Source organism: Diadema setosum, chromosome 10, assembly GCF_964275005.1.
Source record: "Diadema setosum chromosome 10, eeDiaSeto1, whole genome shotgun sequence".
Taxonomy (NCBI): Eukaryota; Metazoa; Echinodermata; class Echinoidea; order Diadematoida; family Diadematidae; genus Diadema; species Diadema setosum.
Window position 1 is genome coordinate 28796130 of NC_092694.1, and position 72089 is coordinate 28868218.

At 38.4% G+C, this 72089-nt stretch overlaps 1 protein-coding gene across 1 annotated transcript; it reads left to right on the forward strand.

Moving 5' to 3' along the window:
- Nucleotides 1-9212: 9212 nt before the first annotated feature.
- LOC140233919 (uncharacterized) lies at nucleotides 9213-38556 on the forward strand. The gene is made up of 11 exons (XM_072314008.1): nucleotides 9213-9326; nucleotides 10114-10147; nucleotides 30051-30266; nucleotides 31179-31253; nucleotides 31688-31842; nucleotides 32849-32993; nucleotides 33704-33904; nucleotides 34865-35353; nucleotides 36933-36986; nucleotides 37660-37777; nucleotides 38367-38556. Exons 1-11 carry the CDS (start codon nucleotides 9213-9215, stop codon nucleotides 38554-38556), a joined length of 1791 nt encoding a protein of 596 aa, XP_072170109.1.
- The last annotated feature ends 33533 nt before the right edge of the window (nucleotides 38557-72089 follow it).

A 72089-nucleotide genomic window follows, 5' to 3' on the forward strand; every position in this document is an offset into this window, starting at 1 on the left:
GTGCTTAAGAGATGTGCTACACTGCTAATGTTTAAGTGTTTGAACAGTTTCAGTTGACGTATTTTCAGATAGTATAGATGTGCGCTCCTATCCGACCACCCCCCCCCCCTTCCCCACACACATTTTATTTCATACAAACCCTCAAGAAGAACATCGAATCAGAAGTTCTTCCCAGTGATAATCAAGTGTGTCGAAAGTTGGGACCAGTGTAATAGATAGATAGATAGATAGATAGATAGATAGATAGATAGATAGATAGATAGATAGATAGATAGATAGATAGACAGATAGATAGATAGATAGATAGATAGATAGATAGATAGATGCGTACACTAATAGATAGATAGACTGATTGATATAGTTATACAGTTTCAGTTGACGTATTGTCAGATAGTGTGAACGTGCACTCTATCCGACCCCCGACCCCCCCCCACACGCACACACATACAAATCTTATTTTATAAAATTGCTCAAGAAGAACATCGAATTAGCTAGTTCTCCCCAATAATAATCGAGTGTGTCGAAAGTTGGGACCAGTGTAATAGATAAATAGATAGATTGATTGATTGATAGATAGATGGATAGATAGATAGATAGATGGATCGATAGATAAATACATAGATAGATAGATAGATAGATAGATAGATAGATAGATAGATAGATAGATAGATAGAGAGAGAGAGAGATGGGTACACTGATAGGTAGGTAGATAGATTGACTGATATAATTATACAGTTTCAGATGACATATTGTCAGGTAGTGTGAACATGCGCTCCCATCCTACCCCTCCCCTCACACACATATCTTATTTTGTACAATCGCTCAAGAAGAACATCGAATCAGTTAGACCTTCCCAATGATAATCGAGTGTGTCTAAATTTGGGACCAGTGTAATAGATAAATAGATAGATGGATAAATAGATAGATAGATGACATAGATTGTAGTGGCAGGAGATGGGACTGCCGTCTCGGACATCACACCATGGAATGGCAAAAAGCAAATTGGACACACCATGTAATGGAGCTACTACTCTCCAGCGACACATCAAGCATTGCTGACCCCGTCCACTCTCCCAGGCCACCACTGGCGTGACTGACGTGACTGGTCTCAACCGCAGTGACCATTAACCCTGTCACTACCTCCTGAACCCTTTTAGGACCATCAACACCACTGCAGAGGACAATAGAGATCATACTAGGCGTGGTAAGCACAGAGTTAACTCGTCGACACCACTAGCTCGCCTCGTCCATCTGATAGAGTTGGACGTACAGGTGAAGGCCATCGGAAGAGCTACAGAAATTGGATGAAAAGGTGATTCTCTTCCCTTGCAACGTCGCAGGCTGAAAGATATTGAATATAATGATTTTCATGGTATTCGCCTTTTTCTTCGTCTTTTTCTCCTTCCTCTTCTTCATCATCATCATCTTATTTCTCTTTTTCCTTCCTCTTCCTATTCCTCATATTCTTTTTACTCCTCTTAGCTTTCCACTCCTTTTTAAATCTGTTTGAATTCCTTTTCTCCGTCTTCTTTCTCCCTTTTTCCTCCTCCTCCTCCTCCTTCTTCTTCTTCTTCTTCTTCTTTTTCTTCTTCTTTTCTACCACTTCTTCTTTTTCCAGTCTTCCAGTCTTTTTCCAAGGGGTAGCAAAGTGCCTCACCTCTTCCTTCAGGCTCGCCAATTCTCTTTCCCACGTTGTTAAGTCATATGTCTTTTGTCTTTCTTCGGTGCCCCTCTTATTCATTTCTCCTCAACCTCCGTTCACTATCTGTCTGCTTACTTCTTTTCATCTCACCTTATGACAAGCCAAAAGAAACCACTCCGGTGATTTTATACCCCTCTGAACAGCACTAATCTTCTTCCCATCCCCTAGAGTAACCTCTCTACCTTCCCCATCTCCACCTTGGTCATCCCTCCTCAGGAGCCCAACATCCATCTTTACATCTGTATGCCTGCCACACCCTCCTTTGTTGCCATGCCAACTTCCTTTCATATATGATATTCGTTCTTGAAAAAAAAAATGTATGTAAGATCCAAACGTTACGAATATTAGCTGTGTAAATGACTATGTAAGTATTTTGTTGATTTGTGGATTTGTATTGATTTTGAAATGCAGAAACAAAAACTGAACTGAACTGAACTGAACTGGAAGATGGTGGTCGTGATGATGGTGATGGTGGTGATGCTGATGATAACAAAGATGTCCATATTTATGAGCACAACAGTAGATTATAATGTGTGCATGTGTGTGTGTTTGTGTTTGTTTGTCTGTTCATAGGTACCCTATATGACAGGTCGGAGCATGATATTGAATTCATTGCTTTCTGCTGATCGTATCATCATTTATCAGATTTATATTCTAATGGGTTCTCCTGGTAGAAAAACAAAACAAAGAAAAGCTACCTTGACTTCATTTATACTGAATTGCATTGAACTGAATCGAAGTGATATTTCAGTGCAAAATGTGGGACGAGCGTTTATGACTCATAATGTGCATTTTTGAATGACGAGGTGACGCGGCGTTTTGTTCCATGGAGCCTCGGTGCAAGGAATGGCCATGCGTGTGCGTCGACAATGTTATCCCGGCAGCAGTATTTCGTTCAGACCTCTGGAAACTGGGGTGAAAAGTCACTCTTACCTGTTTCTCCCAGCTAGTACAACAGTCACATCGACAATACACAAATCAAGCGAACAATTGCAGTTGGTAATCTGGCCGCACTGCTTTTCAGAAGCCTCCTGCTGCATATTAACCGACATGAATAGCGGGAAGCTAGGAGAAGAGGTTGCATTTTTCCTCTTCCTCTTGGAAGAGCTGAACGCCCGAGTTCCGGCGGGGGAAAAAACTACTCGGCCGCCCGGCCGCTCGACCGACGGCGGGGCGAGGATACCTGATACCCCGTGCAAGTTTCACCGCGATGTATCGCTTACCCAAATGTTTGTAAGCTTCGTTTGTAATGGCACAACCCGAGACCCGTCTCAATTTCAGACGAGGGGTGACGGGAGCCGAGCCGCACGGGGCTCAGTGGGTAAACACTGCCCCGGTCTATTTGGAGCCTGCACAAGCAAGCAGCCAGCTCTAGCCACGCCGGGACCCATCCTGCCCTGCTAAGGGCCGAGACAAAGGCGGGGAAAAAAACAGAGGGAGGTCCCATTTCAGCTGTGGCGCCTCCACGGGCGAAAATACCCTTGCACGACTCGTTGCAAGTATCTATCGCCATCTTTGTGCAAAGGAAAATCAATCATAGGGTGGGGAAAAAAACTAGGGTTTGGCAAAAAAAGAAAAAAAAAAGACTTAGGCCACGAGTGATAATGCACACATTGTCCCATCGCAGGAATGGACGCAAACACATTTCCTTTTTTCCCCTCTACTTAGACCCGCAGTGAAATAACTTGCATCGATTCCTTATTTATTTTGACTCACCAATACGAAGAGTTGTGTAGAGAAGACTGAGGGGGCAGGAAAGCATATTCTTATGATTTTTTTTTCTCCAAACAATAGTGTTTGGTATCTACTGACCATAAAAAATAGATTGCCACACGCACAGTTTATCAGTATTTCTGTCTTTCCAATGGAGACCATAGGGTATTTGTTCGCGTTGCAAGCAATACACGTCACCAATTTGTTTCGTGTTTGTCGTAGAATCAGTGCCTTGTACGTTGTTGTATACTTATCGTGCCAATGCAAATCTAGTGCTGAGTTTTCACACGCTGGCAAAACCGGCAGTCCTCCATTCCCCAATGACTTCAGTTTCCAAATGCCTCATCCCTCCGTACCCCTTTTTAAAGTATTGTCCAACATGTCCAAAGTTGGGAGTGTCTTATCATATGTACTATAGTTTGACTTAAAATGTCATGAGATCATATCACCGACACCAAGCCAGAACAACACAAGATTCCTTCAAGTTTTCCTATTATGTCTTCTTACAGCTTTAGGAGATGTCGTAACGACTATCTGAAATATATCTTATAATTTGAGAATTTGAGATTTGAGAATAAGTTGGAAATTAAATATGTCTTCACAAAAATTGTGCTAAGAGTGGGGGTATAAATATAATTATGATTGGTCTCACCATAACTGTATTGACAATTGATAATTGAAAAAGCTGTGATTCTAGTATGTAAAGCATAACTTTTTTTTGGGAAAATAATTTATGTACAATTTTGTTGTAAACGAACACCTGAAGATTCTGATATATAGCAGTAATCCATTTACACACTTTTTTGTTGTGGATATGACCTTAGGTATAGCCTCTTCACAGTGGTGATGTTTAAAGTAAGAAATTAAAAAAGAACATGAAAACATAAACACACACTCGAACACACACACACAACCGATGAGTTTTTGCTGTCTTAGTGTGTATTGTTTCTATTGTTTCAGAGTGGTTTGACAATTTTAAGAACTGGGTCAAATGCACTCGAATTTTGTTGAGGGAATTCTCAAGAAAGCATGGTTCACATCTTTACTTTAAATAAAACTAGTTGCTTTAGAATCATAAGTTCATGTATCCATTTAACAAAAAGATCACTTAGTCTAAGACACCCAAAAATGTATTATTACGCTGGTGAATGTGAATTTCATTCACTAAAACGCAATCACAATGGTGCATCCCGCATACTGATTAAACTACTTTGTGTGGCTGGAAAGTATGGTTCAAATATGGTCTTCCATGTTCCTAAATATTTTATTATCCCCCCCCCCTCTCTCTCTCTCTCTCTTTAGTTGCAAAAAAAAAAAACAAAGAAAATCAGTGGCGGTATGGAGAGCAATATGTCCATGTGATAAGAACTCTTAACGCACTTGTGCATTAATTGGATCAGTGCTTTTTCCCTAAGAAACTGCAGAATATGATCAACGGTGTATTAGGGGAAAACGCTGATCCCAACAATGCACTTGTGCGTTTACACCTGTTAATCGCAATGTATATCATACACGTCTGACATTTGCAAAACGCCGTACAGCGTATATCAGAGGCAGTGAACCTCACTCAAAATGTATTTGTAAGCAACAACAAAATACCAGGAGAGAGAGAGAAAAAAAAAACACACACACCACATTTTCACTCTTACATAGAGAGCGCTTGAGTGTGGTGTAACAATATATCAAAACATCAATCAGAGGATACTGAATATAGATGTTAATGTTCACTGTGTTCTTAAAAAAATATTGGGGTACCTAGGATGAGGAATACGTCCTGTAGGACGCAAGCGGAGCGTACCTGTAGGTACACACAAACACGCAATCAAACCAATAGCGTGTACCTATATAGGTCTTCTTGGACGTAGTGATTGTACACAGCGACACTGCGCCACCTGAACAGAATATCTAGTGACAGTCACCCTCAAGGAATTCAATTCCACCCAGTTAAACTTTATGCCTAGGCCCACACATTGCTATTCGTGTCTGCAGTGGCTCGACACCGACTAGCAGGGAAGCTAAAGTAGAAATAGGGCATGTTTCATTTTTTTTTCTTCTTCTCTTCTCCTGCCCCCGCCCTTCTCCATAAGTTCTTCCCTTTGTTATTAGCATTATTTTCTTTGTTCTGTATTCCAAGCGGTGGTCTTCAAAAAAGTTATTATACTGTGATTTGACTCCATTGCACGACCGTACTCATACGCATTAAAGAAAGAAAAAGATTCACATTTTTTATGACCGACAATGCGCAACAACTTGAAAAAGAAATCCTTTTCCAACAGCTCTTTACAAGGGCAATTGCCCTTGTCAATATCATAATATCTCAACCAGAAGTTGCTGCATTGCTACACTTCTTTTTCATCTTCTCTTCTTTCTCCTTCTTCGTCTTATTGTCTAAATTATCATTGTCATTATTACATTTTGTTGATATCATTAGAAATTCCTTGACAATCTGCAAGTCTGCCAGGGCAGCGAAAAATCAACTCAGTGACAAAGGCCATCATTGCCTATGCAGGTCGCCTGCCACGCTGTAAAATACTCACGTGGTACGGCAAGGGCTCGCTTTGTTTGAGTTTTTTCCCAGGTATTCGCATTAGCAACGGAGTTACAGTCTTTCAACCTTCTCTTGAAAGTAAGTCAGTCTTCTTTGTTTTCTGTAACTATCAGAGTGGTATATAAAGCTGAGTGCCTTGAAAGAGCAGGTCTCGAATTCAAATTCTGCCCAGCTCCGAAATCCTTGAACTAAATTAGAATGTTTCACCAGCCATGTCAGTCTTGTCAATAAAAAATGCGTGTATGGCAATGTTTGACCAATCATGGTAGTGTCGTCTGGTCCTAACTCAAATTTGAAATGATTTTAAGCTTTCTTTGTCCAGTTTAAAACCAACTCTTAATAATATTTCCATGCTACTTTAACCGAACCGATCTAGTTTAATGTTAGTTCAGATATTTGTATTTGTTGTATTTTTTTTTCTTTTGTAAATTGAGTTATGTCATTTATTTACTATTATTATTGTAAGCATTGTTTTTCTTTTTATTTTGTTCACGGATTTACATTAGAACAGCTTGGCTGAACCAAATTACTGTGATCAAAAATAAAAATAAACTGAAAGTGTAACTGAAATGGAGTGTCGAGGTCCCCTTGGGTAAAGAAACCTACACAAATGTTATGATGTGTATGGTATTATAATGGTGTTGATCATCAGTAAACTACTGCTTCTACTAATGACAATACGTGACAATAATGCTATTGCTTCTGATGATGATGATCATAATGATAATAATGAAGATAATAATAATAGTAATTACAATGATTATATTAATAATGACAACAAAGAATGATTTCAAATACAACTGATATTGTTGTTGTTTTGTTCTCCTCGTCCTCATCCTTGTTACTACTTTACCAATCATTCGAAAAGTGAAATTGTCTCTATATATTTACGTCCATGACATCATTTAATTCTATAAGTTAGTAGCAGGAGGCCCTTCAGGTCAGATTATCTCGGCTGAACCCTGCACCTTGGCATTCATTCAAATAATTTCATATCCATCTTGCTCCCATGAATAATAAAATGACATCTTTTTTTGGTGCAACCCTTACTATACGGAACTTCATTTTCGTTGATCGTTTTCATACGCGTTCTTTTATTTCGGTCCTTTTAAAAGTTCGTTTGTTTTGTGTGTGTGTGTGGGGGGGGGGGTGTTAGCGTTTTTTGTTAATCTCTTGAACACAATACAACAGACTGTAAATTTGTCGATCACTTGTTGCGCGCGTGTCTTGGCGGCTTCGTGTTTGATGGCACTTATTTTTTTTTTCTGGTGAAGGTGTGAACAGGGGTCCCGAAAGGATGACCTATAGTGCTGTCACACCTAAAGTAGCTACGATTATCACACCCGCATTCTCAGCTTTACGTGAGGGAAACACCATACATTTCATATGTCACACCATCATCACTAAGAATGTTTGATGCGTCCTAAGATTCTTTGAGTAGGATTTTTTTTTTTTTTTTTTTTGGGGGGGGGGGAATTACTGGAATCCCCAGCCAAGTGAAACTAAAAGTCTTCCTGCTTGTCGTGTAATCAGGAGCTGGTCTTTGCACCAAAAACGTTATAAGTGATAAGGTTAACTAACACTGGGCCATCAGAACTGAATATCGAAAATGGTGGGATGGATATTGTCAGTGAAGTACCTATATAGTCAAACTCAGCAATATTGGGCAAGAGGAATGACCAACTATAATCAACCCGTTGCTGGGGCGGATCCAGGAATTCCGTAAAGAGGGGGCGTGTTTACAAAATTAAAGGGGGGGGGGCGCACGCACCCCTCTCCCCCCCCCCCATTTTTTTCTTTTTATTTCTTTTGTTTCAACAAAAAATAAAGGGTGGGGGCGTGCGCCGGTTGCGGTCCTCCCTGGATCCGCCCCTGCGTTGCACTCAGTAACGAAATGGGCTATGTGCAAAGTTTGGTGTAATTTTTATAATCACGAATTATAGGAAAAGAGCTGAAACAAAGATAATGATTACTGAGTATGCCATCACGTCGAACATGATAATTTCAACTTAACCCACTGAGGACAGACTGAACTTGCTATAACGCACATTTCCTATAGATACCTGCCTGAGTATTCTCGGGACTGTCCTCAACGGGTTAAGCCGCCCATATTCTGTGATGCAGATTTTCGATTAAACCTCAGATTGAGCCCACGATTTCGATTAAAATTCTGCGTGCGAATAAAAATATAGGTGCTCTAAAGAAACACGTATGGAATGGGAATGGACCAGACCTACTCTACGTTCGTTTTGATCAAGCTCTCAAACATTTCACACGGATAGGGAGACAACAATAAAAGGTAGCAATGACAATGTAGATCGCATTCTGCAGGAGAATAGCGAACGCCATTTCTGTTTAGGACAGACCGCCTTAAAGTTTAGAAGTAACCAACGAGAACTCTCCAGTTTTGATTGAATAATCTCCTCCTTGTTTTAGATGGTTTTGTTGTCGCTGTTGTTGATGACTCGTGTAGAAGCAAAGATGTGTGCCGCCCTATTGTGACGCTTTCATGGTGATTATGAATTATCATAATATTCATGATGCTGAAGTACATTCAGAACGCGAATCGTGATTGCGGACAATAATCACGAGCATAATTTATTATTACGTCTTACGGGACCCGAGCGATTTCTCGTAAATGACTGCCATTGCCTCGTAGATAGATAACGCAGACATACTATGTGAAGATGATCCTCCCCAGAGTTGGTCTAAGCAATGCTGTCTGGCGGACACAGAATTTGACTAACAGATACCAATTAAAGGCCTCCTTGCCACAAGGGAAAGATATGAGTTGTGGTGGGAATGGTATTCTATAGTCAGTGGCTGGACATGAAGACAGCACTTTGCTATATCTGAGCTGAGATTACGTTTCACCATTTTCAACACACTGAACTTACCGTTGACTTGACCGGAACGTAGAGCACCTCCTTTTCGAAATCTGGCTGCCCCCTCTCGGCCGGAGCCAGCTTGAAATTCTTCCCTTTAATCCAAAACCGAAATCGGCCGTTTTCCGCCGACGGAAGTTCCTCGCCCTTTAACACAGCCACGATGCGATTGTACTTCTTCCGGGTCACAGTTTTGGTTTTCCCGCTGTCGCCGTACGTTTTCTCCACCCATCTGCAGTACTGGGCAGGCGGGATGGTCCCTTCGATCTCCCCCTCTCCCTCGAATCTCTCTCGGGAGCTCTGTTTCTCCCCGACGATCTGAGGGTTCTGTTCGCCATTATTGCTGGTGTCAGAGGCCGTATTCATGATCGTAAGCTTCACCCTCTTTCTCGCGCAACTCTCCATAATTCTGCCGGACCGAAGGCTCGAGCAGGGGGAGGAGGAGGAGGAGGAAGAAGCAGGAGAGAGGAGGAGGCAGGCAAGGCAAATGAAGTGAACTTGGAATCTCTCGCGGTTGAGGAGTAATCGCGCTATTAAACTGGGTCCCGTTTAGAGTCAGCGGCACCTCGTTGCTATGGCAACGAGCAGCGTCACTCACGTTCGGCTCAAAAAATGGGCTCGTGCACAGCGTGGTACACCTGATTATAGAGCCGCGCTAGTGATTGTGTCCCGCCTGATGTCTCGCTACTCATCTAGCTCGCCTCGCTGTCTTTCCATACAATTACGCTCGGGGAGAGAGAGAGAAAAAAAAAGCATTGCTCTGGGTGAGGCTGAGAAATTTCCACACACGATTACAGAGGCACATGATAATTATGAAGGCTAGATTTGGATTTTCACAAGGCACTGCTGACACACAAGTAGTGTTGAAGTATTTCATTAGCGGTCGCTCAGGGTGCAACTGCGTACGGATACGTCTGGCAGCGAACATGCAAACACCTTTAGCAAATGGGATAGGCGCTTTCCTGCGTCCCGGCACGGGCCGTCAATATGAATTCGATAATGCCGCGATAAAGCAAACGATACACCTCTGCTGGCCAAACGGCAGCTTCCCCAGTTTTTCTCCCCCCGTCGGTCCTGATGAAATTACTGAACAAATTTCAGGGAGACGTATCGAGCACTTAGGGAGCAGAAATCTTTCGGCCGACCACTTTGCGCGCTCAATGCAAGCAAAATTGTACGCGGTTCCCTCATGCTCACGACGATATTCCAACTGGCATGGTTAGTGCGGTATAAGTAATCCGCTCAATTTTGACACCGTTCATAAGCAATATCTCTCAGAGAGCGGAGTACCTGTCACAGGTGAGATGACAGCTTAGAAAGGCACGGGAGAATAATAAAAAAGTGAATGTCAGTACGTTGCAGCATATTCTTTTTCCCGCTCGCTCGCTTAACATGTCCCAGCGCCGTTAGCCTGGTGCGCACCAACGGTTAGAGCTTAGTCATGCTTGCCTTTGAATTGGAGTATGAATGAGGTGGTTTGACGTGGTTCCATCTACGATCCAGCTTACGTCAAGATATCGGGATGTCGTCTGCGAATATGACAGCTTTCATCATTCGTATTCTTTTTTACATCACGTGTTGCCGCACATTCATTTACCAATAGCTCATGCGGTAACCACCGTCCCCTAATCGTCTGTAATTGGTGGATATGTGACCAAATGCTTCGTATTTCTGATTTATGTTTCTCTCATAATAAAGGCAGCGTAGGTAAACGATGTTGGTTTGTTTCTTTGTTTGTTTCTCGGATTATTTGTTTTCCCACCCGTCATCTGCCGTAGTATGCCGTAAAGGCGGGGCAGATTCTGGCCGGTGCTTCTGGAGCAAGTTTTTGAGAGGAAAACAAAAAGAGTTCGTCGATGACGTAATGTGATCTGTGCTATCCCAATCAGCCAAAGATCAGCTGGTTGATTGTTAACACTTTATGTGCCAATGAATCAAATGTGCACTGATTTCACACACTAACCTATGAGCAGGTGATATAGTGTGACGCGCAGCGGGTTAATAAATGGATCTCAATCGTCAATGACGGATACCAGCACGGCGCGGTATTAGGGCGCCCTGATTAAGACGAGGAGGTGTACGTGCGAGACCTCCTTGATTGGGCCGAGCGCTCCTTCGAGCGATGGGTGACGAGCCGCTATGGTGACTGACTTCAGTCTTACTTTCAGGCGGGAAAAGGGTTGATGGGGGGCAAAGAGTTGTCGTCGGCCATACGTCAGGCTCTGCACCCTTTCAGAGGAGGGAAAAAGTAGAAATGGTATACATCAGAATGAAATTCCAATTTGAGAGAAACCTGCTGATTTGCGTGCAATTCTTCGATTCGATATCAAATTGTCCTATTATTCAACTTTAGCGTGCTTTATCCCCCACTCCCTCCTTGTTCCATCTGTTGTTTTTTTTTATGTTATCTCTATTCTTTTTTCGTCAAATCTCTCTTTTTAAGTTAAGTTTCAATTTCTGTCCCATAAGTTTCAACCACCTCTAATCTTGTCTCTATTATGAGAATTGATCTATCATTTTTAAAATACACAAAATGTACATTTCATACTCAAATTCTTATATTATTCGCACACATGCGCGCATACACACACACACACACAAACACACACACTGATTTCTTATTCACTAAATCCACACTGATTTCAATCTCTCCTTTCTCCTCTCTCGCCTTGCATCAACCATGGACCCTACATCAACTCTCCATCACGCTGTCCTGGTTCTGAAAAAAAGAAAGAAAGAGAAGAGTTATCCCATTTTTCAATCCCCACCTTTTTCTTATACTACATGATAATACTTTGCCCGTCTCACATCGCGCATTATTTCGTCATTCATACTTCATGCACGATAACAATCTTTTTCTCCCTAGCCAGCTTTCTCCCCCCCCCCCTCTCTCTCTCTTTCTCTTCCTTTCTGACAATGCACACACACTAAAATGACACACACACACACACACACACACACAAACGATACATGGATATAACAATTCATACAAATTTTCCTTTCTTCACTCCTCTAGCTCTGTTTGTTTTGCCATCTCTCGTTCTCTATCATATTTCTTCGCTCGTCCCTCCTCTGGTTTTGCTCCATTTCTCGTTAGGAAGATAGCGGTGAAACAATAATACTATTGTCTCCCTTCCGAATACACTATTTGAAGCATTTTTTGTATTATCGTTATTATTTTCTATAATCCGAGGCAGTGGTTTATCGGGGCAGACTCCCACGGACGCACACTGGCTGCAGCAGTCACGACACTTTTCCGACAACTCGCTCACATGGCCGGGTACAGTGCTCATCCTCCAACCGAGGAAATTATTCTCAGCTCAAGTCACTCGCCTATTGTGCTGCCAACGATGTCACTATAAAGTGGCATGAATAAATATGGCATTGGACATCTTGACTTAAAAAAAAAAGAGAAAAAAAGATTTCAAGATTGCAAAAGAAGACGTCTTTAAGCAAAAGATTATAGACTTTGAGTGACATTTCTTATAACATCCTCTAAATTACATAGTCAATCCATCTGCCGTTTCACCTACATCAATTGTGACTGAATGTTCCTATAGACTCACAATAATTCTAGTTGGTTCTGTGCCTCATACCATTGTACATAAACTCACGCATATAGATGGATGATATTGTACTTAAAGTAAAAATAACGATAGAATTTAGATGATAATCATGAAAAAGAAAGAAATCAAAACAGGGAGAATGAGGCAACTCAGAATAAAGAGAAACAAAGCATCAGGTGCATTAGTCAACACTTAATCGCATACAGATGAACTAGCATGACTAGTGTGAGACATCCAGTTTGGTTTTCAAAACATGCGGCGTACTTGCAATGCATTTCATTATTTTGTTTAGCCAAGGAATGCAAATTCTCTCATATGTTGTGCTCATTTTATTTCCATTATAGTTCATCATAAGTGACTTTGTTAAATATGGACATTTTTCATATTCTGGCGGGGGAGGGGGAGTGGGTGGAGAGTGGTGCATTAGGCAGATCCAAGGCAAATTAAACATAACATTTGATGTTTTAAGAAGATTTTTATCCCCAAATGGAGACAATTACATTTGCGTGGATAATGTGGAGCCAAGCGGCAGATGAGTAAAATTGAAGATGAATGGAGCACAAGAAGCTCAAACTCGTTTGCCTGCCACGTCTTCAACGAAGAGATGGTGATTGCTGGTGTGCATTTATCTGATTCGAATTATTTCATCCGTTCACCCGTTTAACCCCAATTTGTAATTTCTTCCTGTAAGAAAAGGAATAAATCCACCTACACTTTGAAAAAAAGGATATGTGTTCTATTTCTGAGTCTTTCTTCTGCTTCAACACAAATCAACTAATGTTCTTACTGAGATATGCGTGTCAATATGACATAAATGTACTTGTGTTATTATCTAGTTATGTCCTTATCAAAACTCACTGTCCCTGTCCACTCTTTTTTAGTCGATGTAAAGTTACCGGTCATGTCAGTGTTGATCTTTTCAGCTGGAGATATTTGTCGTTTTCGGTTAAAATTCAAATGAAATATTATTTGAAAGATACACACTCACACTGCATGTTTTGAAGAAATCTCCAGAACCTCAGACGACTGAAAATAGACTATACCGTCCCTTGCTCGGTGTATCAACTAGAGGGTTGGGCGCGCGGACCCGCGGCGATCGCTCTTCGATATCTTCGTGAGATCGCAGCTGTAAGGCAGGCCCGCACGAAGAGTCCCACCTGAAGAGAACCGTGCACGCTCGCTGAATATTAATTAGATAATGTTGATAAGGAAATCTACGGTGGCGAGAATAATTAGGGACTAAGTATGAACGCTGGAGAGGAGAAGGGGGAGGAAGAGAAATGGATTGAACGAGAGAATGGAAGAAAGATAGAGGGGAGAGGGAGAGAGTTGGGGAGAGAGAGAAGGGTTGAGAGATTGTGGCGGTGCAGGGGAAATGCTGAGCGCATTCATTGGCGGGTAACAATGGAGCTATTGATGCAAATTACGGGGGATCTGAAACGGCATAGAAAACAAACCAACAGCAACAGGAAAGACCAACCAACTGACGAGAGGGGAGAGTGGGTCAAAATAATAATCTCAATCGACAACATAAACACATATAGAAAGAGAGAAAGAAAAAGAAAGGAGGGCAAACTGTAGCAGACATAAAGACAGAAAATCATAAACAAACAGATAAACAGTATTACAACCTCATACGTACAGTGTGCTTTGTTTGTTTGTTTGTTTGTTATGCTTCACTTCATTCTCAGTTTCTCCCTCTTTCGCAGCTGTGAAGGTATGCATAAATCTGCAGGTCTTTCAAATCTTACTTTAAGCTACCTTATTGCAAAGTGCTCAGGGATTTCGGAAGGATAATAGCAAGGGTAAAAGCAAAGGTATATAAACTAAGACAAATTTGCAAAAGAACGAGATTTACTAAAAATTTGCGTCGATGCGTGAATCGTGATTCAATGTTTGTTGTTGTTTTTCTTTTGTTGATCATTTCAAATTGAAAGCGTTTGTCCTTCTGTTAGTTTGTTCAATTATTTGTCATTTTTCGTTTCGTTTCATTGCATTTCCAACGCACATGATTACAACATTTATAATATCCTACCCTACAAGACAGGAAAACTCATTTCACTTTTCCCAAGTAAGAACTGCATTTGTTAAGACAATGGTACATACTGGTCCGACATTCTGGAATAGCCTTGACTCTAACATCACTGAATCGTTGTCTCTAAATTGTTTTCAACGGAAACTAAAAAATTCCCCCGTGCAGGCTTATATTTAATTATAGCATGCAACTTTATTCCAACTTCCTTTTCTTTATCAAATTCGTTGTTTACTCGGCATATTCCGGGGTTGCTTTTCGTTCATCTTACAGAGTCCTTCATGTCAAGGCTATTCCTGAATTCATGAAATTATTATTATGTATCGTGTGCATCTTGCACATTGTTACAGTTACGTAACTATCTTGCTCGGGTGACGAGGAATCTTGTATACGCATTACAGGTGGCTATCTCGTTATATTCTAATGTATTTTGTTGTTTGTTTCTCAATTGCTCTTTTTGCTCTCTTTTCCTTTATATACGTCCCTTTCCTTCCTTTCATAGTTTTTGTTTTTAGGTTTTTTGTTTAGTAAGACTAAAATATTTTCATCTTGGGAACTATACAATATACAAGCTTTGCTTTTCAGAAGGTCCCCCACATTTCATGTTTGTAAAATTGTCTTCTCTTCTATATACGACGTTATGTCTAGTCTTATGTTCTATCGATTGTATCGTGATTGTGTTTTACACGTGGTACAATAAGATAAAATAAAATCGAATAGATAATAACACAACAATGCAATGAAAAATAAGCTATGAACAGTCATACAATTTGTGAATTTCAAGACAAATACTGAAAAAAAAATCTTATTATTTGGTTAAGTATGGGCGGTATTTCCGATATACTCCATGACTGTGAGTATTGTGGCATTGCGGATAAGGTGGGTAATCTTTGAATGTGGAGTTTCTGAAGCAATCTCTCTGCATTTATTGAGGCTCTTTCACGAGGGAACGCACAGACAAACAAACACACAAATAGATTATTTGATTTATTGTTTATCATCTTGGTATGTCATTTCTTTTTTTGCTACCATTTTTGTCAATTATCTATCGCAAGCTACTGTAAGTTTTTTTTTCTTTTAATTTGGGTCTCATCAACTCCCGTCCACCCCCCACACCTACCCACCCACCCCCACCAACACACACACACACACACACACACACACGCTCCTTCTGTGTCTGTCAATATGTTGGCAGTCAGTAACTTGGAATGCGTGCCAGGGTTTTCTGCAGTTTTTGATGTTGTTTGTTTGTTTGTCTGTTTTGTTTTATTTTATTTGTCTGTTTTGTTTTATTTTGTTTTGTTTTGTTTTGTTTTGTTTTGTTTTGTTTTGTTTTGTTTTGTTTTGTTTTGTTTTGTTTTGTTTTGTTTTGGTTTGTTTTGGTTTGTTTTGTTTTGTTTTGTTTTGTTTTGGTTTTTTATGTTTTTTTTTTCTTTCATTGGCTTTGTGCCCCGGAAGTGAATGTGCCAGAATAGGATACATTTCCGGCAGAGTCGATTATGTATTGTTATCAAAACTATCATACTGGATGATTGCTATCTTTTGTCCCTAGACTACGTAGAACAATTCATATCTTGTAGACTGGCTATGGAGCTAGACCAGATCGGGGGCATTTCATGAAGCATTTTGTCCGACAAAGTTGTTAGACAAATTTGCTCTCAGCCAATCAGATGCAAGAAATTCAGTAGCTTGTAACAGTTTGTCAGAAAAATATCCGACCAAAACGCTTCATGAAATGCCTCCCAGGAAACCTAGCGGACTTTAATGTCTTGGATTAAGACTACTTATAGCTCTTCTGTCTTGCGGCATTGGTGAATACGGATCTACATTGTTACCAGCGACTTCATTATTGTAATGCCGTGTACTTTGCTGGTCTCAGCTCATGGATTTACATATTATATCACATCTCCAGCGTGCACCATTTCCACTTGCAGAACAGCAACAGCGATGAGTGGTGGTTATTCTTACTCTTCGTGGTTGGAATGATAACCAAAAACGGACAACAGAGTGCGCTATTTAGTGTAGGCGTGTGACTCCCCTATCCACGTCTTCCGGATGTCACACCTGTATAATGAAGTGGATTTGCTCAAGCCCCATACTCCGTCGTATTAATGATACTAAAATAGAAAATGCATCGCCGGTGCTACGTTTTTTAAAAGTGAGGGGTCCCAGTTAATGGGAACAGGGACGCCGATGGAGACATTTTGGATGACAGTTGATTATGTCCCAAAATCTATCCATAAGCAAGTGCTAATTTCGGGGTTAATCGGCTGGCAAGCAAAAGAAAAAAAAAGAGGCTTAAAATACATCACTTTTTTTCTGGCATTACCTCCGCGGTTAATCAGCTGAGAAGCAAAATAAGAACAAGACTTAACATGCATTTTTCTAGTGACACTACCGAGGTTAGCTGGCTGACACGAAACAAACAAACAAACAAACAAACAAACAAACGTCTTCACACTTCTGGATACCATTTCCCTACCAAAATCGGCCGACAAACTTCACAGCTGAGATAAATAACAAGTCAAACCCTATACCTTCTGAAGAAAAAAAGAAAAAAAAAGAAATAAAAAGTTCCAGGTGGTAAGACCCTCGTGTTCCAATGTATTATACAATAAAAAAAAAAAAAGCTTCGGAGCCAAATAACCCACACATGCCTGTGAAGAATATTCATCAAACGTCGATGTTGAGGGTAAATACTGCTACAAAGTAAACCTTATATTGACGTTGACCAAGTTTTTCTTTCATTGAATCGAGGGACTACTTTATTTTGTTCCAGCGTAGATTCAGAAAGCAGGTGAAATAATTTGAGACAAAAATCTATCTCTAAGACCTATTAGCTAAATTAATGTTAAACCCTTCCTCTTACATGCTCTTACACATCTTAGGACTGAAGTGAACTAAGTTTGTTGAAGTCTTTCTTGTATTTAACACAATGATTTAGATATTAATCGTAACAATTGTTTACAGGTGTGAGTCCTTCAGCGTGTCAATAATTATCGACTGTAACTTTTTGTTCAATCTTTTTAACAGAGAATTTTTCTTTACGAGATAGGGAAAGCAACTGGAAACTACATGACAATTGTATTAACATCAACACAATGAAGACGCCATAATGAATACATTAATTCACTAATATGTCACACATTATTGTCTGTTCGTTATTGTGTTTGTTTTTGCCATACACTTTAAAACAAAACGTAGCCTCTACGTCTTTATCTTCATCGTCTTTCTTCTGCCTTGTCCTTCTTCTTCTTCGTCTTCTTCTCCTCCTCCTCCTCCTCCTCCTCCTCCTCCTCTTCCTCCTCCTCCATTCTTCTCCTGAATTAAGTCCTCTCATCATCGGTTTGAAAACATTTCAAAAGTATAGTTTTGGGGGCCATCGAAAATGTTTATTAGCGGTCCCTCACATGCCCAACTCTTTTTAGTTCAACGTCATTTCAACATTCGGCAAGACACAAAATGAAATACAAGTTTCATTGAAAAAAAAAATCATGCTGGCACAACAATGAAGGACGTACTCTCATGTAGAATTCAAATAATTAAGAAATAATATCTTACCATAATTATGATTGTCTTGAATTATGCTGTGGCTGACTCAATGTCTTTGGAGGCAAGGAAATTAAAAAAAGATAGAAAGACAGAGAGAAAGAAAGTGCACAGACACACAAGAACACAAAGACTGTTTTGTTTATTATTGAGTAACAAAAAGTACAATGTGTTTTACACCGACGAAGGTATAACCTTAAAAGAAAGGCCGAGAAGATACGAAAGCAGATATTGCACAGAATGTACTCTCTATCTAAAATTAGATTCTCATGATTCCGATCTTCAAATCTGACTCAGACATCATAAATAGAAACACAAAGATAAGAAGGACGGTATCAGCACGTGTGGTTTCCAGGGAAAACATGTTGAATTCTTTCATTCATGTTCTGCCCTTCTTTTTTTATTGTTTCCTGTCATTGAGTCAAAATTGTCGATCAACAGATTGTTTTTTCCACATTCTTTCTGTTATATTTTTGTCGTTGTTGTTTTTTCCGATGTTGCTAAGCCACATGGCCATTCTGGCAAACGTTCATAAACTTTCTCCGTTAGGCGGGAATGCTTCTAATGTCTGTTGATCAAGTCAGATCAAAACTCCAGCGATGACGTGAAAAAAAAATGGAAATTGAGTCACACCCGAAAATACGTTGAAAGTGGAGTGCTGTATTTCAAGACACCCGGTTTAGACTCCCCCACATTAAAGACTGTTTCGACTATTTCTATCAATTGCGAAATATTATGTCCTCCCCCTCCTCTCCCTCTCTCTCTCTCTCTCTCTCCTCCCTGCTGTGCGTTTTATGTATTCATATATATATATACATATATATATATATATATATATATATATATATATATATATATATATATATATATATATATATATTAAGGGCAGATTCTAAAAGAGCAGACTCTAAGCTTTGATGTATAGCTCAATTCAAATGGACTCCCCTAACCTACTTAAATACTGGAAAGAAAGCACACACTCTGGAAAAGTGTGAACTGAGAAAAGAGGCTGTGAAGTACATGGTCTATTCAAGCGCTTAATCTTTACCAAGCCGTGCTAGCTGTGCCGTGAAAGGGACAAAACACAGGATGTAAACCACTGGAGCAACAACAATGAAGGGATTATCAGATTAATCTGAAATTAAGCATGTTCTATCAGTACATTCTGCCCATGATTAATGCTAACTTTCAAAGCAGTAGCGTCATCTTTTCAAAAGTTATTAGACTTGAAAGTGAAGAGTGTGCAAAGGATTTCAACACATGAAAAGCGGCCTCTAAGTCATACCTGATCATTCTACTCTTCCCCCAAAAAGGGTTGTAAAAAAAAAAAAAACTGCTAAAAACACACTTTCCCATTCATGTTAAGAAACCAAACTGACGAATAATGTAGAAGAAGGATAGCTGTTTCAGAAAATATGAAAAACTGAAGATTTACTTGGTTGACCCATTTCACCTTTTTTGAGTCCTCACTCAAAATCAAGGGGTGCGACTTTTAGTTTGTTTTGTGGTGCACGGTCACATTATGTATATAATATATATATATATATATATATATAATGAGACCAGAGTATGTATGTATGTACCCATCACATGCATGCATGAATTCATGTATCCATGCATTTATCTGTCCATCTGAAACCGTTATCTCGTATTCTAACTTAGTATAAAATTTGTTTCTCTTTATATCTTTTACTCGCATTAGACAACTGTAATATAGACCCGATCTCTTCTCACAGGTTAATGAAAGTAAAGGTACGATAGAAACAAATAGTACATTGTATTGCAGTTTTGATATAATGTAGTCATATGTTATGATTGGTAAGTTAAGGAGTAGCGGGATCCTGTAAGTCGTATATTCAGGTGAATCTTAACTTCAAAATTACAAAACAGCAGCTGTGACCGGATTCTATTGCCATGACTGCGTTAGATGGTTGTAATCAATTCGACAAAACTTGGTTATTGTCCAGTTTCGAACAACGAATGCAATAGATTCGAAAAAGTGATGCCACGCTGCGTTTAAGTGAATTTCAATGAATGGAGCAATATTGAACGAATCCGAAAATAGAGGCTTCTTTGAAATTTGATAAAGGCGCTTAGGTCTATAACTCTATAGAATGCTATGGCAGATGAGGACATGTATGGAATTTCAGTTTATCTCGTTAGTTCTCAAGACAGAAAAATCAGACACAATCGCATGATCTAAATCAATGGGACTTCAGATCTTCCATTCCTTTCGAAAACCTGAAATTGGGGGATATTTTGTTTGCAGGTGATTTCGACCGAAACCAGTGAGTGGTAAAAACATGCGGAAACTTCAAATGCGTTGACTTCCTGTATATCATTGCCCAAATCTAAATGAAATTTCTAGGACTCTTTGTTTGCTTGAACTTTTTGTGTAAACAAGTCACCTTGAAAACCAGGTGACTTTTCAGTCATACATTTATTTAACAACAATAAAGCAAACCGTAGCAGTTGTGGAGAAAGTGAAAAAGGTTAAACTGACGGAAGGTGAGCAATGGTGAAGGTCGTTGCCTCCATTTATTCTCTGACTCGCAATGTGATGTGTGTGCATAGATATAATATTATTGTGTCTTTGAGCATGTGTTTTTGTGTGGAGTGTGTTGTAAAATTGTGATTTTGTTTGTGTGTTTTTGTGTGTGTGCGTGTGTGTGTGTGTGTGTGTGTGTGATTTTCATGTGCGATAAGGTAACATGGAATTTCTTTTGTCATCATTGGAAAGTATGCATTGTTTCTTTTCATTCATTCATATATTTTGTACTTAGCTTATGATTTGTATTTCTTACATATTGTTCACAATGACATGATTCATCGGGATATATACTTTGTTCATGTATTACTGTCACCTTTTCTTCTTTTTTTTTAGATAGAAATAAAGCACAATTGGATTGACTTGACTTGACTTGAATCGAATTGAATCGAACTGAACTGAATTGAACTGAATTGAACTGAAATGAATTGAATTGAATTGAATTGAATGGAATGGAATGGAATTGATTCGAATTGAATGGAATGGAATTGAATTGAATTGAATTGAATTGAATTGAATAAAATTAAACAGAATTGAATAGAATTGAGTAGAAGATGGTAGCTTGAGACACTATTATAACTCGTATCAATTATTTGGGTTTCAATTTTCGTAGTTCGTGTATTCGAATAGAGTAATATCATTTCAAAATTATTTCAGGATTATTGACAATGCAAACAGGAGAATTGATGGTCCTTCATTCAAACGATTTAACCACCAAAGCATTCCTGGCAGACTGGGTATTCTTCGAGAAGACAGTCAGAAAAGTCTGGTCATTGCTTTGGCAATGAAATGGGCAAATAGATAGATGTCAACACGGTGATACTATTTACATCCCAAAATGATGTACATAAGTTGGCTTGGTGGATGTGGTAACAGTAATCTCGGCGAACAGCAAGCTATCAGAGAACCAGCTTCCCACGCCGGAAATCTGGCCCAACAATGACACATACCAGTACTATTGGCATGACAGACTTGGGGGTGAGACGGGGCGGAACCAGTTCGCTCCTTTACCAAGGGGTGCAGGTGTATATCGCAAATGCAGAATATGAAAATAGTTGACACGAGCTTTATGATTTATTCTTAACTGCAAAACCATCTGTTCTATGACAGGAAGATACAAGTGTGCACTAGCGAACCTTACCTCCAATGAAATATTTGCGACAAAATATTCAGTGCAGATTACTGAACTCATGGGAGGACCTTTCAACCCCCTGTCATCCCATTTTTGCCACTTGTCATCGCTGACTCAGGGATGGTAATCATTACGTAGAGTTTGAAAACTATTCTGTCAGTAACAGCTCAAACATCACACAACCATTTCGGCCGGAATACTTGAACGAGAAGAGTTGAATGTTAAACCGTGGTGGTAATCGTCCAAGGCTGCTCTGTTCTCAGACACCACTTCGTTCCCCAGAAAGTGCCTTTGACTATAAGACGTCTTAAGGGAGGAATCACACTAGATGCTTCAGATCTTGGAATAAAGCAACTTAGCATTATCCTTTTACTCTTTCCTTACTGGAATACCAACGAAAGATGAGGTGGTACATCATCTTGCATGTTTTGGTTCTGCACCTCTGGAGATGCAGCAGTGAGAACGTTGGAGGTAAAGAAGTAGAATGCATTCCCACAATTCACGACTTTTCGTTAAGGTATTGAGGTCTAAGGTCTATAGACTTTAGAATAATGGATTCACAGTACTCTGTCCTCACTCTCAAAGTCATTGATTTCTTATCGTTTTCTTTTACCTTGGCTCTTTAAGTCCCTTCTACAGGGAAATTTTGAGTCTTCGTTGATTCATTGCATTTTGCCGTTTAGTTAAGAAGAAAAAAAAGTAAATTATCGCTGTAACCATTAGTAACAAAATGGGTCAAAGCACGTAAGCCTTTAAAAGGACCGGCGAAATCCTACTCGCGCATGTGCAAGCACAAGGCCTGCAAGTAAAGCAGTGTTGTCGATTCCAAACAGATCATCTTTTGTCTATACTTACGTGAAATAAAAAAGATATCAATTCCACTGCCAAAAAGGACTTAAACTTGGAGTTATCTCTTCATTTAATGTAAATCAGATTGCTTGAATGTTGTAGGTAGTTCGTGACGTTGATGAACCCACAGCTGTCTACGTGGAAACGAAAGAGGTCCTGTATATACAGGTGTACAGTTCAAACAATTCTATTTTCAATATCACATTTTAGTTGTCGATACAAGTTCAGGTAAAAACAAGACGTTTTGATACCGTTTTCCAGGTCTCGAAACTCTGCTCAGCAAAGATGATGCAATATTTTATTTTCTAGACAGTTAGGGAATACCAGTTTTAGTAGAACCATTAAGACGATGATTAAAACTATAAGACCCTAATATTTTCAGTCTGTAGACGCCTTGATCATTTGAAAGAGAGAGAGAGAGAGAGAAAGAGAGAGAGGGATTGTAAATTTGTTTTCATAGAATACTAGAATCACAGACACCTTTTCGAGTGGCTAAACCCTTTCCTACCTTTAATGATAAAAAATAATAATTACAACGTGAATTTGATTAGCCATGGTAAATCTATTACATTAAGCTGATTCTAAGCTAAAACTCAGCCAACCCCTCCCCCGTGAAACTGTCAGGATTTGAAGTGACTCTTTTTTCATTTTTCTTTCCACTGGGATACCATCTGTTAAATATCGACATATTTGTTTTTGTTTTTTTAATTCGATTTGATCTCTTTTATTTTGTCGTACGACAATATAGTTATGATGCATAACTTCTGATATTTTAATCGCAGCAGGGTGCACACTCCAAAAAAAGCAATGCTTCTTCAAACTAGTTAAAAAAAGAAAAGCGCATAATCGTCAAGAAAGAGTGTTAATTCTCATAATATTCACATTTTCAAAAAATCGTGTACAGTGCGGAAAGTGTGCACGTGGTCAGCTGATTCTGTGGGACCATTTTGTTTACAGAGTAATTATTCTAGCTATGTTTTCACATTTTCTTCTATAGATAGATATTAAACTATTTCTGTTTCCCAAGTTCCCACAATTACAAATTTATCACTTTAATTCTGGGTAAAAACGGAATAACAAAGATATACAAGCTTCTAAGGATAGAGCATGCCATGGAACAAATATGCCTTAAGGCTCGGTCACAAATGCCTTTACGAACTGCTACGAACGCCGTACGAACACCGTACGAACGATTTTTAGACAATTTCGTAAGATCTTCTTAGGAAGGCCGTACGAAACCAGCGTTCGTAGACCGTTCGTAGACCGTTCGTTAGTTCGTAGCCTGGTCGATGGTCTTGTCCAAGATCTTTTTTAACTTCGTACGAAACCCTCTCTTCGCAAGGCGGATGTACGAACGTCGTGCGAACATCGTAAGAACTACGCAAGATTTTGCAGGTCGAGAGACAATTCTAGAAGCCTTAAATTCTTACGATGATTGTAAGAACGCCAGCCCTTAAGTCGTTCGTAGAGGGCTCTTACGTCTTTCGTAAGAATGCCTTACGAACGGAGATTCGTACGGCGTTCTTACGAACAACTCTTCGAGTTTGTAAGGCGTTCGTAAGGGATTCGTAAGGCGTAGGTACACAATATTTGTGTAACTGTTGAGTTTTAGGGGTATAAAGCCAAACGTGCGAAGTTCAAATCCTCACTTTGTTCTAGGTGTTCGACCAGAAAGCATTTCTGTTAAATATGGGACCAAAAGGGAGGCAATCAAATGGAAAAGAGGGAAGGGGAAGAAACGAAAAGAGTGAAATGAGGAGGAAGGAGCGAGAGGGTGAGAGTTGGAGCAACAACCTCCTCCTCCTCTACTTGTAGTTGCAGCTGCAGTTGTAGTCTCCTCTTGGCACTACTGCCATCTTGAAGTATAACACTTTCAACTGTTACAGAATTTTCGACAGGACACGGCAGCGTCTTTTTAACAACCTGACAAAATATACAAAAAATCGTAAATCTTTTTAAGAATGACTTGAGAGTGCCGTGAGTTGCACGTACGACCATCTTACGACAAAAAGAAATCGCAAGATGGCCGTAAGTGTGACGAAAGAATAACTCAAGGCATTCTCACGAAAAACGTACGAATTCTTGGGCCATAAATCATTTCGTTTCTGTAAGAGGTCTTAAGTTGTTCTTGCGAATTAAACAGCGTTTGTACGAAATTGGTAAGGCCGTATAACTGTGCCCCATCTACGAATCTCTACGAACTCCAGAATTCGTACAAACAGTGACATTCGTACGAACGCATCGTTCGTACGATCTTTAGATATTCCACTAGTTTAAAAAGAAAAAAAAAAACAAGAACACTTCCCCTGCTAGCAGAAATCTTGTGTATCACGGCATCAGAGCACATTGCACTAATTCCATTTTTAAAGGAATTATCTACCATTATCAGATGAAACAAAAACTCAGCTTAGTGCTTCAAAATACTTTGAAATGTTAGTTAAAGATAGAAACAACCAATGTGAAATTTGAATCAGTATAATCAATGTTAAGTATTGTTAAGTATACAAAATGTGAACAATAGTTATGATCAAAATGTTTCTAGACAAATTCGTCTACAGCTCTGATTTAGTGGGAAAGAGTGATATCTCCTTATATTTTAGGCTTTATTTTAATTTCTTTTATATGGTATAAGAGTTTTGTGATACAACCGACCTACACATATCAAATGTGATGTCTCGAACATTTTTCAAATCACTGCTCCCAATGGTAAACAGTATATTTAATAACAAGTTCATCTTGTTCATTTGTGAGAAAATATATCAATCAATCAATCAATCAATCAATCATAGTTTATTTCCAATCAACGAAAATCTAAAACATAGTACAATGTATACATGTCATTAAATGATATTGTTCAAACGCTTGCAAAAGATTCATGTAATATACGAGACAAATTATAGAACAACATATATGTACAATAATAAAGAGGAACACTGTACAAATACTACGTGGGCGAACGGAAAATAAATTCGATTATGGAAAATAGTGATCCACTAAAAAGCAACGCTTGTCGGACGTGGATCGCTAGATAAATAATGAGTAAATGATATACTATTCTATAACAATATACATGTAGTTATTTTGAGTATGATAATACTATGATATACTATTCTATAACAATATACATGTAGTTATATTGTATGATATTTGCTTCCTTCAGCAATAGAAGGTTAGAGATCATAAAGAAAGACAAATAAAAAAAAAATGATGACCCTGGCCGATTAACCCTAGAATGACATCATAAACACAGTCAATGTGTCATCTTTCTGAAACCAGAATCGGCCTAACTCACCGAGAACGAGAAGGAAGGGAGGAACGAGAGACAAAAAAAAAGTATGACAGAGGGGGGGGGGGGGGGGGATGGCGAAGGCAGAGACAGACATGTAGCCTAACAGACGGACATACGTACCATACACAGACGCACTCATACACACACTTTTTCAACGATATTCTTTATTCGCATTTCGATCGATATCAGCATCGTATTCAAAATGAATACGATGAGAGATGATGAATGGAAACACACGCACACACACATACACACGCACACACACGCACACACACAACAAGAGAGAGAGAGAGAGGGAGAGAGAAGGAGATAGGGAGGGAGAGAGAGAAGGCCAAGAATTACTCTGTACTACATTATACCAAGTGGGCCATTTGTGCATTTTACATCGAAAAAGAGAAGCAAGCTTTTACTTTCGAATCGAATCAGCCAACACGGAACACAACCTAGAACGTAGAGGACAAGGTCCAACCGGAAGACCGCAATACGTCATCCCTGTTTGAGACGGGATGATATATCTGTATGCTCTCTTTTTTTTCTCTCTCTTTCTTTTTTAGTGCGGGCAAAGTATGATGACTCATTTTTTGAGCTATTCGTCATAAAACAGTGGATTATGTCAATATTAAAGAGTAGTGCTAATGATGATAATGGTGATGATGATGGTGATGGTGGTAGTGATGATGATGATGATGATGATGATGATGATGATGATGATGACGATGATGATGATGATGATAATAATAATAATGACGATAATGATTATAATGATGATGATGATGACGATGATGATGATGATGATGATAATAACAATAATAACAATAATAATAATAACGATAATAATAATAATAATAATGATAATAATAATAATGGCGATAATGATTATAATGATGATCATGATGATCATGATGGTGCATGGTGGTGGGGGTGGTGGTGGTGATGATCATGATGATATTAACACAAATGGTATTTGGAAGATATATGAATAGAAAAGATAACATTCATTATTGTTATCATAATGATCCACGGTGGTTGCATTACTATTTTGTCTTATGCTATGAAATTGGAGATTAGAGAAGTCCTCGTACCGGCCCCCTCTGTGTGTTTCAGATAAAATCATTTGATGGGCTAATAAGTACTATGTTCACAGCTCAAAAGGTCTATGAAATATGTACTATTGCAAAGACCCTTCTACGACCCTAAGAATCAGATTCCTTTCATCATGTTCATAATCTGGTATCATATTGTAGAGGTATATAAGTAATTCAGACCTTTCCTCAGTATAGAATTGGGAACTTCTGTGTGATGGAGGTCGAAATAGTAATCTAGATTTCCAGTGACTTTATTCGAAAAGACTCCAAATGTCATGACCGTTATTACCGGTGCAAAAGGAGTATACTTTTTCAAATTCATGAAATTCTTCCGTCGAGATGTTTTCATTGCAACTGATTGACAAATTGCCCTACATCGACGTAAATAAGCACTGAATTGATCAGTGTTTTAGTAGTAGCCATGATAAGAAATCATGGGCGTACATACTCGAGCAGGATTCGAACCTACGACCTCCTGATCACCGGACAGGCGTCATCTCCACTAGACCACCGAGCTTTCGCCCGACAGCAAGTGTTGGTTCTAATCCTTATAGCATGCAGCGGGTACTGCTTTGTTATTCAAATTCATGAAATTCTTCCGTCGAGATGTTTTCATTGCAACTGATTGACAAATTGCCCTACATCGACGTAAATAAGCACTGAATTGATCAGTGTTTTAGTAGTAGCCATGATAAAAAATCAGTACCCGCTGCATGCTATAAGGATTAGAACCAACACTTGCTGTCGGGCGAAAGCTCGGTGGTCTAGTGGAGATGACGCCTGTCCGGTGATCAGGAGGTCGTAGGTTCGAATCCTGCTCGAGTATGTACGCCCATGATTTTTTATCATGGCTACTACTAAAACACTGATCAATTCAGTGCTTATTTACGTCGATGTAGGGCAATTTGTCAATCAGTTGCAATGAAAACATCTCGACGGAAGAATTTCATGAATTTGAATAACAAAGCAGTACCCGCTGCATGCTATAAGGATTAGAACCAACACTTGCTGTCGGGCGAAAGCTCGGTGGTCTAGTGGAGATGACGCCTGTCCGGTGATCAGGAGGTCGTAGGTTCGAATCCTGCTCGAGTATGTACGCCCATGATTTTTTATCATGGCTACTACTAAAACACTGATCAATTCAGTGCTTATTTACGTCGATGTAGGGCAATTTGTCAATCAGTTGCAATGAAAACATCTCGACGGAAGAATTTCATGAATTTGAATAACAAAGCAGTACCCGCTGCATGCTATAAGGATTAGAACCAACACTTGCTGTCGGGCGAAAGCTCGGTGGTCTAGTGGAGATGACGCCTGTCCGGTGATCAGGAGGTCGTAGGTTCGAATCCTGCTCGAGTATGTACGCCCATGATTTTTTATCATGACTACTACTAAAACACTGATCAATTCAGTGCTTATTTACGTCGATGTAGGGCAATTTGTCAATCAGTTGCAATGAAAACATCTCGACGGAAGAATTTCATGAATTTGAATAACAAAGCAGTACCCGCTGCATATAAGGATTAGAACCAACACTTGCTGTCGGGCGAAAGCTCGGTGGTCTAGTGGAGATGACGCCTGTCCGGTGATCAGGAGGTCGTAGGTTCGAATCCTGCTCGAGTATGTACGCCCATGATTTTTTATCATGGCTACTACTAAAACACTGATCAATTCAGTGCTTATTTACGTCGATGTAGGGCAATTTGTCAATCAGTTGCAGAGTATACTTTTATTCTCGAATAACAGGGGGTTAGATTTCCATGTCTTTGTCAAAAACTTTGAGGTATATTATTATAAGATTTTATACACGATGTTGGGACTATCATTCTTCAACCATGCAAAATTTCGTGACGTTTGCGGAAAGGATATATACCCTTTAAAGTCCCGATGTTGTTGTTGTTGATTTTTTCTATTGAAAAAGAATTAAACCAGGCAGACTGCTGGAGTAGCCAAAAAATAAGGAGTTGAAATACACGTTTCAAAAAATCAAAGTGTCTCATTAGCTTATGGACGCGTAATGTAAGTATTGGTTCTATTGTATATAGTTCTTCTTTTCTTATCAGAATACGAAGTCAGTAACAGATCTTAATTCGCAAACTAAAAGAAAGAATGGCCAGGAGGAATTGACGCAGACCTCCATCAGGATATGACACATAGTGGTCCAAGTACTTCCGGTTGATCCTCAACCGGAAGTAGTTCTATGAAAGACAGAAGAAGGACTTGAATTGCCCAATTCACTCATTGCAACAGCTGTACAAAAGTAGGACAGGGTTGTAATTTGTAATCAGTGGAAGGTAATTTCGTCAATATGATTTTATTAGGGCGTTCGAGTCAAGCTTTCTCATTGATCGAATTAATCTTTTGTGCCGTACCGTCTTTGATAACTAATAATAACCAATGTCTCGTCAGCTGGTAAATGTACCGTAATGATCGCTCAATCTAAACGCTGTCTTTTGCGTTCACATTATCTTTTCAAATGCTGGGCGATGCATGTAATTCTTATGGAAATTTATTAACTGTCATATTTTCGCATTCAGTATCATTTCCCCGCAGTATACAATGCATGTTGGTAGAACGTTGATATCGTTGTTATTTCTTTTATACCATGTCTTCTTAATTCATGACTAAATACGGTAACATGTTGCGATTCCCTTTTTTTTATGCACTGCACTGTCCTGGGTGGTCTTGATAACGCTACAAGACGCACTAGAGAATCCATAGAAGGGAATCTTCTTTGGTTTCTTACGTTTGTGTTTTGAGGTTCAGCTCCCTGTGCAGTCAAATACCCTGATTCCTCTAGCCTGTTGTCAAGGCCCTCTCGCTGTATGGTGAAGAGAGCCCACCTCGCGCTGGCGCGCTCGGCTGGGCTCGCTTCGCTCGCCCATTACAGCGAGAGGGCCTTGACAAAAGGCTATGATTCCTCCTGACAAAAAAATAACAACGGTCTTGCAGTGCGTACCATTACTCAACTTTGACTTTGCGGAGCTCTGGATTCCAGCACATACGCCCTGAAATACGCCTATTTTTTTCCACACGGCCAGGACTAACGACACTTATCATTCTATTTCCATTATGTTCATAGCAAAGAAAACATAGATGTCTGAATGGCTTCTCCATATTGGTCATTTCATCACTCATCACTCTTCCCACAGACATACGGCTGCTGAATGGCGACCACATCTACGAAGGCCGCGTGGAGGTGTTCCTGGGCTCCCGTGGGTGGTACGGGACGTGCGACACGGCCTGGGGCATGGACGAGGCCATCGTGGTGTGCCGCCAGTTGGGCTATCCCGGCGCCATCATGGGCGTCCAGAACGCCGGCCGCACCCGGGGAATCCCCCTCGCAAGGACGTGGCACTGCACAGGGGGTAAGCTACCAATCATGACTTCTATCACTGGCGATAGACAACGTTTGGGAGGCTTTGAAAGTCCAGGGTTTTTCCATTACAAATCTTACCAATGACAACCTTAGGGTGTTTTTCGAAACTTTGCCCAACCCGAAATAATAATAATGCGTTTGTTTGTTTCATTTCCATCTGAGAAGATGACTGGATAGCCAATATTCAGCTGCAAAAGCTGATCTTCCATGGGGTCCAGTTGGACTGGGTTAAAGACCCTGCTCTTGTAACATGCATTACAGTGGATTGAAACAAAGGACTCTTCTTGCCGTTGTGTGTACAGTAACCATGGTAACAGGCACTTGAAAGAAAGTAGTTGTTCAATATTGTTAGCTTATGTGCCACGACGAAACATGAGTACATTTCAGTGCGTTATCAGACTAGTTACGATAACGCCAGTAGACCGGCTCGTCATATGCATCCAAATATATAATTTCCCTTCTGATGCTACGTTTCAATGTTTGGATCCGATGGCTTTTGTTTATCTGCTTTTTGCATCAGTCTTTTCGATGTCGGACAAATCTCGGGCAAACTCATGTTTGAAGAGAACGACTTGTGTTTCTAAAGTATGAATGGAAATAATTGAATAATAATAATAATAATAATAATAATAATAATAATAATAATAATAATAATAATAATAATAATAAATGACACTTATATTGCGCAGCTACTATAATAATATACTTATTATTATATGCTTACTGCTTGTAAAAAAAAGGTTCATTTTATCTCAACGAGCTTTCACATGCATGACATTGCCGCAATTATAACTAGCAGGTGTTGTTCTATATATAACTAATAATACTGTTGTTGCTTCTGTAGCTTTTACTGTTGTTATTGTTGTTGCCTTACTTCTCTTGATCATTACTGTATTCTCAGACGAGGAGACACTTCTGGGATGTCCATTTGTGCCCACGTACATCTGTCTACAGGCTGCTGGGGCTATTTGTCACGGTAAGAACCAGTGATTAATCAAAGTGAAAACAGCTGAAATGAGAATATTAGATGTATCATTGTGTGCATGTAATACAGCTATTATACTAAAGAAAAATAAAACACACACACACACACACACACACACACACACTGTAATATGCATTAGAGACATAACATCATTTCGTGAGTTTTCATGAGTTCAGTTGGATTCAATTCAATTTAAATCTATTTTCCTTTTTCGACAAAATAAAAGTTGGTTTGTCGGCTGTTTGTAGAAAATATATTGTAAATGCATGGAATATAATTTGAAAGAAAAAATAAAACAGAGTTTAGAAAAACAGCGAAAAGGTTTCCATAACTAATTTATTGTTTGAACATATACACTGTACCGTACCGCCCGATATTTCAAACGCATGCTTATCAAATGGATATGAATTTCTTCATGGCTTTAGGTCCAGGATATCTGGGCTGCTACCACGACAACTTCGGTGCCCTGACGTCGACGCTGTCGGAGAACTACGTCATCGAACCCGATATGACTGTGGAGCGATGTCGGTCATTCTGCATGAGTCGACATCTCCGTATCGTCGGGTTGAAAAACGGAAATGTGAGTTTCCCCCGTCTCTCCTTATCATGAGATCATAATGATGTAGATCTTTATCATATTGTGTTTTTGTCTGCACAATCCATAAGCATATATCACAGTCATCTCGCTTTCTTTTAAAATCAAAGCGTTTAATATATAATTATCATGGTATAGTAAAAAGCACAGTCATCTAGCTTTCTTTCAAAAACAAAATGTTTCTTTCAAAAACATAGTTATTATGGTATAGTAAAGAACAATCAATGTATCCGGAGATCTTATGTATCAAAACTACAATATATCTGTATCCTGATCCGTATCTGCAATATGTATATACATACAAGGCTCGAGACAAAATATTTTTCTCTGGTGCCTGGCCCGTTCGGACCATTAAAATCTGTGAACTTTGAATTTTGTTGGCCCGAAATAAAAGGAAATATCAAAATTTATTTTGCATTTTAGCTACCCGATCGATCCACCGGGCCACCGCTAATGTCGAGCCCTAATATCTTTATTGTCTGCATTTCCTTATCTACTTCTCTTTGTTATCTATCGATTCAGCTGTCAGACTCTGTCTTTCTATTTATCGAAATAGTATTGTTATGTATTTTGTAAAATTATGATTCTCGGGTTCAATATGTCTAGGCGTGCATGTGTGTATTCATAATCTGTGTGAAATTTTCGATGATTTTGGTGCCGAAGTTTCTTGAAGGGGACCAAAGAAATAGAATCGTATTATTATCTATCTATCTATTTACTTATCTAAATATACATACATACATGCATGCACACATACACACATACAAACATGCATACATAGTGTATACATACATGCATACATAGGGCCTACATAGATACATACGTACGTACATACATACAGTGTACACACACACACATACATACACACATACATACATAAATACATACATTACATACATACATACATACATACATACATACATACATACATACATACATACATACATACAAGGACATTCATTTATATGGATACTGATATATTCGTATGCAGGAATGTTACTGCGGCCTGTCAGAGTCTGAGCTGGCAAACCACGCCCGGCTGTCGGACGCCGAGTGTCAGGCCGTGTGTCCGGGCAACAACAAGGAGGTGTGCGGCGGGGTGCGGAACGGAACGGACAAACTCTCCGTTTTTGATGGTGAGACTTGGAAGCATTAAAAATATTCAAGACGGCCACCAAAATGGCAACCAAAAATCTTGAATAATTTAAAAAAAAAAATCCTCACGGATCCATGAGTAGCGCCAACCAGACTCGGAATGAATATCAATCGAATATCATTTGTTTACCATCTGTAAGGAAATAATTATATTGGAATTTTAAGTTTTTGTTTTCCACCTTTAATATATCAAAACCATGAAGGATGCAAGAGATGCATCATCCAGATTCGGATTCAGCATCTCCGAAAAAGGTTAAAACCATGCCTTTCTTGATTCAATTTTCATCATTTTATGAGGAAAACAATAGAAGTAGTATAATTTTTATTGGACGACATTTAAATATTTCAAGACCCTGAAGGATCCAAGAGCTGCATCGTTCAGATTTCGATTCAGCACGTTGGAAATAGGGTTGATACCATCAAAAATCATTGGCCGAACGGTGAAATGATTTTCGATTCAAAATCTGACTTTGACATCCCGACTATGAGTCTGTTATCATGTCGTGTGTACAGTATGTGGGAATCACACCGTTCCCATTCATCTTGAAGATTGACGTACAAATGATGCACGGGTGAGACTGCGTTGCTGGGGATCGATGCAGACAGTGTTCGAGAGTATTACAATGGTGCAACGTGCACGGGGAGCAGCCATCTTTTATAAGACCTCTCCAACTTCCTTTCCTTTCACCAGTAAATCTTGGCGAATGCGTGAACCCGGGCGCGCCCGAACACGGCAGACAGCTTGAGAGTAGCTACAAGTTTGGCGACATCGTGCTCTTCGAATGCCACCCCGGCTACGAACTCGTGGGCGTGCCCGCCATCCAGTGCATACTCGCTTCCGGCGGAGATGGTCAAGAGGTGATGTGGAGCACCTCTATCCCATCATGCTCTAGTGAGTTTAAAACGCTATATATATCATTATATACATATATATATTATTGTGATTGTGAGAGAAAGGAAGGAGAAATCGGGGCGTTGCTTTGACATCATTATTCCTCTCACTGTTCCTCCTTTTCGAAAAAGTGCAAGAGTTGAAAAATTGGTCTCCGCCGGGAATCGAACCCGGGTCTTTGGCATGGAACGCCAACGCCTTAATCGCTCGGCCACGGAGGCGTCATAGCGGTTCAGGGAGACCCAAGCTCGACTATCCGACGGACCAACCTTCTAAACCCTTTATGCGAATTTGCTTGTTGGGGCGAAGAGTTTTGAATAACAACCAGCCGCGTGTCTCAACTGGATCTTCTAATGAGATTCACGTACCGGTGAATTGGGATAATGTTTTTGCGACAGAAATCATCGCTACAACAGCTTTTTGGCTTCTCCTAAATTGATTTTGCATGTTGTGAGATATGACAAAGGAAGGAGAATATAGTGTCCAAACTGCATTTTAGCTGACATTGACGACTTTCTTTTTAGAACCAACATAAGATACGTATATAGAGTATGACATTCTTAAAATACTATCAAACAGCATAGATACACCGAGTTATTCCAACCATAGGTTGCTGATCATTTTTGACAACAATTTAAAGATAAGTACCTTCCAAACTACAAACACAGCATTGCGCACACGCTCACTTTACTACAGCCTACAGCCATGTAGTATCAAATACTTGGAATGACAAATAATTTTGCTCCATTGAGCATTTGCAACATAGCCCTTGATGTTCTATGGGATTAACCTAAAAGGTGAAAGGTTTATGTGAAAGTTGGTTTTCATAAAAAACGTGGAACCGATTACGATGTATTTTTTTTTTTGGTAATAAATCAAAATTTTAATCCAAAGATGGAGATTGTACATTGTATGTGAACAAGTCAAAATTATTCGTAATCATCTACTATGATTTTGCAGAACTTCCATCAACTTCAGCACGACCGATGACTACGCAGAGGACAACTTTGCCTGTGGAGACGACGACGCCAAGCACGACCTCGAAATCGACAACGGAGAAGATGACGACGACGAGACCAACAACTGAAGCCACCACGACCACGAAACCCACTACAGAAAAAATGACAACGACCGTAGAGACAACAACCGAAGCGATGACGACGACGGAGACATCAACGACTACGCCCAAGGCGACAACCAAGGAAGACCTGTCGTCTACGCCATCCATCAATGAGACAATGTCCTCCGCTCAGATGCAGGAGACGAGTGCCGTCATGATGACCACCCGTGATGGAGAGGCTTCGACCACCGAACCGAAGACGCAAGAAAAGAATACTACGGAGATCTCTTCCACGCCGACACCGATGACTACGAAAACCACATCGGAGACGATGACGATGGCAAGGGAAAGGGACAATGATTTTTTTACAGATATCATGATAGACGAAGGTAAATGTAAGTGTGAAGTTTGATATGAATTTGACGACGCATAACGCGTTGCCTCAAACTTTCATAAGCAAAACGTTCGTTCGGAGATAAACGCTAAATGCTTGTAACGAGGGAAAATCAGCCCTCCGCCCGAAAGAAAAAAACAACAAAAGCGAATGAAATAAAAACTCTAACAAACGGGTAAAAGGAAACCACATCTTAGAAATGATAATGACTTGAAAAAGTAAAAAATAAGTACTGGACGGTAATCTGTCTAGATTTATCAATTATGATATTGAAGATATTCATCATCGTGTCGTTGTTGAAGGAATAAGAATTTTTCTGTTGCCACACAAAACAAGGTAAATACAAAATGTCGTAAATCCTTTTCGTATTTATCTCGCTTTGTGTGAAAACCGTGAAATCTTAGATTAATCAGTTCTTCACAAAGTCAGTCAAAAGAATACACAAACAAAGTAAATGCCAAATCCGAATTTTATTCTTCATAATCTGTATGTGTTGCCAGTTTGAAAATCAGCTACAAATAGGAAGGAAATACACTTTTTATATTTCTGCATTGTAGACAAGTGATTATATCTGAATAATAAAGACTCAACTGAATAAGATGTTTTACTATACCTTTATTATAACACTGCCACTGACAAAAGCACCAAAACTCAGGTACGTGGTTTCATGGGTTTGATATCTAAGAAAAATGATACCGATAATTTTAGAAAAACTCTGATGTCGATTACTAGTAGTTGATTTGAAGGTTCTAACTCTATGCTAGGAACCTGAAATGAGAAACTAGATTCACAGAATAAATTCTTACTTTACGTGTGTATGTGACCATGCATCACAAAACGAACAAAAAGTCGCACGCACTGATATTGTGTGAGGATTGAAAGTAGGTGAAAAGGGTCAATTTCGTCAATCTTGACTTTTTTATATTTTCCAAAAGAGCAAGTGTTCTTCTACATTTTGGTTAAAATTTGGTGTCATAACGTGAACAGGAAAGTGTGTTTTTAGCAGTTTATCTCGAACACTTTTTTTTTTGGAAAACACCCTGTACACACTCGTCACTTTCAACTCTAATAACTTTAGACAGGATGATGCTGCTGCTTTGAAAGTTGACATCTGTTATGGACAGAATGTGTTAATGGAACATGCACAATTTCAGCTTAATCTGATAATCCCTTCATTGTGGTTAAACCGGTGGGTTCATCCTGCTTTTTTGTCCCATTCATTGCACAGGTAGCACGGCTTGGTGAAGATTAAACCCTTGAATAGACCCTGTGCTTCAGAGTCTCTTTTCTCAGTTCACACTTTTCTAAAGTGTGTGCTTTCCTTCCAATATTTAGATAGGTTTGGAGGGTCCATTTGATTTGAGTTATACCTCATTCTGAAGCTTGAAGTCTGCTCTTTCAGAATATGCTCTTAACTAAAAATGCATGTTTGGCGACTTTTCGTTTGTTTTGTGGTGCAGGGTCACGTATAGTGGTTAGATTGTTTTCCCCTGTGAGTACGTTAGTGAATAATTCTTACAAATCCGCAAGCACTAACAACAATTCTTCCGTTGACTGATCTTTCTTCTCAATAGTCACAGAGCCTGGAAACAAGACCAGCATCAACGAAGCGCAGACAGGTGAAATTAGTAAGTGCTGTTTGACTCCATGGGCTTCCAGATTTTTTTTTTTCTGTTCTTCAACTTATTTTTTTTTTATCGATATTCTTTTTCAGAGGAGCACCCATTCTACAAAAAAAAAAGGTCTTTTCAGTGGGTCCCTCCACAAATATCTCATCTTTTCTGTAGCAATTTTAATCTTCCATGCATTAGACTTAAAGTAAAATACTTTTTTGAAAATGGTTTTCATCATCGCTGAAAGAGACCCCATAAAATCTGAGATTCATTCGCAGCCATCCCTATAGAATATGTATAGATATTTCTTATCTCAGTTCAGATTACCTGGTGACTGGTTCGATTTAGGTGATTTTTTTAAAGAATAAGTAACATCTCAGAGTCCTGTGGGAAAGAGAAATATTGAGGATGCGAGCAAGCAGTCACATAAAACTTTTTAGATTGTGTTCTGCTTTGCACCAATTCGTCGAGGACCATTTGTCTGAAGTCAACAGCTCAGGACTCGATCCACGTGGATATTAATCCACCTTATGGCTACAACCTTACCACTGGGTAGGCCCTGAGGTAATGATCTTAATAGGAACAAAACAAATTAAGCAATTTGATAAGAATCATTGCGTCGTCACTGTTTTGAAAAACGTATGATGCTGATGGCTTTTTGTATTTTTCCACTTTACATCTCTGACAGGTTTTTTCGATATGATCTCGGAGCATCTGATCCTCATAGCTATTGGAGGAACATTTCTCATCCTTCTGGTCCCCATCATCTTTATCGTCATCTTCAAAAAGGCGTGTAAGAGGAGAAGGTAATAATCTTCAAGTCATTTTTTCTTTGGTTTCGTTTTCATGATGAAGTCAGCGTAAAGACAGAAAGGAAGAGCCACTGTTTTGTTTTGTTTCGTTCCGCTTTGTTTGTTTTAAGGGCTTTTTTTTTTGGCTCCCTGAATATTAGATGCCAACTTCAACACATCAACAATTCATTTTGCATTTTAATACAGGGGATACTTAAAGTAATACAAGTACCAATTATAACGTAATTCTACGGTTTTCATTGATTTCTGTCCTTCCTAAAATAAAAAAAAAAAACAGAGAAATCTCATAGAAAATGCAATCTTATCTCGCTAGTACACTTTCTATGTTATACGTGTTATAAGTGAAGAAATTTGCTGAAAGGGATAGAAGATATCGGTTTTGCCCTGTGACCAAGTTAGACAAAAAAAAAATTAATGTGATGAAAAATAAAGGCAATTGTCGACAATATTATGTAAATGACTTTATATTTCCATTTTAGTTTATTTACTACTAATGCAAAAATAAATGTGAAATTATGAATTGGCAACATATGTCATTCATACCTTTGTTTTCAATGTTGTTGCTCTTGCTACGCAAATGAAGGAGACCCAATAGGAAAGTGCAGATCGAGCGATCGATTGATTATCAACTCGGAAGTGAGGTGACGGGTTTCACGTACGAGCCCCTGGCCACGCCGCGACCTCGTTACCAGTCGTTCCGGAAAGGTTTCAAGCGATTCTCCAAGCGACCGTGGTCGGACCGCGAAGAGGAGAGCAGTGACGAGGAACTGTGATGACGTCATTGATACTGTTGTGTTACCATGGTTACGAGCACAGCGTGTTTGAACTCATTACTCATATAAGACTGTGTTGATGACTAGTTTAGTGGGAGCCTTTCTTCAATATTTTTTCCCTCGTTTTTAAAAATTTTTCTTTGTCTGCAATGTAACAGACCTACAGTGCTAAATCCATCAGGGGCGATTACATGCAGGGTACCACGAACTCGAAGTTCTCCGCGAGCTGTATTAATGTATCAAATTAGTCAAAGTTGCATTTGTTAGTAATTATGTTTTCTCATTGAGTATATTATGTTGTTGTTTTTTTTCCAATAAAGCAAACTATGAGTCCATGCAAAAGGAAGGACGAACATTCTGTGTACGCATTGGCAGGAAAAAATATTTGGATATACTGGTATAAGTTATCATGACTGCTATTATGAGAAGAAATAGATGTTTAATATTACGAAGCTGTTAAATTATTCTTTTTTTTTCTAGTCGTTCTTGGAAAAAAGTGCTAAAGATGTTATGTAAGTTCTTTCACTGTAAATTGAGTTAGTTTTCCATTTTTTTCTCGCACCCGTCGTTTAAATAAAAAAAAAAATCAATGCTATTATCTGTGTATAATCATACTTCCAAGAACAATGACCTAGATCAACTTCCATGTATGTAGTTGTTTGCATTCGAAGAGGAAAATCGACACTGACAGAGGTTTTTGATAGAAACAAGATTATTTGTCAGCTTCCATTTTGTTTTTGAATCCGCAAAGCTGCAAATTGGACATGAATTGACCATTGACGGTTTTCGGTTTATTGTCGGTGTTGTCTTCTTTATTCTATTTGATCCAATACGAGGAAATCAACTCTTCTTGAAAGGACGTGATTTTTTTTTTCTTGAAGATTGACGCTTGTCAAATTCTCCTCGTATTAGAAACAGCAATGAAATAGAATCAAGCGAACAAAGAGAGGGGGAAAAAAAGAAAATCACGATAGCCTGTATATCATAGTGATCGTACATGTATATTGAAAGAGTCTCTGTAATCGAGATGTGTGTACAGTGGTCAATAGCGGGTATGTATTCCGTGTAAAATGTAAGCATGTGGTTTGGTCATAATCATTAAAGGCATTATTTGCCATTTGCAGATGAAACAGAAACCCAGCTTCAGTGCCTGAAAATAGTTCTAAAATGTGAGTTAGGGATAGAAACAACCAACATAAAAAATTGGATCAGTATAATCAATGTTTAGTATAATATACAAAATGTGCACAATAGTTATAATGAACATGTTTCTAGACTAAACCGTCTACAGTTATGGTATAGTTGGAAAAATAGTAATATCTCCTTGTATTTTAGTCTTTATTAGAAAATGCTAATATGATAGGATTTCTTATGATCCAACTGACCTACACATATGCATCAAATGTGATATCTCGAACATTTTTTTAATCGCTGACCCAATTGTAAACAGTACCTTTAAATTACTGAAGAATTCGTCTGTGCTTTAACACCATGAACACCATGTATTGATCATGGTTTACCATGCCTTAACTTAATGTAGAGAGTATTCCACGTTTTACGTTATTGGATTTTTCCTTTTTAATAACTATCCCCTTCTTATATTCTCTTTAATGTGTGTGTTTGTTTGTGTCTATTTGTGTGTTTGTGTGTGTGTTCAATGATGATAATGACAAAGGTAAAGATAAGGGTATTATGATACTATCAATACCAAACTGAATAGCTGTTTCTGGTATCATTTGAATGAACGTGAATATAATTATATTATGTGAAAAGAAAAGAGATAAATGGGGAAATAAACAGTCATCTAGCCTGGGTTCCAGCCTCTGTAATTAATATTAACCTTTGGCATGATATATCTTGTGTTTGTTTGTTTGCTTGCTTGCTTGTAGAACGATGTTGCCCTAATACGTAAGGAGTATTCAGCGCAAGTATACAGAAATGACCCGTACCACTTGGTGAAATATTTCCATTATCTGGCGAGAAATTTAGAAATCATACTAAGACGTACATGGTAGAATGACTATAGATTTTGCAGTCAGGATGGTTGGTGTAAATAATGATATTATGTAATTTTTTTCCCATAATATAAAATGAAAGATGCTGTGAAATAAATGCTTACGAACATATGCAGGTAACATGCACCCGTTTATGCCAATCTCTGTCCTGAATCATTTGAGTTATAAACAGGTGTGGTTAATATTATGCAAAATGTATTACTGAACTGATGCTCCCAGATATAGATAGATAGACAGACAGATAGATAGATAGATAGATAGATAGAGATAATGTGTTTATCTGTTAAGATAATCCTTTATCTTATCATTTTCTTCTAAAGCAAGAAAATATCGAAATATATCGAAATAAAAAAAAAAATATCCAAATATCCAAATAGAAAACTGATTGATATGTGCACAATCACAGTGAATAACAATTATTAACCACGTCTAATGTGTTTGTGTGTGAGAATATAAATGCATGTACTGTATTATGTGAATGTTTTAGTAAAAAATAGGTTCTGTGTGTGTGTATGTGTGCGTTTGTGTACGTGTGTGTGTAAATAAGAGACAGGCACAATACCTCACTTCAGACGTTCATCATACTGTATCAGTGCAACATATCATTTTCATCTGAGATGAAAGGAAGGTAAGCAACAGTATTCTGTTGCACAGGAACACTTGAAAAAGACAATTTTACGCACGAAAAAAAAAAGTCAAAGCCACGTTAAATTGTGATACCTGACAAAAGAATACAGATCATCCGTAAACTATATTTGATTTTATTAATCTTGAATGTGATACTTTTCTGTTCCTTTAATTATCCGAAATGCTGCTCCGAAATAATGCTTGACATTCAAACCCGTTCATTACTGAATTCTAAAATCCTCATAGACTTAGTACACAGGCCACCAGGTTCCCGTATGGAGCAGGTTATTAAAATGAAACCTCAAAGTCAGAGTATACAAAAGTAGAAATAAAACTATTTCTTACCTGATGGATTTGGCAAGGCACCCGGGCGGCAAGTGTATTGCATGTCGCTGGGGGAAAAGAAACTACGGATTCGTGACCACTATACGGTGACCTGGGCCCTGTTTTATGAAGAGTTAAAATTGATTATATAGTTGATTTCAACTATAAGTCTATGGCAGCCTGTGCGGTAAGGAAATTAAAATTGATTTTATCTTTTGAAAAAACGGGGCCCAGGGAACGGCATTCAGGCCTATCTCGAAAATTTATGTTAATCTATCAGTGTTTGTCTTTGCCGGTTTACCTTGACCCCTGTATCTTATGGTTGTCTCTATAAGTTTCCTCTCGAATGTGATTTAACTATTTAGACTATTCAGTTTACTCCCCCACCCCTACCCAGGCAGGTCGAGGGGGCTTACATTTGCATAGAGTAGGGTCCACTCTTGTTTTCATGCCCCTCTGTTGTGTTGGAGTTCCTTAAACACTGGTTTAATTAACAACAACACCACATAGACTATATGACAGTATCTTATGTAATATTTTTCGAAGAAAAATAAAACTTACTTAGCGATACTGTAAGAACGACTAGAACATTACGTAAAGCATAGTCATGATCTCGTGAAGGAAATGACAGTGTAGGAATTAATCCACGCAAGAATTAAAGAATCAGGATGAAAACTGCTATAGAACCAGAATAAGCAGCAAAAACATTATCTGAACTTTCGAGAAATTGTTATAGCACTGAAACATCGGCATGCCCATTTACAGTCTAGCACGATTTTGACTTAACAATTTTGTGGTCAATGGTGAATAAAGAATTATGAAACTATTTCACGGTTTTATAGAAAAAATAAGCATAATAGCTCTCTCCCCTCTCCCTCTCTCTTTCACTCTCTTACTCTCTCTCTCTCTCTCTCTCTCTCCCTCTCTCTCTCCCGCTCTCTGTCGTACATCCACAAACCATCACAACCAATAGAAAATACAACTCTCAGAATCACCCTTGTTTTCCGCTTATACGGTGATATACGTCGGAATGCAGCCACTTTTCTCAGAGTTACTGTATTTCAATATGGTGTTATACAGTATCCTTATTTCAAGGGGTGATGTTGAGGGTTAAATGAAATTAGCTTTATTAATATAGAGGAAAAATCGTAACTGTAAGTCAATTTCACATGTCCCTGATGGAAAAATTCATAATCATGCATGTAAGCCTATGAGTACATACAGATATACACTACACATAATCATTATAAAACATAATAATGTAGAGATGAAATAGCTATATTGCAATGAAAATAGTTCTAATGCACTGATTGACTCTGTCATCAAAACTGATCAGCGTCGTCAAAGATTAAGTCGGGGTTGTCCTGCCCCGAACCGCCCGCATGCAGGTCCGTCCGACGAACGGGGTTGAAAGTCAAGAGTCCTTTTTCGGCCAGCCTCTCCTCGAATGTGGACGGGAAACGCATCACCTGGAGCCCCCGCCGGTCTTTGTTGACACTGGCGTAGAGAGACTCACGTTCGTCGGCGGCCGCTATCAGTGTCGCCGAAGCGGTGGCGACGCCCCATTCTTCCTGGCTGCTGTTTCCTGGGTCGGATGCGTTGAAGGTCGTTCCGGCGCTGTGGACTGAGACCTGCGGCATGAGAGTCTTGTACTCGAGGACTGCCGTGCGCAATTCGTCGTCGGCGAAGATGGACTCGGACCGAGCGTGGGGGACTTTGGCGGGACCGACGCCTCCGGCCCCGCCCTCGAATATAACGTAGTCGTTTGCGTTAATATCGTCCGGCGATTTCGGGATGGAGGCGAAATCCGTCATTGGCAGTGTCTCGCTCCTGACCGAGGAGGAGGAATATTGAAACGAATTATTGGAACTATGAGGTCGAGTTTGAGTTTGAGTTTATTCTATTTCGACATGGTCACTCACTTCAGCTCAAGGCTGTTCTTCAGTGAATCCGTGAAGCGGTATAAACAAAACAAAGTAATATAATACGACATTTTATACAATGGTGTACATAGCATAAGAAAAACAAACAAACAAACATAATCCTAATTGTACAAGAGCATATACGTGAGATGGAGATATACAGCAAGAAGGTTTGAGGAAACACGACACACATGTCGGAAGAGATAAAAAGATGGTAATTTGAGAGAAAAAAAGGGGAGCAAGATCGAGTGTAAGATATAGTAAGTAGCGAATAAGTAGCGAAGTGACCAATTAATTATAGAAGAGAATCGGAGACATGCGTAAAATCGAGCAAAAAAATATAGACACAAGATGACTTACTTTTTACTGCCGGTAGAGAAGCAGAGAGCACAAATGAGAAGAATGATGATGATGATGAGGACTATCCCGAGGGCAGCTGAGAGAGACGCTAAAATGTTGGAGGAAACCATAGTTGCGTTTTTATCAACTGTCCTTCAGTCTCTGAACTATTACGATCATCTAACTGATTATCTTTCAATCACTAACTTGGAACCCCTTAATTTCACTGCATATTTTATATCTGATTAGATGGTACTGCCTACACACACACACACACACACTTACGAGAGAGAAGCATGATTGTCTTATAATGTATTTCCAATTAAGGAATCAGTTCTTCATTTAGCAATAGTCAGCTGAAAACTTGCAACCAAAACAACTTATGGATTGACAGCAATTTATGTCATTTTGGAGATAGATTTGAATGAAACAAATATATGAGGCTTCAAATATGGAAGTTATTGCACTTTAGAGCCTTACATGGTTTTATCAAACTGAGATTATTGGATAGAACGAGACGTGCAAGTGATGATGTAATCACCTCACAACGCTCACATTGGTTTGTGGTAATGATATTACAGAAATCGTGCATTTTATGTATATATTTTATAATTCTACGAATCATCCCCTCCTAAATGCCATCATGGCCAGCCTCGTGCAACTCAACAAACTAACCATAATGGGAGTATGTGTAGGTCAGTTGGAGACTTGGGAGGCCATGACTGTATCCGGGCAATTACCCCCAAAGGGCAATTACCCCCCCCCCCCCCCCGACTAAATACTGGTTGACTTGTAAGGTTAGTTAAAGATTAGGGTTAGGGTTAGGTTTTGGGTTAGGAGTTTGGGTTAAGGTTAGGATTGGGTTCAGGACTAGGATTAAGGGCCGGGGGAAGGGTCCGGGGTAATTGTCCAGGGGGTAATTGCCCTGGACCCGCCATGACATCACCACTTCATCTTGTTTATGTAATAATTAATTTGATTAAGAGATAACTTTAAGACTTTTTTTTTCTTCCATGTCTGATTGTGATGACACTTCTTCCGTTTTGTGTTGGGTTGATATTACTGTATTTTTACAGGATCTTACACATGAGGACTCTTAAGAGATAAATGGTAAGACGGCTTACCGATGAGTATGACTGGAAACGGGTCTTCTGAGCTGTTGGCCGTGGTGGTCTGTGTAATCTTCGCAGTCGACTCGAACGTAGGTAAATCGCCATCGGTGTGGTCAGGGAGTCCGCTGGTTGCATCGACTGTTGACGAAAGGCTTGGAGTTGTCGCAGCTGACTCCGTTGTCGACGCACTTGTGGTACTTGACGTCGACATCGCTGACGATACGGTGTTGCTGCTTGACGTGAAAGTTGTCATCCCAGACGATTCTGAGTTGGACGTTGCTGTCCCTGTTGGGGTGTGACCTGTCGTGTACAAAACGCTGTTTGTGATGTCACCCATAGTTGATGTCCTTAAGCTATCCGAACTTCCGACAGTCGTTTGTGTCTGCTTGGAATGGTCAAAAGTTGTAGGACTATTAGTCGCCTCGTGGTATGGTGTGGTCGCACCTGACGTCGACATCGCTGACGAGATGGTGTTGTTGCTTGACGTTGTCTGGAAAGTTGTCATCCGGGACGTTTCTGGGTTGGACGTTGCTGTTCCTGTTCGGGTGTGACCTGTTGTGTACGAAACGCTGTTTGTGATGTCACCCATAGTTGATGTCCTTGAGCTACCCGAACTTCCGACAGTCGTTCGTGTCTGCTTGGAATAGTCAGTACTTGTAAGACTATCAGTAGCCTCGCGGTTTGTTGTGGTTGATAAATTATTGAATGTCGCTGTCGTTAGTGAGGTAGATCCAGTACTAGTGGCCGTTGTATCCTCCCGTGAGGTTGTTGTGGCAACATCGTCGAACCGTGTGGTCATTGCACTCGTCTCAGGGACAACAGCCGTCGATTGTACACTGGGAGTGCTTCCCTGGAAGGTGGTAGAATAATCTTGCGGGATTGCAGAAGTAAATTGAGAAACATGTGGTATGCTCGATGTGGTGGAGGATGCAGCGCTTGACTCAGAAGTTACCAATAAAATGGATGTTGCGCCAGCAGTACTGCCTCTTACGGTAGTCTCTTGCCGGGTCGTGGCATCGGTCGCTGAGGACACTCTGGTAGAGCTTGCCAAATCAATTGTAGGTATAGCGGTTTGAAGGTCTGGTACTGTGTAATCTGTAGTCTTTGGCTCCCTGGATGTGACGGGGAGAGCGCTGCTCAGGGTTCCATCTTGATAAGAAGTTGTGAGGCCACTCCCACTGGAGGTCATGTCCGTTGACTGAACAGGGAAATCTGTAGCAACTGTCGAACCTTCAGAGGAACTGGTCAGTGTTGCGATGTCGGTCGTTACCTCTGCCTCAGTAGACTGGTGGATTGTCACATCTTGTGATGTCGAAGGGAGGAAAGTGCTCGGGAGTAATGGGTAAGATGTTGAAGCAGTCGTCGGCAGGGGATTGATTGTAGGTGTGGCGTTTTCCGATTGCGTCTCAGTGGCATATACCAGCGTTGTGCCCTCAAACCCTTCCGTACTTGCAAAGACAGTGGCAATGTCCAGTTCTGTCAAAGAGTTTCACAACAGTCAGTAACATGATTGTTACTTCACCTTTTTTTCATCTATACAGAGCATAAATGTCAGACATAATGAATCTGAAACGATAAAAAATGAATTAGATAAAGCACACTGCACATAAAACCGTTAGAAATAACGGGGTGTACATGATACATATTCTTTGAGGAAGCGTACACAGCTAGAAAAAAAAAACGCAATTAAAGTGGTTACCTCCTACACGTAGATAAAGGGTACGTAACAATTGCATAAACACAAACAATCATAATCCCCTCTCACATTGCTACTCAGAAAAAAAAAATGTATGTAATGAAGGAATCTCGTACAAATGTTTACATGATAAGCTGCTTTTGTTAAGATAGCTGAAAATATCTCGGCAACGCTCTAATTTCCCATTTAATTTTCTTTAATTCGTTTGAAAGGATTTTGATTAACTACGTTCTTTAATAGCAACGTCTTATTTCTAAAATAATGCTCTGCACTATTGCTACTGAAATTTTAATGAGAAGGAGCATAGTTTGTTTGAGTGAAAGAGAAAACAACGGATACCTATGCAGACGAAGTCAGGCGACGTCCAATTACCGTCCGCTTGACAACGAACCGTTGGACGGCCTTCGAGAATGAAGCCGTTGACGCACTCGTAAACGGCGACACCACGATATGACGTCGATGACGCGAATACGGCGGTGGCATTGTCTGCAGCCGGCAAGATTCCACAGTCGACGGCTGGAGAGAAGATACAATGTGCTCGTAATACTCAGAATTCTCCTGATCCAGTTCGAAATCTGAACTGCTTATCCCTCTCACGACGAATATGTTAAACTCGTAAACACGTCACATAACAACCCATGTCATGTTTAAATGCTTTAATAGAGAGATAGATAGGTAGAAAGATAGATAGATATAGATATACATGTAGTTATAATACCTCGTTTGATGAATCCTCGATTCTGATTGGTTGAAATCACGGGCGTAAATTCAACCATTGCCCGCTCTGCGTGCAGCTCTTAGAGCACCCAAACGGCCCCGTTTTGATTTTTTGTTTTTTATCTTTCAATTTTTATTAACAACATCAAACAAAATTACAGAGATCAAAAACATGATTATACAAATAAGAATAAACAAGAAAAGAAAAAAAATAAGATAAGGCAGCATACAAAAACCAATAATGTCGATTGTAAATTACTAAACAATATACATTGTATCAAGTAAAACAGTGTTATAACGAGGTTTTTAGGAACATATTTTACAATTAACCCTTTGCTTCATCAGGTCCGTAGTCAATCGAGACAAAAGGACCCAACAAAATAAGTGGCACATCTGGGACTCCGGATTCAACTACATAAATAAATTAAAAATCCAGTCTCCATTTTCGAAAATGTAAAGCAAGCTTACCCTTTTTCTTTGCCAAAAAATACTCTAAATCCTTCTTAGTCTTAAGACAAGCTTTCAATCCCATGAACTCTGGGGTGGTACCCTGAAATTTACAAGTATAAATATAATATTTTACAAGAAGAAAAATATAAGTTAAAAATTTATCATCATTTATACCAAGCATTTTTTCAAACTCTGAAACAATTCTATTTGTACCTTCTTTCTGATTAATAATACTAATAACCTCATTCCAAATTGATTTTACTTTATCACAGTGAAGAAATAAATGAACAATCGTCTCTGGCATCTTGTTACACAAAGAACAATTTGGCGAATCTTTTCTTTTAATCTTAAACAAAAAATCATTCAACGCAATTGCTTTATGGACAATTTTAAAATAAAAGGAGCGAAGCCGTGAATCAATAGTACACTTATAATTCCTCAAATGGATTTTCTCCCAATTCAAATTTTCAAGGACCACACCTAATCCTTCCCAAAAAGTGATACAGTTTTCAGGAAAACACTCATCAACCATAATAGAATATGCGTATTTAGGTACTTTTAGGGTTTGTACAAGCTTATCAACAATTTTTTCATAAATATCAAAATCATGTACGTTAGGTCCATCCAACCAAGGAGAAGGAATGTTCTTCAGCAAGAAATTATACTTTCTTCTATCATGAGGAGAAATGTCAAAATCGAGTACTAACTCTTCAAAAAGTTTATAACCTGGATGAGCATGATGAGGGGGATTAAGAAGATCATGAATGAAAATAATGCCATTCTTGAACCATTCTTCATAATAAAAGAATTGCTTTGATCTAGATCTTATGTTTCTATTATACCAGATACATTGAAATGATCCCAGATATAAGAAATCATTATTATATTCTTTCTTTACAAACTTCTCTCTAAAAAAGTACCAAGTTCTCAATGAGTCAGCTAGTTGGGTACAATCGAGTCTATTCAGAACAGTTTCAGGAGCATGAGCTTTCCACAAAATATCTCTTCTCTTGTTAAATTTATCTAATGCATGTAACTCATTTTTTTCCACAGACTATCATAATTATTATCTAAAAGCAATTTAACCCATTGCAATTTTTGAGACAGTGAAAAAATATAGAGGTTAATCATACGAAGACCACACATAGAATAATCATTACACAAACGCTGCCTCTTTACTCTATCGTTGCCACCATTCCAAATGAATTTATAAAACATCTTATCAAGTTCTTTAAAGAACTGTTGTGGAATCTTTATACATAAAACTGAGAATAAATATAATAATTGTGGCAAAATCAAAGTTTTAATAACACAAATCTTCCCAATAAGAGATAAGTTTCTGGCTCTCAAACAGTTCAAATTTCCTTCAATTTGTTTCAGTTTAACTTTATAGTTAAGGTCGTACATTCTTTTTGACTGCAACGAAAAATATATTCCAAGAGTTTTAAAAGTATCAGTTTTCCAAGTTAAACCTTTATCAGCATTTGGAAAATTTCGAGACCCCTTTTTTGCCCCAATCCAAATTGCTTCTGTTTTTGAAATGTTCATTTTACAACCAGAACAAGCAGCAAATTCATTCAATACCTCAAACAAACTATCAAATGAAAGAGTAGACCCATCCAGAAAACAAGTTGAGTCATCAGCAAGCAGTGATATCTTCAACTGAGTTTCATAAATAGAAATACCTGTTATATTATCATTCTGTCTAATTGCAAGAGCCATTGTTTCAATAACCATTAAAAATAAATATGGAGAGATTGGACAACCTTGGAAGATTCCTCTCTCCATGTTAATAGGGGTTGTGAGAACCCATTATTTATAACAACAGATTTTCTAGAAGAATAAATAGTCCTAATCCATTTAATAAAACTCTCTCCAAAATTGAAACGTTTAAGAAATTCAAACAAAAAATCATGATTAACACTATCAAAGGCTTTCTGAATATAAACGAAAAGGATTGCCCCAGGGATATTATTAATTTCAGTATATTCAATTACATCCATAACCAAACGAATATTAGAACCAATATTTCCACCTTTCAAAAATCCAGACTGATCTCCGTAAATAAGTTCACCCAAGTATTTTTTCAAACGATTTGCTAAGGTCTTGGCAAAAATCTTATAATCCACCATTAACAATGAAATCGGTCTGTAATTCTTTAAATAAGAACTATCTTTGTCTTTTTTAGGAAGCAAACTTATAACACCATTTCTTTGAGATTGGGACATAACACCCCTTTTCCATTGACTAATTGAATGAATCAAGAAGCATATCAGAAATATCAGGCCAAAAAGTAATATAAAATTCTACAGGTAATCCATCTAAACCAGGTGTCTTATTACATTTCATGGATATAATAGTATCATAAATTTCCTTTTTAGTTATGGGCTGTTCCAAAGAAATCTTCCGTTTTGATTGTTAGTTAGGTGGGTGGTTATTTAAAAGGGGACGTGTCTGCAATGCCCTCCTTTTGATTGGTAGGTAGGGGGTAGGTACGCGCACCATGTAAACGCTTGCCTTTGCGTATAAATCGCTGGTCTTGTGTGCAATCTCCAGATCCATCGCAGACAGACAACTTAATCTGTAAAACATTATAGGTTCTATAAGTATAGTTGTAGTACCGTACTGCTAGCTTCAAATCACTTTTACTGTATAGCTCAAAATTCCATAAGACATCATGGTCCAGATGTATGGAACTCATTGAATGATGACCTTAAACGCAGTTCTTCTTTACAATGTTTTAAATCATCTTATAAAAAACGTTCTTCTCGCAATGTACCACTCGAATTAGAAATTACGCTTTTGCTTTATAGTTCCCAACAGCTGAACACTGTATCTCATTGCTTTTCTTCTCTTCTCTCTTTCCTCTACTCTTCCTATTCGGATATCTTATTCTCGGGTTTTGTTTTGTTTTGTTTTATTTTTCTTTCGTCTTCATACATTCCACCTTGTGTTCTCCTTTTTGGTCAAATGACATCTAAAATACTTTAAAGATTTACATTACTTGTTCTACGTGTGTATAATTGTTCCGTTCCTTCCTTTAGTTAAATTAAAAAAAAAAATGTTACAAGGCATATTATGTTCAGAGGCCATTGTCCAAGTCAAGCGTTTTACTTATTGATAACGGTCTCCTCCACCTGTACACTTAAAGATTTGTAATGATATTTATGTATTATTTCACATGACTATATATTTGTAATGCTACATTTTGTTTATGTGTATTTTCATGACTTGTGAATAATATGTTCGATATTGTTATGCTTATTTTCTGTTATGTACAAATGGAGAAATAAAACTTACTGAAACTGAAACTGTTCAAGTAGGACTTAATGCAAAATGCAATGTAGAATTACTCACCATCACAACTAGGTGTATGGTCACTCCATGTTCCATCCTGTAGACATTGAGTAGAAGATTCCCCGATGAGGGCGTATCCGGAGTCGCAAGTGAAATTTACCACAGCAGTTGGGCTGAACGGGGCCAACTCGTTCCCGCGAGAGCCGTGGTAGGGTGCGCCCGGATCCCCGCAGAGAGCGGAAGTGTTCGATGACCCTTAAAGTTATTATGAATAATTCATGATGATTATTGAGTTTAGGTTCATTTGGTGGAGTCTCTGCCGTTTGATGACAATTTGACGACTTGAGGATGTCACAATTTTTTCTCTTTCCCTTTCTCTTTTTTTTTATCAAAGGGGTCTGACATTACGGGAGATTGTTTCTTAATCGCCATCAAGCAGACACGCATTTATTTACTACATGCTGGAGTAGTAATATTGTTGCGAGTGCACTGCGTCTATCGTTAAGTATTATCATCAAAACGGATCCGTTTTTCCCACAATGTATATTGCTATTTCACTTTCATTACTTAAGTCCCATTACAATGTTTAGTCACTGTTAGATTTCCATTATTGTTGTTCACTCTGATCAAACCATATTGTTTTGTTTACATTATTTCTGACACTGAAGAAAGTGAGATGCATGATATGTTATTGTTAAAAAGAAGACGGAAATTAATTTGATTTGAGTTGAATTGAATCATTATCATTATTTTTTTATCATTATTAGAATTAGTGGAAGTATTATCATTGTTGTCTTTAGCATCATTTGTAATTATATTTTTAACAGTAGCATCATTATCATTACTATCGATCGTCAAGATGAACAAACAATTAGAAACTTGTATACTAGTATCGTCGTCTTCCTGACACTATTTTCACTAAGACTACTAAATACTACCAACACTAAAAAAAAAAAAAAAAAAAAAAAAAAAAAAAAAAAAACTGATAGTGCAACCTATTGATAGTAGGCCTACCATCTCCATTATCATGACCCTACTTTTGCACCTTCTGCCCAGATGGTTATTTTGGTGTAGCGGTTGATTAGCTTTGGGTATATATTGGCCTGACGAGTCATACAATCGGCAAAGTTCACTTACCAAACTGGCAAATGTAGGGAATCTTGCTTCCGCAACTCTCGTCGTTCATGAGAAAATTATCTCTGTTCTCGAATTCAAAGAGGTCAATGCAGCCCTCGCCGTCGCTGGACACGTCGTTTGGTTCACCGGGACCCCACCAGAAGGTTTCCACGTATGTACCTGAAATTGTAAAAATACATATAAAAAAGTAATGAACCAGTATCATTGCTTTATACAGCTATGCAATGAATGATCAGATGGTACATTTGCTTTGCTAGCTGTCCCAAGTATGTTGATAAAACAACAACAACAACAACAACAACAACAAAAACACACCCTCGGATATGGGGAAAGCTGCGAGAGGGATATGGTACATTCCAATACATCTGACACGTGGTGCAGATCGAAGCCGACCTCTAGCCAGCTTGCATCATCAATGCTCCAATGGTACAGTCTATAGATCTTGGTTTAGCTGTCAAGACAACAGATATCATCACATCTAATGCTCCAAACGCAATTGATGTCGCCTTATCGCGCATGCTCATAATGGGTAACATAGTCTATACGCTAAACTCCTAGGGATAATGTGTTCGTTGCTGCTTTAGGCCGAATATTCGTGGACGTTATTAAAGAAAGCCTATGCTCTTATCACCTTCTCCTCGTGGTTAATCGCGCCTCTTTTTCATCCAAATTATCCCAAAATATCAATGATAAGCAGTCGGTTATTCATTTATGGTTTGCGACTATCAAACAGGCATCTGAAATACACTAATGCATATAATCAAAGCTTGACAAACCACGTGTCTTACCGTCAACCCACAGCCAAATACGATCTTCGTTATTGGTCTCATCTTTCTCAGCACCAATCCAGTAATTCCTGTTGTTAATAGAGCTATGGTAGCTTCGAAGTCTCCCAGAGATCGTCGTCTGCGTTTGCTGGTCCCGAATCTCAGCGAGGAAGCCGCCCTTTTGAGAACACGCCGTATAACTTTCGTCCCATTTCAACTGGCTGGATGTTTCGACGTAGTAGCAGAAGTCCACGATTTCATCTATGATGAATCCGTTGCCATCGTTACCGATTCCAGCACCTGTACAGCTCGAGTCTGTATAAAAAAAAAAAAAAAAAAAAAAAAAAAAAAACATATGTCGTTTGTACAAGAATAGAATCATCCCGGCGTTAACATCTTTGTATTTCTCTTGATTGTATACTCTTAACCGCAATTGCTGCGCTTTATACATTATTCAAAAGACATTAGCTGGTCTCTGCCAGTGAGTAAGTGGGGGAACGCTTAATGGATTTGCTGTTGTTGTTGTTGTTGTTGTTGTTGTTGTTGTTGTTGTTGTTGTTGTTATCATTATTGTTGTTCTTAGTCTTGTTCTTGCTGTTCGTCTTGGAGGGGGAATGATGTTGCATTGTTTGACTTTCTAATTCAAGGAGTAGAGATCGTCATCATCAACACTGAAGATTAAAATACTCGATTGTACCATATCGCCCCTACGTTATATGCATTTGCACATTTCAGTATAGAAAATTAGCCGATTTCATGGGAAAACCTACAAATTCATATTCATGGTGATTTTGATGATTACATTTCCTACCACGTATGGGGTAACATTACCGATCACTTGTAGAATGTTATACAAATTGACCAGTCACCATGCAATGCTGAAGTATTGAGGTCAACGAATAGCCATGCATTTCTGACAGTGGTGTCATTGAAGTGTTCAGATCCCAGCTTGTAAATGAAAAAAAAAATAAAATATGATTTACCCCATTTGTTTTCAAAACCCTATACACAGAATCGATGAGAATCAAAAGCTAGCCAGAAGATTTTGCGGGAAAAAAAAACAATCTTAAAGGGATAGAATAGTATTGGTGGAGATGATGATAGGGCTTTTAACTTTTTGAGATAGGGCTTTTAACTTTTTGAGAGATACGGTGTACCAAGAAACCACTTATGAAATAGTACAGAGCATGCCATTCTAAGAGGAACTCAAAGTTTATTTGATGAAAATTGGTTTTGGAAAGGCTGAGATATATCAAAAAATAAAGTAAAACAAAGCGACCGTAATAAAAGGTGGGTCCCACTTTTTAACAGGATTGCTCTGTTTTCGATATCTCAGCCATTTCAAGACCAATTTTCACTGAATAAACAGTGAATTCCTCTGGGAATTACATGTTATTTCATATTTCATCAGAGGTTTCTCATTATCTCACAAAAAAATGTTAGAAACATGAAATTAGGTCTTGATCAAAACTATACGATCCCTTTAAAGTTTGGGTGCACGTAGGCATGTAGGAGATTATACATTTACACAAACTAATAAATTCAAGACGCTTTTGTTTAGTGACATGTGCTAGAAACACCATAAACAAAAAGTTCAGAATTCGAAAAAATCCGAGACTTTGAAACTTGGAAAGGATTGCGGTAGTCCAGATTCCGAACTTTCGATTTTCCGGAAAGTATCACTGTGATTATATTCAGCCCGTTCATGTAATTTTGCAATTTTTTGACCTTCATTCCTGCGACTTGATCTATCAAACGAGGAAAAGTAGAGGTTTACATGTCAGGATACTTGTTTAAAGGAAACCAAAACCCAGAGAGCAATGTGGATTGATTCAGTAAAAGCAGCAACATTAATAAAACACATCAGTGAAAGTCTGAAGAAAATCGGACAATTGATGCAAAAGTTATTAATTTTTAAACTTTTGGTGTTGTAATGACTTGATAACGAGACTACTAATGTTCGTGACGTCATGTGTGGACAACAATATAAAGAAAATGTAAAGAGAATAAAAAAAAATCATTTTTCATGAAAATTACACATTCCATCAACTTGATGCTGACATATATTACGTGTAGCAATTATGCCTTTATATTGTTGTCCGCATATGATGTCATAAACTCAAGTAGTCTTCTTATCCAGTGGTTCCAACACCAACATTTTTAAAACTACATGTTGCTGCTTTCACTCAACCCACATTTCTCTTTGGGTTTTATCGGGTAATACAGGGTGGTGAGAACACGAACGAGAAGATTGTTAGGCAAAATAGCACTGGGAAACTTCAAGACCAAAGTACGCTGCACAGTATTATATCGAATGTTGTGTTTCTCAATCAACTGGAATGAAAGATTAAGCAGGATGTACAGGATAACAAACATCAAAATATAGCGACTCTTTAGGTAAGTATCACTCGTAGTATATCATACTGCTCGAAAATAATGAAGTCTCTATAGCTGATACATGGGCAGTATCAGATTTGATGATCGTACAAAAACAATTTTCATCGATTTTTTCCCCTTTTTTAGATTCCATCCGTTTTATAGTTTGTGAGATTATGTAACTGTTATATCAGTTGTAATCCACACACTTTTTTACATCTAACTTTACACTTGTACGCTTAACTGACGTCACGGTTCAATTTAACTTGAAGAGCACACACGTGCACGCACACACAGAAATGTACAATAAGTTTGGATTGTAGGAAGTTTACTGTAGTATATGTGACCGTGCACCTCAAAACGAACATAAAGTCGCACACACTGGTTTTGCGTGAGGACTGAAAATGAGTGAAATGGGTCAACCTAGCCGAACTTGACTTTTTCATATTTTCTGAAAGAGCGGGTCTTCTTTTATATTATGCTAAAATTTGGTATCATAAAACGGGCAGGAAAGTGTGTTTTATTAGCAGTTTATGTCGAACATTTTTGGTAGAATAGTGTGATTAGGTGCATCTTTAGAATCCCTTTTTCATTTCTGAAAAACCTTGTCCACACTCTTCATTTTCAACTAGAATAACTTTTGAAAGGATAATGCTACTGCTTTGAAAGTTGGCATTAATTATGGACAAATTGTGTTAATGAGGCATGCTTAATTTCAGTTTAATCTGATAATCCCTTCATTGTTGTTACTGTGGTGGTTTACTTCCTGCTTTTTGTCCCATTCATCGCACAGCTAGCACGGTTTGGTAAAGATTAAAGGGAAGGTAAACCCAAAACGCAATGTGGATTGAGTGAAAGCAGCAACATTAGCAGAACACATCAGTGAAAGTTTGAGGAAAATCGGACAATCGATGCAAAAGTTATGAATTTTTAAAGTTTTGGTGTTGGAACCGCTGGATGAGGAGACTACTAGAGGATATGACGCATTAGTGGACAACAATACAAAGAAAATATAAAGGAAATTCAACAAAAATTCACTTTTCTAGAATTATGAAAGAGCAATGGACCAACCTCTTTCAGAAAGCAAGGGAATAATTGCTACCCTTAACAAATGTCATTATCAAGCTGATGGAATTTGTAATTTTCATGAAAAATGGATTATTGTAGATTTCTTGGTATTGTTGTCCACTCATACGTCATAACCTCTAGTAGTCTCCTCGTCCAGCGGTTCCAACACCACAACTTTAAAAATTCATAACTTTTGCATCGATTGTCCGATTTTCTTCAAACTTTCACTGATGTGTTCTACTAATGGTGCTGCTTTCACTCAATCCACATTGCTCTTGGGGTTTATCTTCCCTTTAAGCGCTTGAATAGACACTGTACTTCAGAGCCTCTTTTCTCAGTTCACACTTTTCCTGAGTTTGTGCTTTCTTTCCAATACTTAGATAGGTTAGGAGAGTCCATTTGATTTGAGTTATGCATCATTTTAAAGCTTAAAGTCTGCTCTTTCAGAATATGGTCTTAACTAAAAATTCATGTCTGGCGACTTTTTGTTTGTTTTGAGGTGCAGGGTCACATATTATGCCAAAGATACAAAGGACTTACTAAACTGGCAGATGTAGCCGACCCTATATCCATCGAGGTCATTGCGATCTTTTTCAAAGTCTGCCCAATTAAAATCATGACCTTTATTCGTCATCCCGCTCAGAACGATGCGAGTTTCTGCGGCGCCATTCGTCGGCTCGTCGGACTCCCAGGGGAAAAATATGACGTCATCTCCACCTGCAATATCGGGGAGATCATTTGCGGGGCACAACTGGAAGTCATGAATAGAAGCAGAACTTACTCATATGCTTTAATTCGTCTTTGGAGTCTAACATATCATTTGATTCTCAGTAATCTTCATTTGATTTCATTCAATGCTTATAGTTGGATAAATCATGAATATTCATTTCAGTGTCTATAAAGCAAGCAAACAGAAATGTCAATGTAATCATTGATTTCAAGACAAATGTACATTAATCATGATAAAAGGATCCTTTCTAAAGAATGAACTCTGAAATCAAAATAAAACATGTTTTTCCCCTTCAAATCCCTCTTCACCACCCCCTCCTATACCCACATTTACGCATATTTGTTTAATTAATCTATATTATATTTGATTTCAGTGAATGCACATTTACTAAACAAATCTTAGGCATCCACCTGAATATGTACAAAACAGGCAAAAAACAAAACAAAAACTGTCAATCAGTTGCAAAAAAAAAAAAAGGTTATAGCACAATCGTCAAAATATCAGTGATCATAAAAATAAAGTCTGTCCTTCCCCGCCAAAAATGGAGGAAAACACAAATTACCATACCAACACACAAACACACACACGCACACGCACACGCACACCCACAAACAAACAAACACACACATACATATTTACATGCTTCCTTCTTCCTTTCCTTATCGTTCCATTTCTTCTACTGTTTCTCTTCCATCCTCCTTCTCATCCTCATTATCATTGTTGTCTTTTTTTATTGTATTTGCTTGAATTTATGATTTGATTTCTAATAATAATAATAATAATAAGGTCTTATTTATCCAGGGTAGCCTCTTCAGTGTTGCCACTGCTCTACCAGAGGGCCCTGCCATTATTATTACCCCAGCGTTGCCAGGTACCCATTTATACACCTGGGTCGAGAGGGACATGGTGGGTAAAAACATCTTGTCCAAGGACGTAAGCACTGGGCGGGAATCGAACTCGGGTCCTCCGATCGGGAGTCGAGAGTCTTATCCACTATGCCACAGCGCCCCAATTTGAATTTATTGTCACTTCATGGGGTGGAACAACCTGATCAGCAGAGCTGGTTTCCAAAGGGGTCTATACCCTATAACATATATCAACGCCCAAGAAGAAAGGAAACTGCGAAAAGTTTTTAAAAATCATTTCATGAGATTCACCGGTATTCCACCTCCAGGAATATTCCGTCTCTTCTTCGTACGCCCCGATCCAAAAACCTTCAGTAGCGTTCAGATCTTTGATGCCGTCTTGGAGAAATCCCAGTGTGCCGTTGCTCTTGATGACGGCGAGGGAACCATTCGACGAAGCGCAGGTCGAATTCGCCGTCGACCACGACGCTGACGCGGTTACGAAGTCAAAACACACCTCGTCGGAATAGAATCTCTGGTTTGCCGAGTCTTGCACCCCAGGGCAGGTCACTGTTAGAAGGACCAAGTAAACTTTGTTATAACTTCAGTTATAAGTTATTTCAGTAGCTCTAAAATGTTGTAATAAACATCACCTTCATCTTTAGCATGAAGGTATATTTCAAGTGACCAAACACATCATTTGATTTGATTTGATTTGATTTGATTTGATTTGATTTGATTTGACTTGACTTGACTTGACGTGACTCTTGACTTGACTTGACTTGACTTGACTTGACTTGACTTGATTTGATTTGATTTGATTTGATTTGATTTGATTTGATTTGATTTACAAAATGCATAACTTACACAAACATTATACACAAATATATGCATATAGTTTGTACATGGAACATGTCATATACATTGTGTGGATCGTCAGAAGCCATTGAAAGCTTGACTGGGACGTCCAGTATACATTATACACAAAAGTGACAATGCTTGTTATTTCATTTTCATTTCATTTCATTTCATCAGTGACAAGTTGTCATAGTTGTTATAAGCTACTGAAATCCTTGCAACTGATTGACTAAGAGCAAATTTGTCAAAGAAATGTGGCAGTTGTCACTGATAACAAGTTTTATGAAACGGGACCTATCGGGATATGACAGAAGGAGAGAGGATCATTGATTATTGTGATGTAACCAATAATTTCAAGTTCTTTTCCTAAAAATGCGTGAGTGTGTTTTCGTGTGTGTATGTTTCAAGACTGACCCACTAGGATACTTGACGTACATAATATGACAGGGAAATATCACGTTAGGATGGGATGGTCGCGCACATTACAGAAATTCAGGCATCCCACTTCAAACATTACGGTACATTAAATTGCTTTTAACCACTCCTTGGTACGAACTGAAAATGGACAGAAAGCACTCGATAATGATAAAATAATGATTGCACTCGCCTCTGCAGTTGGGTGAGGACGAGCTCCACGACCCGTCGGCGGTGCAAGTCGCCGAAGCTTCCCCTCTGAGCTCGTAGCCATCCTGGCAGGAGAAGTTACCCGTTTCCCCGTACTCGCGAGCATCACGGCTAAACTCACCACGGGCTGGAGTCGGCGGTGATGGACAAGATATGGCTGGTTGGGAGGGGGAGGGAGGAGGAACAAGATGAATTGCAAGAAAGTCAGACAAAGGAAGTAAAGACTCCTATCAAATTTATTGGATTTTTTTTTCTGCCTAGAAACAATGCCTTATACATCATTTCTTGGCCTCCTCATTTCATGTACCCATAACACAAAGCTACGCACATATGACATAATTATCAGAATTGATTTGATATTATTTTATTTCCATCATTCCAACGAAAAGAAGAAACAAAATACAAATCATACTGAACGCAACTATATTTCAATAATTTTGCAAGAATACATAATAGTATTAAAGATCATAAAGCATAAACTCCATAATTATGCAATTACGTATAATAGCATGAGTGTATACTTGGAAAGATTGACACACATACACGCACACACACACACACACACACTCACACACACATACACTTTTTTTATATTCTTTTATTTGAGTTTCAATGTGAAATCCATATTAACAATAAAATTAGTACATCCACCAACAAAAAAAAAGAAAGCAGCTGTATTCTTCTTTCTTGTGCTGCTAAATCATTTTTCAAACATACAGTACAATATATTTGATTCTTTTTACCAAATCATACCCTGTTTTTATAAGGGAAATGACATAAAAATCTACATAATTCTCAGAAAAAGCTATTTTGATCAGCCTAATCAAGCCAATCCGAATGTGCCTTATCACTCACACACCGACTAAGAAATGTGTGCTACTCAATCACTTTTTCATTTAACTTCCTTTTTTTTACACACACACACACTCACACACATACACACATATACACATACACACACACACACACACACACACACGCACACACACACACACACACACACAAAGTAGATATGACATACAAGCTTTAAACATGATTTTTGAATAGTTTTCTCATCAATGACCATACATTATTATCTTGCCTTACACAGGTCTGAGATGTAAAATAAATATATGGATTATACTTTATTTACGTATTATTATGTAGGCCTACTTTTCATTGAATTTTTTTTTTCTTTTTTGGTCGTTTTGCAGTTGGAGACCTTTCGGATGAAAGAGTTCTAGATGCCAAATAATCGATCAACAAAATAGATTTTACAGTATTTTTTTGTGCACGAGCAATGGGAGAGTCATAATTTGATGACGTCAACATCTCAGCCTGTTTGCGTGGTATGACTACAATTACCCCGATTTCTTACACAAAATATATAAACAACGCCTCTGTTGTGATGTCATATCACAGCAGTTCTGTAACTTTCGCATTATAGGTCCACTTTTGAAGAAGGATCTAGCATTCTATTCTTCTAGAAGGTGTACACTGTAAGTCAAAAGCATGCAGCTTACACAGAGGACGTGGTGATGCAGCTCTGACAAAGCGAAAGGTATCACTGAAGATATCTTCCTCTCCAAAATTAACCAAATAATCTAGTATTTTCAATCCCCTCGACTCATTCACAATCTTTGTGCCCAATTCAAAAGGCAGAAGTCAAATTATTTGAGTTGCTGGGCTGTTAGGGGGAAATAGTTACTTACCGACACAATTGGGGGTAGCCGCCAACTCCCATTCACCCGTCGATGAGTTACAGGTGGCTACCAACATCTCCTCGTCCCCGTCCAGGTCGTAGCCGTCTTCGCAGGAGTACACGGCGTAGCCGGGAAGGACCGTCTCGTTCACGATGGCGTTGTCGTATGACGGAGTATTGCCGCAAGTTGCAGTGCCAAAGAAATCTTCTGGTCGTGATACATACAGTACGTTATTGTATACTGTAGACAAGTTTTATTGATAGATTTCACATTATGTGCCCGGTGAACTAGGTCAGGTTTGACTTTAAGGTAAGATATGGTTAAAGATCTTTGAGCACAACGATCAACTTTGAGAAAAGTTTTACGCACATAGAAACGTAATAAACTTGAAAATCCGTGTGCTTATAGTATATATATATATATATGCATATATATATATATATATATATATATATATATATATATATATATATATTGATAAAACAGATATTTGTCATAGATGTCATTACACAAATTGCTCATCTCTCTCTGCCTGAATAAGAAAAGCATTGCATCGTGCAGCTATAAGGCCGATGTCCACAGATATTACATGGCTTATCGTGAGGATGAGTAACACTGGAATTGTTTAGCCATAAGACCCACAACAAACTTAGTATAGATATATATATAGAGAGAGAGAGAGAAAAAAGAGAGAGAGAGAGAGAGAGGGGGGGGGAGAAAGGGAGAGAGATGGAGAGAGAGAGATATTGGAGAGGAGGAATTTTCCCGTTGATGTAAATATGCATAATATATATATATAGTGAAAACTTTGAGCAAAGAAAATGGGTTTTTCATCGGGGTTCCGATGAAAACCCATTTTCTTTGCTCAAAGTTTTCACTATGTATTATTTGTTTCCCTTTCTTGTTTCAATATATATATATATATATATATATATATATATATATATATATATATATATATATATATATATATATATATATTATACAAACGTCTTTTCCCAAGTACGTCATGTTATCATTACTTACCATTCACTGTGAATCCTTCACACGTTTCTGGAGTCATACTCGTCACGTAGAAACAAAATAATGCGACCCATCGCAAGTTCGCCATCTCGGAGGCTTAGCACTCCTTGGCTTTATGTATTATAAACGCGCCGAAGGCCTGTCGAGACCTTCCCAGGATCGTATGATTTATAATCAATGCTCCTACGGTCGGTTGACAATCGCAATGAGCTATGGATCGAGCATCGGGTGATTTAAGTTTGGCTAATGATCGCCCCGAATCTCTGCGTGTGACAGATCACCGTCTGTCGATCGATGTGGCTTCAGCTGAATAGTGGTGCAAGTCATAAACCATGGACTTTTGAAGTTGCGTCACGTAAGAAAACTTTCCCACACCATGTTAGCAGTCACTTCAGCACCACATGCAGGAACAGCACCAAACACAAGAAAACACACTCTGAGGGGAATTGGAGATCCGAGCGACTAATCTGGGTGTGCCAATTAAACCATTCTCCTCTGCTGTTCATGACCTGAAGAAGACAAACATAAGAACAAACAGACAAGTAAAAACATTCGAAGTGATATAACAACGTCCACATGAAGCTATTTTGCTCCAATGTTTGCATGCGAGAGCGGAAGATGGAGTTGGTGTCTTCAAAAGACGCTTAATAAGGTGGGACTGTACCCTTAATGCATCAAATGAAATAACAATTATGTAACTTATCTCTAGCCGTCCCCACCCCCACCCCCCTTCTTCCTCTCCCTCTCTTCATTGTTTTTATCTATCATCTGAACAAGTGACCCAAGATATCTAGCCACAAACGAACAATGCTATCTTGACTTACATTTCTTCGGGATAGATTTCGTGTCTGTAGTCTACATTATTCAGACCTTCGGCCACCCAAAGTTGGAAGAGATGAAGACATAAAGACAAGACCCTTATCCTCTATGCTTCTCTATGTAATTTTCTACTCTTTCGGTTTTGTGAAAGGACCGTCTGTTCTGAAAAAAAAAAACATACAAAAAAAAAACGATGATATCAAGTACACCTTCTAACATCATTGATAGAACAGCGTACTCCGCTGGCGTTATACGGTAGAGTGGTCTCCAGTTACCTATGGTTCTACCATGTCTACAGCAGAAGGTCTGTTCCTCGGAGGAGGCCCTGATCGTAAAGTTTCCTAGCCTTTTAAGGGCGTCCGTTTGTATACCAGGAGTGAACATAGGAGTGGTGATGGTGGTGGTGGTGATGATGATGATGATGATGTTTGATGATGAAGTCCACAGATGGGGTACCTTCGAGCCTTCTATCTCGCGCTTGAAGTCTCAAAGCCTTATCTTCTCTTAGAAAACATCGCCCCCATAATATGCCCTCACTGACTGGTGTTAAGCTTCTACATTCCAGGCAGCAGGTACCTGAAGCAAAGACTATAGGAAAGGGGTGTAAACTTCGTTAATTGGCGATACAAGCGATACCTATCCACTGCTTGACGTTGTTCCTCTAACAAACCGAGAGAGAATTACCAGTGTCATCTCAAAAGATTATCAAGAAGATTTTGTATGTGGATGCCTCGGTTTTTACGTTTTACCTATCGTTGTTGTTGTTATGCTATTCAGCGAGTACTTGATACAGTTTAGTCACCTATTATTTATCTGTATCAAGGCTTTAGAGATTAAGGATACTTCAATGTCTTTCTTTCACTCTTTTTGTTCAAATTAATGATTATTTATGCATCGAGTTATTCCTTATTGCAACTGATTAATAATAATCTTTTTGTTTTGGCTGCATGAAATGATTCTGGCGACAAAGAGGAATGAAGATAAAGTACCTGATAAATCATATTTGGTAGAGTGTATTTTCTTTCTCTTTATCTTGATTAATATATGATAAGAGTCTCAGCTTTCACAGTAAAGAGGGTGAATCGGAGATCTAATGTTTTGATTGATGAGTACCCTTTTCATCATAACCGTTTACAATTTCGATGCGTTACGAACTAAGGACACGTTCACCTTCATATACAGGTGGATTGAGTGAATGCAGCAATACTAGTGGAACACATCAGTGAGAGTTTGGGGAAAATCTGACAATCCGTTCCAAAGTTATGAATTCTTTTAAGTTTCTGCGCAGTCCCTCCTGGATGAGAAGACTACTACAGTCTTCCCCAATGCGTCAAAAAGCATAAATGAGCTATGAACTTCAACTTTACAGTCTCTGAGCTTGTGGTATGTCCTTATACACACAAAAGAAACAGTGTATGAGCCACATGTGTACAACGATATAAGGAAAATAAAAAGAGAATTTCACAAAACTTTACTTGTTGAATATAAAACACATTTCTTCGACTTGTTACTGACGTATGTTCAGAGTATTATTATTCCCCCTGCCTTCTGAAAGAGAGAAGTCGAGTGTTCTTTTGTTATGCGAGAAAAGTGAAAATATGTTGAATTTTCTTTATCCTTTCATTATATCGTTGTACACATGTGACATCACAAGCTATAGTAGTCTTCTAATCCAGCCGTGACTGAGCAGAAAGTTCAAAAATTCATAACTTTTGAACGGATTGTCCGATTTTCCTCAAACTCTCACTGATGTGTTCTACTAATATTGCTGCATTCAATCAACCCACATGTCTATGAAGGTTTACTTGTCTTTTAAGAACAACGTTGACACGGCACATGGCACGTGGTGAAATATTAGAGGTATTTCCGGTCATTTTAGTGTGCATGAGAGCATAATCTGCTCTTGCATTCAGAATTATAAGAATGAACACAAATTCAACTTTGAGAAATGACAGATATGTCTCCTATTTCTCATGCATCTGTCCACAGATATCCCAGCGAAATGAGAATTCGAACTCAGAAGCCTGGATTGGTAAAAGAGAAATAATATAAGCATCACAATATTAATCGGCATGTAAAAAGCAAGAGGCAAAACATTATTTTAGCATAAAATTTCCGACAAATGGCAAAGACTCATGAGTTGACGTGTTGTTTGAGCGAGATCCCAGAAAAAGTCAACAGTAAGCCATAAATCTGAATGCCTTTACAATACTATAGTCACCTGAAGGGACGGAACACTGATGAGGTGTATACCCAAGTCAACAGCTTTTATCGCACTTTGCGATAATCATTCTGGCTTTCGGATGGGACAACTAGCTAATTATCGTCTGCTTGCAGATTGTCGTAAGTCAACACGAGGACTAGGTGATGTACGAGATTTCCTGACCCCAAACGAAGGGCTAAAATGACCAATTAGTTTTCTTTGATAGGAAGATGAATGATAACACAAAGAGCAGACTGTTGTTTAACAGTGGACGGGTTTAGATGAGGAGCGAAAATAATTATGTATTTTCCTTTGGTGGCAGAATATTGTCATTATTTTCCCTGAGGGGACTGCAATGTACCAGCTAAGCTTTTAGCGGCCCCTCAATTTTCAACAGCCTATCTAATAACCCATTGCTTAATACAGCGTGTAAAATGTAAATTTAATCCATATGACTCCTTTTTGTAATGCTGACACCTTTATCACATGTGCGACAAATGTAAGTAACAAATTGGAAATGTTTGTATTAAGATGACGATGATGATGATTTTCTCTTTTGTGGAAATGGAAATGGAAATGGAAATGGAAAGTGAAATGAAATGAAATGAAATGAAATGAAATAGAGTAGAATTATATAAAATGAATGAAGTAAATAGAATTAAATAAAATTATATAAATGAAAGAGATAGAACGAAACTCCAATCTCTGTAGGAAATTCAACCAAGGACAAAAACTCGACAACTTCTGCAACGACAGGTGTAGATTTATAGCACGCAAACAAGTGGGCGTAACCGTATACGTCTGTACAGTCGCAAAGTAGGATTATTCCTAAGCTGTTTTAGGTACGCAAAACATCCAATCAAAAACGATCCTTATTAGCCTCGACTCCATGGGGTTGCTTATAAGATCTTATAACTCTTTTTCTTCAGTAATCCTTGGCGCAAACATATTCCCGAAACTAAGGTTGTTTTGGTACCCTATCCAAATATACACTGATACACTGATGTCTTATTAAGGAAATTCATGCACTGTCTGTACATACATCAGATACACATTCTAGTCATCATCATTTCTTATTATTTCTTATTATTATTGTTATTATTATTGTTATTATTATTATTATTATTATTATTATTATTATTATTATTATTATTATCATTACATACAATTTGGCAACCTTACATCATCATTCTGGTCTTATCTTCTATCCGTTCTCCGTTTCTTTTTCACAAACACTGATTACTCGGGGCTTCCAGCCAAACAAGCTAGCTTTCATGTAGGTCCCGTCATACTTCTCTTTGATCAACCCCATTTCGATTTCGATTTTGACCAGTTATCATTACATGTTATTACTGTGTTATCACCATGCATATTGTTTGTTTTCTGCACATTGTTCACAAGGTAAAAGAACTCTTTTGGTTTCTGTTGTAATGTTCATAAATGAGAAGTATGAAAATAAACTGAAACTGAATTATGTTCAAATAAGTATTCATTATACATGACTTAATTCTTTTATTCCGACTTCTATTGTGTTGAAATGGTTGTTACATAGAAATACATGTATATTGTTGTAGTTTTTTTTTTCCAATAGTGCTTTCATTAATTTCTGCAATTTTTTTGTCACTAATGTTGTGATATTCAGTGAAGATAAAATGTGTTAACGTAATTGGTATGTTGAAATTACGTCTTTTGATTAAAATTTTGTTCTTCAATATCTCCCCTTTTTACTCTATCTTTTGTTAAGATTTATTTTCTTTTAATCACCGTTCGTCCCCTTCTCTCATTCTCCAACTCTCCGATATATTGATGTTCTTGTGTTTCAACATCCATGATTGACTGTTTATGCATGTATGCAGGTTTTATTCAATGACGCAATCTTACTCTTTCCTCCTCTCTCCCTGACGGACATCCTCTCCAACAACACCATTCAACACCATACAACACCATTGCAACACCATCAACACCATACAGCACCATACAACACCATACATCACCATACAACACCATACAACACCATACAACACCATACAACACCATACAACACCGTACAACACCATACAACTAAAATCGTTTTATCAAATACTCTCCCGACAATATTACAAATCAATTGCATTCTTGGAAACAAAAGAAAAATAGATTGATTGATCTCTTCCGTATCCAAGTTCAATATAATACTATGTACAGCCCCTTTTTTTCTATCTCTTTCTTTCTCTCTCTCTCTTCCACGATGTACATCTCTTTTTCTCTGTCTTTTATCCTCTCTCTCTTTCTTTCTCTCTCTGTTCCCACTCACTCTCGTCAGAGTTCTCGTATTCCATCCACCCCACCCCAATCTTATCCCCCTGCTTACCTGCTAGCAATCAGGGTAATGAAAAAAAGAAGAAGATAAGGGATAATTACAGGGAATTACAGGGAACCAATACTTTCAGATGAAGGTTCTCTTATTCAAATGCTTGACATACTTGATTGTTTTATTGCAAATTGTGAGCTAAATCGAACAAGACATAAGGAAGCTACGGCTCTTTGAATAAATGAACCGTAGAGGGCGATAGATTAACTCGAGTGGAACTTGTGGACAACTCTCCATTAATTTTTTATACAAAATTTCAGTATTTGAATGCTTTCTCTTGATTCATAATATGTTAACATGGTTCGACTTCAAAATATGCGCTTGCAAAATGCATCCCTTCGAGCCATATTTGGATTTCAGAGAAGGAGTTGCGTTCATTGTTGAGAAAAGCTGAAAATGTGGAATTTTATGAGTACATGTCCGTTCACAAATGCGTCACAAGCTATCTGCTGCCCTCTACTGACCGTTGAACTTTTCAAAGCTGGAATTTCTTTAATATTCCTTGGCAAATTTTGCTCAAACTTGCAGTGATTAATTCGAATATATCAAGCATTTTGAATAAGAATAACTTCACATGAAGGTATTGTTCCCTTGAAGAGAATAGCTCCCAAATACCTAACTTTTTGTAACACTGATTTGAACACGACCTGAATTTCACACCTAGGACTACAAAAATGCTGACAGACAGTAGAATTGAACTTATTTTGACAAAAAGGACACGTATTGTCTCTGACAAAAGCCAAGATTTATTAGAAATTTGGCAAAACACCATGAATAAACGTAAAAAGAAATTCTTTATGTTTTCCTATATTTCCTATCGGTCTCAGAGATATTTATTTTACTTCTTCCTACACAGACAAAACGAATAATGGCCATTCTTCAACCTGAAACTAGTTTTTGGGACAGAGCATTGAGAATCGTTAAGAGGCACATACAAACTACAACGACACGTGCTTGAGACAAGAAATCAACGCATGCTAATCATCGCACATCATGAGTGTTCGGAGGAAAGCACGTGGTCCCGATGCATGTCAGGAGTCCAACACTCGCGAGTCATACATTCCACGATTCACACAGCCCACGTATGACAGCCCACGAGTCACACAGCCCAACGGTATGAGCTATACAGCCCACGAGCATATACTCGGCAAATAAAGGCGGACTCACACTGTGCGATTTTTACTGCGATTTACCCTTTGCGATGTCGCACGACGAGAAAATCGTAGGACTCATGGGCCTTGTTTGCCTATTGTCTGGCCTACGTGTCTTTTGCCTAGTGTCGAGTTCATGAGCTGTATGACTCGTGGGCTGTTTGACTCGTAGGCTGTATGACTCACGGACCTTGTTTCCAATGCCGAGCTCATGGGTCGTATCTGACTAGTGGGTGTCTGTCTCGCGGGATGACCCAATGTGGTGGTAGTCTCCTAATACAGAACATCAATCACATGTAATTATCAACAGGCCAATAATGTTATCATTATATCAAACGAAATAAAAAAAAAAGCTGTTAACAACAACATCTCTCAACATCGCATAGTGACTTGTGATCACAAGTCCTTCCTCTTGTGTGGCTCAGTGAAGCTTGCTCTTTGAATTGAATTGAATTGAATTGAATTGAATTGAATTGAATTGTATTGTATGGCATCCTTAATTTCCTTCCTTCTCTGGTGTATTATCTTCATCGTCCTTCTTGTTCTTGTTCTTGTTCTTCTTCCTCTTCTTCTTCTTCCTCTTCATCTTCTTCTTCTTCTTCTTCTTCTCCTCCTCCTCCTCCTCCTACTCCTCCTTCGTAATTATTCGTAGTTTGTTTGTTTTGGAAGTCTGATTTTCTTATCTGCATTTATCTTTATCCCTCTGCTAACAGTTTTCCAAAAGCTGTGCATGGCAGACTGACTGTTGCAAAAAAAAAAAAAAAAAAAAAAAAAAAAAAACCTTGATAATAATATCCCAACATACATTCGATGATTAAAATTGTTAACGGACGAATTCAGATTGATCAGTTCTTCTATGATATTTACCGGATAAGTACGTACAAACAGTAGTGTGCTAAATATTCTCCTTTTTTGTAATGCTAAATTGAGTATTGTGGCTGCGCAATAGAAATGAATATTATTACTCGCCAACACAACGCTTTTTGGTGTAGAAGACAATTATCGTAGTGCCGAGTTTTTACTTCACATTTCGTCTCTTACACCTAGGAAAAGAGTAGGATGGTTGGCGCAGCTGTTGCTGCTGTTGATTTTTTTTTTTAATCTTCATCGTCCACTCATAGGAACCTCATATCCTTCGTCGTCTGTGTTGACAGTCACCGCTTGAGGGCGTGCTTCTTTAACAGGTAGAATGCCGACGGCACCATTGACGTACGTCCCATTCGGTTGACTTTCCTTGCTACTTTCAATGATCGGGCGCAAGTCTTCGTACGGAGCCGGATTCGCTGTCATGGTTGCGGCGGTTGGCTCCAGCTCCATGTAGGGGTCAGTCTCTTTCCCATCTCCACGCTCGGACTTCGAGGTGACCTTCTGCTCTCGCCTATTGATGAGCGAGATAAAATGAGTCATCCACTTACTCATGAGAGTCTTCAAGTACAACTGTACCTCTGATCTGAATACATTAAAAATATAACAATGATAATGATAACAATAATGATGATGATAATAATAATGATAATAATAATAATAGTAATAATAAGAATAGTAATAATAGTAATAACAATAATAGTAATAATAGTAATAATAATAATAATAATAATAATAATAATAATAATAATAATAATAATAATAATAATAACAATAATAATAATTACATTTATATTTATATTTTAAGGGTCATAGGGTCAAAGGCCAAAGGTCAAAACGTTAAGATTTTAATATCAATACTGAAATTACACTTTTTCTCTAAATCTTGGATATTACTGAATGCATAAACTCATAAAAGGGTCAAAAGTCAAACTCCACAAATACCTGCTTTCATAGATAATTATCAAAGCCATTCATACAATTAAACCTAATCTAAGGAAAGCGGACAATCAGCACATTTGTGACAAACATATCATTTTGATATTTTGCAAATTATGTGCAACTGCGGTCACACATTGTCAAGATCTACTATAGACCTATTGGGAGAGCCATGCATTATTGCGGAGGCATAGCACTCGGCATAGCAACATTTCTTGTTTTTAATTTTTGTACGAAGCACAAATACATTATACAAGATAAGATTTAAAAAAAAAAAAAAACTATGGGTGCAATTCAAAATTGCACCCATTTTGAATTGCACCCATTTTGCACCCAAAATGGGTGCAATTCAAAATTAGCTCAAAAATCAATTCGGCATAACGGGCCTGATATTTGGAATTCACTCCCTCTCCACATAAAACAGTGCACATCTCTCTATTCCTTTAAGGCAAATACAAAGAAATATTTCTTGGCACAATATCATACGGTACAGTAATCATTAAACATGTACCTCTTATACTCAACAACAAGGCAATATTTGGTCCACCCCCTTTTTCCTTTTCTTTTACTTTGCTGCTTGACCCTTCGCCCATATTATAACATATCCAATCATTTTCTTAGAAGTGCTGACCATCAACACTTTCGCGCTTCATCACCTGCACACGCACTCACAGGCACCACTCCTGTTTACCAAGTAATTGTATAAAACTGGATTTACACGCACTTTAACATGGCCCATCTGTATTAGTGTTCAAGTACTACAATAAAAAATGGTAATTTAACTCTGGCTGTCCGTCTGTTCAAGCACGGCTTATAACGGCGGCCCTCTGCATCATATGTATATATTATATATTGTACTGTGAATTAAGTCATTATTGGCCATATAAACATTTTGTATGTTATTTAACGTTTCATTTGTCTTTACATACAAAATATGACTTACTATGTAATATGTCAATAATTTTCAGAATTGTATTTGTGTAATTGAACATGCCTTTGTTATTTTTGTTATTCTGAAAGAAAATATGAAATGCAGAAATAAATCTTTTTCAAACAAAAACAAACAAATCTTTTTCAAACAAAATACAAATGAGTATAATTCAAAGACAGACTTATCGTAATTAATGGGCGATGTCATTTGTATTTTCTATTACGGAACGTCTGGTTGGGTTGCAAGGGTTGACACAAAAAGTACATCTTGAAAGTTTAACTCGTTAAGATCATAATGACTTTGTATAATAATATGTAGACATATTTCCGTGTGACGGGAATGATTAGAATCCGTTTAGGAAAATTTATTCAAATCGTTACCTCGTGAAGACCAGGATAAGAGTGACCGTAACGGCGTAACATGTCATCAAACCCAGCACAGTCGCTAACAATATCACAATACCTGAAAAGAAAGATTATAATATACCAACCGGATACTAATTAATATACCAAAGATCGCCATCAAGGTTTGGGGCGTACATTGCAAAATTATATTTGATTAGCAAATCTTGCCTACTTGCTAATCTATCAGTTAAACGTTTCAAAGTTTGTCGATGACTTTTTCCCTCTCATTTACATTTCAAATTCAGTGTCAGTGATCTCAAACG

Coding starts and splice junctions, on each gene's coding strand:
- LOC140233919 (XM_072314008.1), top strand. CDS start 9,213: ATGATCGTAAGCTTCACCCTCTTTCTCGCGCAACTCTCCATAATTCTG. Junction 9,327..10,113: donor CAGGAGAGAGGAGGAGGCAG/GCAAGGCAAATG, acceptor ACCGTTCATAAG/CAATATCTCTCAGAGAGCGG. Junction 31,254..31,687: donor TGCTGGGGCTATTTGTCACG/GTAAGAACCAGT, acceptor TCATGGCTTTAG/GTCCAGGATATCTGGGCTGC.